The 72,089-nt window shown below is 45.5% G+C and overlaps 1 protein-coding gene across 1 annotated transcript; it reads right to left on the reverse strand.

The window, feature by feature from the left end:
• Window positions 1-21,018: 21,018 nt before the first annotated feature.
• Window positions 21,019-53,869, reverse strand: MARCO (macrophage receptor with collagenous structure). Its single transcript, XM_019714916.2, has 16 exons — window positions 53,692-53,869; window positions 42,835-42,936; window positions 41,796-42,011; window positions 40,426-40,461; window positions 38,656-38,700; window positions 37,409-37,453; window positions 37,014-37,112; window positions 33,338-33,427; window positions 33,193-33,228; window positions 32,651-32,749; window positions 32,496-32,558; window positions 25,158-25,202; window positions 24,114-24,212; window positions 23,545-23,589; window positions 22,519-22,695; window positions 21,019-21,311 (listed from the first exon to the last, which is right to left on the reverse strand). The coding sequence occupies exons 1-16, from the start codon at window positions 53,798-53,800 to the stop codon at window positions 21,181-21,183; spliced, it is 1,437 nt and encodes a 478-aa protein (XP_019570475.2). The 5' UTR covers window positions 53,801-53,869; the 3' UTR covers window positions 21,019-21,180.
• Between the last annotated feature and the right edge of the window lie 18,220 nt (window positions 53,870-72,089).

The following is a 72,089-nucleotide window of genomic DNA, read 5'->3' on the forward strand; positions in this document are numbered from 1 at the left end:
AGCTGATGTGAAGATGAAATGAAATAATGCTAACACCATGCTTTGCACAGTGCAGGGGACATGGGAAGCATGAAATGAATTATATAAATTAGTAAATATGTATATTTTCACAGCTTGACCAAGCCCAAAGAATAGAACTATCCTTCAGGTGTAAGGGGCCCCAGGAAAATATTTGATTAAAAATGTGTTAATAAAATTCATGTGGAGTGTAATGATTTATGGATGAAGAGTGAGGATAATGGGCAGAGAAGAGAAACTTAATTGTTGTTTATTGTCCTATCAAAGCTTACGAAGATTCTTCAGAGTGACCTGTCCCTCCCTGTTCAGGTCCAGGAACCATCTTTTGTATTCTTTATTGTCAAATGCACATTCCTGGCTAATTTCCTATTTCCCACTGCAAGGCAAAGGTGGCGACATCATTTGAGCTCCCAATGCCGCGGCGCTTCGGAACCTGTATATATTGTAGCCACATAAATCTTTTGGCCTCTGCAGGTCCCTGGTGCTCTTTGTTTAATGCTGTTTACATCATTTCTCATGAAGCTGTATCAGCCCATGAACACTGACTTCAGGCTGTTATTGTGTTTGTTGCTGATGGTTGCATGGGCAGCACTTGCCCAAAGACTGCAGGGAGACGGGAACAGTAATTCATGTTGTGGTCGTGTTAAATTTGGAACTTGGAATTTTGTGGCATAAACGTAAAACAACACATCTTCCACCCACATCATGTCTTGAACTCGTTAGCTTGTCATTACTGCCTCCCCAGAATGTGATCTCTCACTGTGGCCCGGCCCCTGCCTTCCACACACCACCACCGGCATGGAGGACGGGCGACAGGGTGTGGCGGTCCTGGGCATTGTCACGAGGAGTGCCCGTCCCCTTTCTGGTGCCCCTTAAGGTGGGCCAGGGGAGCGTGGTGTCACCACAGCCACCAGCCGTAGGAGACCCCATCACTTAGAAAGATCCATTGGCATTTCTCCAAGCCCAGGAGGAGAGAGGCATGGCCACCCCAGAAGCTGCCTGACTTGGAGCCTGGGGAGGAGGTGTGGGCACCATCCTAGGTGCCGGTGGTGGGAGGCACATGGGTTGAAGGTGGCCTGCCACCACTCCCACTCAGCCCACCACCACCACTCAGGTGCTATGGACCTGAGGAGGCACAGTGATTGAAACACACTGACCAAGAACCAGCACATGTGCCCACCGGGTGGCTCAAGCCCAAAGGGTCTGTGGTGGACAGCTCAGAGCCCCAAATTTATACTCTGTCTGGCATGAATGACAGTTACGCCAAATCAGCATGTCAGCACCATTCTAGGGGTCCAGGCTTGTGCCATCTAATGAAAGAAATTGCACGCCAGCCACAGTTGCAATCATACCTCAGATCGCCCTCCTGGAAGCATGGCCTGGTCCTGTGGCCTGGGACAATCCTCTAGGCATGAGTCCTGAGGCTCCTTCCATCGTCTTGTAGGTCCCATGCATGGAGTAGAGGGTCTGAGCATACCTGGCAGGGGAGACCCAGGACCAGAGGCCCATGCTGAACTAGGCCTGGACTGGGGTAGCCCACACAGAGCCTCCGCCAACATTGGAAGGTCTCAGGTACCGGGGTGGGGACCTAAGAAAATCTCAAGGGGGTGCTTCTGGAATCTAGGACCCATGCAGGTCCTGGTCTAAGCCTGGGGCCCTGCCTGGACAAAACTCCCAGCCCCAGCTGGTCCCAGGAACCCAAGGGGGACTCAGGGACTTTCAAGGAAGGCACCCCAAAGTGAGCCCCCAGAGGCAGAGGGCCAAGACAGTAGTCTATTTGCCTAGGCCCAAGGGAGGTACTTCCAAGGAAAATGATGAATGAGACTATAAATCTACGGTTCACGAAAAACTGAATTGCCTAAGAATTTCTCTGCCCTGTTCTGCGTTTAGACCGCAATGGGGCCGATGAGCTTGGCCGGGGTGGCTATGGCCCTGGTCCCCTAGGGAGGCAGCTGTTTGCAGAGGATAACTCAGCAGGCTGGTGACTCTCCCTGGGCACTCACTTCCTGAGCAAGGGCAGGGGTGCCAACCTGGTTGCATGTTGGTATTACCTGGTGATGTTCCCAGATCCACGTCAGACCAGTTAAATCGGAATCTCTAGGGGCAGCTTTGCTCAGGGAATGGATGAAAAGAGGGAATGAGAACAACAAGGGCTTTGGAATCCGCAGTCCTGGAGTCCAAATCCTAATTCTTCCACCTACAAGCCGTGCGACTTAGAACACGTTAATTAACCTCTCTGAGGTTCAGTTTCCTCTTCCATAAACAGGATACTTAGACCTCCTAGGACTGTCATGAGTTCAGTGATTAAGACCTTGGACTCAGAGGTCAGGCAGAAGGCTGTGCAAACTTGAACAATTGCCTCATTCTCCTGAACCTTCATTGCTCCAATTTTTAAATGGGCATAATAGTATTACCTCCCCGGATGGTAGAGATACAGTAGGATAAAGTATTTTAAATGCCTAATATAGTACCTGGCACATTAGAAGGAATGAAAAAGAAAGGAAAAAGAAAAAGCTTATTCCTTGCTTGTAGACCTGCCTATGAGGAATGGATGATCCAAATCCCCCATCCAGCTTTTGGTTGTCTCCACTGTCGCCTTCCTGCCCGCCTCCCCACCCTGACAACACACACCTCATCAATCCTTCTCTCCCCTAACTGCTCCAGTCATATTAATCTTCCTTGTTCTTTCTTATCTCTGAGCCTTTGCTCCTGTCAGGTGCAACTGAACGATCTCCCCTCGCCTCTCTGCCAAACTGGGACGAGCACCTCATTCATGCCTTTGTCAAATTAAAAATTTCTCCATGGCAAAAAAAAATACCGTGAACAAAGTAAAAGGACAAACCAAGGGAATATATTTACATATTCATACCCATGCACTATGAAGAGCTCTTACAAATTAGTGCAAAAGAATAATAACTCAATTTAAAAATACAGGGAAGAAACACATAGGCAGTTTACAAAAAGGGAAGAGCAATTGGTCAATAAACATATGAAAAGAAGCTCAGACTCACTCATTACTAAAAAATGCACATCGAAACAATGCAGTGCCATTTTTTCACAATTATGTTGGCAAAATAATGATTTGCAGTCGGGCGAGGGGCTGGGGAGGGAAACATGTACGTTAATTAGAGTGTAGGTTGGTGTGGCCTCTTTGGGTGACAGTTTTGCCACTTTACCAATATTTTACTTGCTTATCCTCTTTTGGAGGTCAATGCCACTGCTAGGAGCTGTTTTACTGTTGTAATCTCACATGTGCTTCTGTTCACTCAACAACTCTGGAGAAAACTCCTGTCTACCTGCCACTGTTTTTGGCACTGGGATACAATGGGACGAGAGTAAAACCCCACTACTCCTGGATTCGTTTCTTATGGCTGCTGTAACGAATTACCACAAACCAAGTGACTTAAAGCAACCCGAATTTATTATCTTACCGTTTTAGAGGTCAAAAGTCTCACAGTCAGGTGTCAGCAGGACTGAGCTCCTTCTAGAAACTCTCGCGTTCTTTGGCTCGTGGCCCCTTCATCCTTTCTCTGACTCTGACATTCCTGCCTTCCTCTTATAAAGACCCTGTGGTTACATTTAGGGCCCACCTGGATAATCTAAGATGATCTTCTCATCTCCAGGTTTGTAATGTAATCGCATCTGCAAAGTCCCTTTGCCACCTAAGGTGACATAGTCACAGGTCCTGGGGATTAGGACGCGGCCATCTTTGACGATCATTGTTCTGTCCACCACACAGCCCCGTGGAGCTAATAGTCTAGTGCTGCTTACATGCAAAGATAGTCATGGCGCGAGCATCAGCAAAGAACTGGAAAAGCTTAACCGTTCATTAATAGCAGACTAGTTCAATTGGTTATGGTACATCCATTGGTGGAGCCCCAGGCTGCAGAGGATTTGAGCACAGAGAATTGTATGTAGTCTTAAGGATCCATCTCCCAGATACTCCTTTGAGTGAAAAAGTGACTGCAGAGCAGAATGAATAGTAAGTTGGCAAAATTGTGGGGGAGGGAAAAGTACATACACCTCTATATGTATAAAATATATTTGGAACTATACAAGAAACAATTCACAGAGACTGTGAATGAGAACTAGAGTCTGAGTCAGGGTGAGACTTACTCTTACAATACATCCTGTTGTGTTGCTTTCATATTTTTTACCATTTGTGAAAGTAAATTTTCAATTAAAAAAAACACACCTAGCTAAGGAAAAGATAGACATGAGACCTTTAGTGTCTTTTCTGCAAACCCCATCACTGCCCTAAAGCTCTATTCTCACTGCCTTCCTACACGACTCTCCTCGCAGGTGCCCCAGGGCAGGGAGGTGAAGCAGCAGGCGCCCTACCCTGGGAGGGCTGGCTGGAGGGCACGGTGCTCAGAACCCTAGGGCCGAGGCAGCTGGCAGAGCTTGGAGGTGGGATCTAAAGGGAAGTGAGGGCAGGCCAAAACAGCCAAGCAGTCATTCATGTATTCAGCAAATACATGTAGGAACCCCTGTGTGCAGGGCCCGTGTCGGGGACTGGGAGGGAATACGTGGGACAGGAGCACCACGCACTGGAGCCCCATCTCTTACAGTCCCCTCGTCTTACTTCAGACCCTGAAACATTTGGCAGGTGCCCACTCTCTGTCTGGTCCTGGGCTGGGGTTTCGCCCTAAGGAATGTGGAAGTCAGATGTGAATGTTAGAAAACCCCTCGGTCTAGAAGGGGTGTGAGAGGGGCACAGAGATTAAAGGGACAAGAACGGAGGCAGGCGACAAGCTGGAGGCTGGTTCAGATGGAAGAGGGCAAAGATCTGGATTAAGACAGTGGTGCTGGGAACAGGGAAGGATCTGAGGATGACTTGGTGACAGAATGAAATGAAAGGACCGGGGCAACTGGAGGGAGCCCCTTTGTTTCCTTTCTGGAAAAAACAAACCAAAACTGCATGCATGCGTGACATCTTCAAGTGAGAGAAGGACTATGGTGGGGAACCACGGGCCCTAGTTTGGAACTGCACTTGAAGGCCCTTGTGTGGAGTCCAGAGGACGGGGAGGTTGCCGCGGTGAGCGAGCTGGCGCAGTCAGCAGGGCTGACACCCCGCAGGACAGAGCAGCCGCAGCCACGCTGGGCGAGGCTGTGCGAGCATGTACAGCACATTCTTCTTGTGCAGGCTACATCAGTAGAAAAAACAGCCTTCTGAGGCGTTTTCACCAGGCTTTCCTGAAGAATGAGGAAACACACACTTCACTTACTTTTTTCTCTCCTCCTCTTTCTTCTTCATCTGCTTTGGAGGTGGCGTTGGGAGGAAGCAGATGGAGTTGGGTGGTCACCGCCCCCCCAGCCACCCCTTGGTGTCATCCCTGCCACGGAACGTGTGCATATGGAAGAAAGAGGATGAATGTCAATTTCTAAGGGGTAGGGCAGGAAGGCTGAAGGGCAGTCAGGAGACAAGTGGGTGACCCCACTTGAAAAAAGGTTGAGAAAATGAAGGGGAGACAATGTTTTAAAAAGAACATTGTGTTGTGAAGATTAAATTATGTAATATTAAAGCAATATTTACTAAATATTTTTTTAAAAGTACATTGTGCGTTTTGATTTTAAAACATTTTTTTGAAAGGAGGCAATGGTTAGCGCTGTCAAATACCTCGTCTATCTACCTATCATCTATCTATCTATCTGTCTGTCTGTCTCTCTGTCTGTCTGTCAATCTATCCATCTATCTAATCAGTAAATACTTTAGGCATGACTGCCAAGCACAAGTCATCGTGTTAGAATTTGCAGGTAATGCTGTTAAAAGCACCTTACACTCTAGTCGGGTGAAAACTGAAACTAGCTATAAAACATTTAAATAACAGCTTAACCCTGAAGCCAAAAGGAAAAGATTGATAAATCTGACTACACAAAAAATTAAAAGCTTTAGTATAGAGGAAAAATATCTTCAGGACAAACTGTAAAGGTATTTGCCATGCATATGACAGACAAAAGACTAATTTCCTTAATTAACATTGAAAGAATCATTGAAAGACCCCAAAGGAGCAGATGTGAACAGGAAATTCTTTAAAATGAAAGCCAACATGGAAATATTCTCAACCTAACTTATAATTAAGGAAATGTAATTCAAAACAGCAATGAGACTTCAATAATTACATCTCAGCTTGGCAAACATGAAAATGCTCATTCCTATCCAGTGCCGTCCAGGGTGTGGGGAAAGAGGTTGTTACTGGTGGCAGTCAACTGGTACAACCTTTTTGGAAGCTAATTTAGGACTACGTTGGCATTTAAAATACACATGCCATTTGACCCAGCAACTCCACCTCTAGGAGTGAGTTCCACAGGTGCCTTGCAGAGGTTTCCAAGGTGTACCAGGAGGGGTGCTCAGGCAGTGTTGTTTGAAAGGGCAAAGATTGCAAACTCCCTAAGATCCATCAGTCGAGGACTGGATGGATGAGTTATACTTCGTCTGTACTGTGGAATAGCATTAGAAAGGGTGACGTATAAGTGGAATCAGCCCGGCAGAGAACAGTGTGTCTAGCATTATGCTGTTTATGCTGATAAAAAGCATATATATTATGTATATGGATTATACTAAATTGTTTTGGAAGGATACATGTGAAACTAGCAAACACGTCTGTCTTGAGACACTATATGAATGGGTGTTCCATGTGATCATTATGCGAGATGAAAAATGCAGGAGCAGGTCTTTGGGTGCAAATCATGAGTCTGGACTCAGATGGTTGAATTTAAAGTACATTTGGGAGGAAGGCTGAGAAGGGCTCCACGTAGAAAGTAAGGCTGCTATCGTTTATTTTATGTTTCAAGCACTATTTGAACTTTTTAATTATGTGCATGTATTACTTTTACTTTATAATAGATTTTAAATAAAATTACAGAGGAAAACAATAATTAGTAGCTCGCCCACGGCCATGAGTGAGAAACATCCATGACTGGTTCAGCCAATAAGAGCCAGGACTGGAAGCGTCTTCAATCGCCCCTCTGCACCCCGTTGTTTCTCTGTCTTATGAAATCCTTTTGTCACTGCATCTTGTTCTTGGAGGTCTTTAGAACCCCCCCCCCCCGGCAAGGTGGCTGAGATGTACTGCACCCCACTAGCCCCCTCCGTCTTGCCCCAAGATACAGCCATGACAGGAGTTTGTTCTGAGCAATCTCCATTTCACTTGATCCCCTAACATCAAAGTATTGCCTTGGCCAAAGATAAAATGAATCACTAATTTGGGCAACTGTGTGTGTGTGTGTGTGTGTGTGTGTGTGTGTCCCAAGGTGAGAGGTACAGCTTGAAGCATGAAAGGAGCCCTGAATTAGGGAACAGGAGACGTGGGTTCTAATCCAGCTCAGCAGTCAACAGCTGTGTTCTGGGGCCAATTGCATTGCCTCTGGATCCACTCATCTCCAAAATGAAGACATCTAACTCAAGTCATGACTTCTGAGGATTCTCACAGTCTGGTTTTTCTGCATTTTTTTCTTGACCCCAACTCAAGCCTTGGTTATATATTCTGTTTCTCTACCCGTGGAGCCTCTTTAAGCCTGAACATACAGAGAGCTGGGATGGAGAGTCTGAGCCTTTGAGGCAAATACCGCTGTGTTAAACCCCATTTCTGCTCCTCATCAACCATGTGGCCTGGAATAAGCCAATTCTTTTCTCTGAGCCTCAGTTTCTCCCTTTAGAGAGTACCTTCAAGGTGGTGGTACAAATTAGAGATGCTTTTATTGCAGGGGCCTGGCACATAGTGGGTGCTCAATAAAAAGGGAACTACTTATCATCGCACCAGAAAGTAATGATAGAAGAGCACAGAATGCCTACTCCCTAATCCTCCTTCAAGTCTTCTCAAGGGCATGTACATCACCCTTTTGACTATGTGTCCCACCCTGATGTGTGCCACCCTGTTGGAATTGTCTGTTGATATCTCTGTCTTCCCCCTAGACTGTGAACTCCTTGGGATTGTGGATCATGACTTTTATTCCCTGGTCCCCAGTGCCTGGCACAGAGAAACTGCTTGGTACACTTTTGTTAATCACATATACTCACGTGGATTCCAGCCCCAGGAATGGGGCCTGAGAGGCCTGCAGGCTTTGGAGGGTAAGTTTGCCTCTGGACCAAGCTGTCTTCTGGCCCACATCTCAGCTCTGATTGAGCTAACCCAGGAGGGTTCCCGTATTGATGGGGGCAGGGAGGGCTCCCTGGGCAAACCGATGTATTCAGAGATCCCTCAGCCTCCTTGCCCAGTGAGGATTCAGCCGTCAGCTGGGAGACTCTGGGAGAGGAAAGTTGATTCATCCAGGAGATAAAGAACCATCAGGTGCCACTGGGAGAATCTGTAAACACTGCTTACCGGGGAGGAGGCTCATTTTTAATTAATTGCAGCCTGTTTTATCAATGACAACAAGGGCCACAATCAGCATCACAGAATCCGTTTAATTGCCTTTGAGAACTCTCCCCACGTCGGTGCCCTGGGAGGGCTGTCTCAGCAGGCTCAGGCATCCCTGACGGGTCCCTCCTATCCATGCCAGTCAGACAGCTCCTTCAGGGGTCCCACAGGTCAAACCCAAGCTTCTCTCTCCCCGAGTCTGCCCTCCCCTTGAATTCTCTGTTTTGGTGAATAGTGCAACTACACTCCTGGGCATCCTAGCCAGGAATCGGCCTGGAGTCCACCCTACTTTCGGGGCATGGATGGCCCATCTCATGCCCCTTGCCCCTGTTCTAGCCTCGTCGTCTCTTAGCTGGGCTGATGTACTCATCTCTTCACTGGTCATGTCCCCTAAATGTCCAGCCCCCATACCCCCCTCATCCAGCTCCCTCTTCCTAGAGCGTCTTCCCTCTGCCCTCACTCCCATAGCTGAATTTACTCATTCTCCCGGCTCAGGTGGGACTCCCATGGGAACCCACCCAGCACTTCCATCACTCCCAGGAGATTTATCGTCCTCCTCTGTGTCCCTGAACCCCATATAAGATCATCTAGTTGTCTGTTGATGGGTCTGGTCCAGTAGCTCCTTGAGCCACTGTGCAAGCCCAGTAGCTGTTATAGCACCTGGCACATAGGATGTGCCTGGGCAGCATTTGTTGGAATGGATTTAAGCCCAAAATACTCATAAGGAAAACAGCCTGAGGAGAGAACCAGCTTCCAGCTTGGGAAGGGTGGGCTGTCATAGGCTGGGGGCATCTCCTGATGCCAGAGGGCATAGGACAGAACCAGGGAACCCACTGAGACCAGGAGTGAGCACTGCTGGTAAGGGCGTTTACTTCTCTGCCCCCCCGCCTTCTCAGACCAACTGGCCACCCCCTCAGGCAGGCCTGGCGACGGGACACTTCTCCAGGGCTCTAGTCATCTGGTGCCAAGCCCCACATCACAGGTGGCACAGCCCTGAGACAGTCTGCATGAAAGCCCCCTCTTGGCTCCCTTCTTCTTCACTGGCCAGCTCTTGGAGGAAGCCCCTCATCAGGGAAGTCCTCCATGTACAAACTGTTGGAGATGCTGGGGGGCTTTGGAATGACCTCGTCCAAACGAGGAGTCAGGCACTGGAGGCCAAGGTCACAAGCCAATATTTGACTGAGTAGGGACTAGACTCCAGGTCCCCTGACTATGTTGTTGGTACTTTCCCACTACAGAACTCAGTCTCCCCCAAGCTCCTCAGAAGTCCCTCCACCAAACCTGCTGGTAGCCACTTCCTCCTTCCCAAATTCTTTACATGGGAAGTAGATGACAGGTATCAGGGAAGAACATGGGCTTCTGGGTCAGCCTTGAGTTTGGACCATTAGGTCTGCTGCATACCAGCGCGCTGTGTGGCCTTGGGCAGATAACCTAACAACCTCTCTGTGCTTCAGTTGCCTTCTCAGTAAACTGGGAGCTCTAGAATCTCATGAGATTGTTCTGAGGAGTTATGTATATAAAGAACCTCACACAGTACTAGTTCACAGTTAGGGCTTAATGAAGGGGAGTTTCCCTATATCCTAAGGTTGCTGACCCCCTGAACTTGCTCTTTTGAATGTGTTCTGTCCAGAGGCAGCAGTAGATGGGTTAGTACTGGGGGTCACGATGAGGGCATTTAGTGGAGGCCCTGACTGGGCACAATGAAGGGGGCATATTTCTTCTGAGGCGGGCGGGCTGGGTCGCAGCGGCACTCGCCCTGGAGCCTTCTTGGACGTGCAGCCTCTCCAGGTTCAGACACTGCCGGAGCCCGGCAGACACCGAGGCCGGCGCTTGGCCTGCAGCGCCCCCGCGTGCCTGGAGATAGAAAGCAACCTCCCAAACCGCGCCTTGGACTGCAAGTAAATAAAGTCCTCGCGCCTTGTGCCCTAACGTTTTCCAGTCAGACTCGGAGTGGGAGGCATCCAGGTCTTGTTTGTGGGGCGGGGAGACCTGAAACTCACCCAGATCATTCCTCAGTGGTAGCACTGCCACCACCAGCAACGGTCAGTCACCTCCCAGTGTTTACCAAGTTTTCTCTAGGAGACAAGAGCCTGCATGTATCAAGTACCCACTAGATGCGTGGTGCACCTGCTATGTTCTTCCCAGCCCCCTCCAAATGGGGCCGGAGACCAAAGAAGAGCTCCTCTCAGCTTACCAGAGGACTGCAGTCAGAAAATACAGGAAAATGCCATTTTAATATGCATTTTAACAAACATACAAGTTTCCTGTTTTATCTTTTGTATGATTTTGAGCGCATTTGATGGGGAGACACCATAAAACTGTTTTGCATGTGTTCATTAAGATTTTTACTATATAGATTTGGGGGGCAGGGATGAGGAAATGACTGTCAGCCTGGCCCTGAGCCTGGTGGGGGTTCAAAGCTGAGACTCTGCCGGCCCCCACATTCCTGGGCCAGCCCAGCCCATCACTCTGTACTGAGATTGTTCACTTACTTCCCCCATGGACCCTGAGCTCAGGGGCAGGCACTGGCTCTCTAATGTTTGTGTCAGCAACGCCCAGCAAGGAAGCTGGTGGTAAAGGACACAAGTAAATGTCGGCCAAATTGTAAGCGAAAATGCAAGGGGGAGATGGCGAACCTGGGACCAGGGTTGTGATAGATGGAAAGGAAAACAGAGGCAGCACAGGATTAAGGTAAATTGAGGGGCCTTTTAACTCTCCTGGGCCCTAAATTCTCCTGGTAGGACATTAAGCCTTTGGCAGCCGTCAACATATGACAGTTCCCAAATTTGCTGGACCCTCAGGAAACAGGACTTGCCCAGGAGGGGAACTGTGACATGAGGTGGTGCCTGGCAGGGAAGAAGGGGAGGCAGGGGGTGAAGGCTCAGCAAAGGCTTCTTGAGCAGTATGTGGAGGGCCACTCTATCGTCCCACACACCTGGCTTCAAATCCAGCCTCTGCCTCTTACTAGCTGTGTGACTTTGAACACACAGCTCCTCATCTGTACAGTGGTCCGGGAACCTGAACCATGAAGGTTGTTCTGAAGATTAAATGAGAGATCGTGTGCCTGGCACAGCGTGAGCCCTCAGTAGATGGCTGTCTGACTACTCCTAACATTTCCAATAGAGGCAGCAGTGAAGTCCTCTGCATCCCATAGCCGGATCCTCCTTTTTGACACCCAGCACTGTTCCACCTTCTACTCTCACTCAGCTGCTGTCCTTGGCTCATGCCCTTTGAGGAAATACAAGCAATTAGATGAGAACTCCCCCATCCCTCATCTTCTCACTGCCAAATCCAGTGAGCTGAGTCCTCCACAACTAGATTGAAAAAAACAATGATGGGTCATGAAAAACACAGTTCCCCAATATTCTAAAATAAAATACAAAATAAAATACCTGAAATTTTCGTTAACAATTCATGGCTCTTGTATCATGACAATGCACCAGCTCACAGGGCACTGTCTGTGAGGGAGTTTTTCAGCCAGTAAACAAATAACTGTATTGGAACACCTTCCCTACTCACCTGATCTCGCCCCCAATGACTTCTTTCTTTACGTGAAGATAAAGGAAATATCAAAAGGAAGACATTTTGATGACATTCGGGACATCAAGCGTAATACGACAGCAGCTCTGATGGCCATTCCAGAAAAAGAGTTCCAAAATTGCTTTGAAGTGTGGACTAGACACTGGCGTTGGTGCACAGCTTCCCAAGGGAAGTACTATGAAGGTGACCAGAGTGATATTCAGCAATGAGGGATGTAGCACTTTTTCTAGGATGAGTTTGCAAACTTAATTGTCTGACCTTGTATTATATATGTAATATAATACATATTATGTATGCTCAGTAATGGGAGTACAGACACAGTTCTTGCTCTCAGAGCAGAGAGGTGATGAGCAGTTCTCCTAAATTACACTGAGTGCCATCATGCTGGCTGCATCCAGGGGTGTGAGGCTCAGAGGAAATTGGTAGGAGGAAAGGTGGAAAGAAGGGGAGATGAATGAGCTCAACTGTTCTGAGGGACTGAATGAAATTCCTTAGGCTGGAGAGTAAACTTGGGCTGGGTGGCCAGTGGCAATTCAAAGGCTGAGAGGTCAGCAGGGTCAGATGACTGAGGGCCCTTTATACCATGGGAGTGGGGACTTCCTTGTAATGGCAGTGGCTGGTCTTGGTAGGGTTTGAAACAAAGAGAGGGACAAGACCTAAGGCTGCTCTGGCTGTTTGGAGTGAATGTCTAGGAAGAGGTAAGTGTGAAGGGAGAGAGACAAGCCACAGAGCTGTTACAATCAGACCACTGAGAGTGTGGTGGGGGCCATGGTGGAGGTGGGGGTGGCAGGTGGAGGGATAGTGGATGTACCCAAGAAGCATCTGTGGGAGCACTCGCATGTCTTTAGTGCTTGTTCGAATCTGGGGTGGGGGTAGTGAGGAGAGGAGAGGGAGGCAACTGTTTTTATCAAATTGTTGTTCTTCTGTACGTACTGTTTTATAATGCTTGTCTTTTAAAATAAATACAGCATGAATACTTTCCCATATTCCTAAATATCCTCTCTAATATTGTTTATAATGGTTGAATAGTCTGCAATTGCATTTTATGTACTGTCATTTAGTTAACCAAAACTCTAATGTTGAAATATTGGCTATTTCCAATTTTTCTTTACAAGAGAAGCAAATCTCAGCTCATAAGGGGGAAATCACACATAGTCAAAATACCTTTGAAAACCCCTTAAATCACCCATGAAGTATAGTCTTCATACTATACAGTCATGCATAATAATGTGTATGTGTAAATATATAATGTACAGCATCTAATAAAGAAGATATGTGCAAAATATAACTTTAGACCACTATTTAAATTGTTCTAAATTTACATAAGTTAAAGTCACATCTGTGTGACTCCACAGTGTTATACACAATTCTTCAAAGAACTTTGATGCTTGTTGATGCCTCGTTGGTCTCAGTTCTGCACCCCTCCTACACATGCCCTTTGTCCCTTCGCTGTCCTCCCGTTAGAGCTGGAGGGAACTTTCCTGCCCTGTGACTTTGGGCACAGCCATGTGACTTGCTTTGACCAATAAAATGTGGGCAGAGATGACAGTGTGCCACATCTGAGCCTCAGCGTTAGGAGGCATCATGTGTTTCTGCTTACCCCTTTATGCTGCTGCTTTCACCAGGAGGCAAGTTCTAGAGGGAACATGGGTGGAAAAGCCTAAGCTGACCCACAGTGAGGACCCAAACCCAGCTGGATCTGCAGTTTGAAGCAGAGCTGCCTAGTTGACGCCAACCAAGATCACTCACTCTCCATCCAATTTGCAGATGCGTGAATGAGCATAACTGTAACCTACCAAGGCTTGGTGTGATTTGTTATGCAGCAGTAACTAACCAGTACAGTGGGTATTTCTGATTATAGTTGGTCTTTGAAATACACCAGGAGGTTAGGGGCACCCAACCCCCACATATTTGAAACTTCTTGTGTAACTTTTGACTCCCCCCAAATTAAACTATTGTTGACTGGAAGCCTTGCTGATAACATAAACAGCCAAATAACCATATTTTGTACGTTATGTGTATTATATACTGTATTCTTACAATAAAGTAAGCTAGAGAAAATAAAATGTTATTAAGAAAATCATAAGGAAGAGAAAATACTTTTGAAAAAAAGTTGCATATAAGTAGACCCATCCACTTCAAATTCATGTTGTACAAGGATCAACTGTAGTTCCTTTTTTTGGTTCAAAAATCTCAGGTCACATCTCGTCAAATCCCTCCCACCCCCAGGAAATCCATCCATATTTCTATTCATAGTGGAAATCCATCCATATTTTTATTCTTGTTTCTCTCCTGCCTGACCAACACCAAGGATTTTTTTAAATTGCCAATTTGACATGCAAATAAGTGATCTCAAATTTTTTGCAATTCTTTTGTTATAAGTTATAAGTGAGGATAAACATTCTTTTAATATGTTTACTGGCCTATAATCTTTCTTTTGTGAACTGATGGTTTATATTCCTGGGACTTGAACTTATTCACCTCTGATTATCCTGCCACAGAGAGGGACTGAAGAGTGCTTGAATAAATGAATTCCCCACCTCAGTCCCACAGACTTAGAACAACCTTATCCTGTGAGTGCTGGATACTATTTTAATAATGCAAATTCCTATGTTGCAACAATACATACTTTCTGAATGCTTCCTGAGGTAATCATGGTGGAAATGAAAAAGTATTCAGAACTAGAAAACCTGAAGATGAGTTGTAATGAGCAAAGGAAAGTAATTTTGTTTCTCCCAGCCTCAGTTTTTCCATCTGTAAAATGGAGATAATGATGGAATCTTTCACTCAGCATTGCTGTGAAGAATAAATAAGATCGTTGTTAACCAGCACAAAAATATAATGCATCTAGCATGGTGCATACCATACAGTAAGCCCTCAAAAAAAATCTTAGATTCTGCAGTGATTATTCCTTCCTTATATGGATGGGCTATAAGGATTAAGAGAAAGGAAAGGTTTCTCTGGAGTGAGAGCAATCAGGAAAGGTTTCCTAAAGGAAGTACAATTTGAGCTGGACCATAAAGGGTGGGGTCACTTCTGGAATGGTGGATGGAAAAGGGAAGATATTCTGGGTGTGGAAACACGGTTAGAACAAGGTGTGGAGTCAGAAGTTGTTCTAATAAATGCTGCTATTCTTCAGCCCACAGTGTGTGCCAAGAGCACAGCAGTTAATCCACATAAGGTAGTATTTTTTTTTCATTATTATTTCCACTTTTACAAATGGGGAAGCAGAAACTCCGAGAGGTTATATGACTTCCCCAAAGCCACACAATTGGTCATTGTTGCTGGGATTTGAATCCAAATCCCAGCAAACCATCTCTAGCAGCCATGGAGGTGCTTCTGGGTCTCTGGCTTCAAGGGAGAAGCTGCCGTCAGGCTGTGAAAGTGCAGGAGCCTCCAGCCTCAGTGCAGCACCTTCAGGCTCCACCTCCACTTCTGGGTCAAGGCCACGTACTTCCAGGGCAGCCCCCAGCCAGGGACTGAATGGGCGGGGAGAGGCGAGAGCCTGGCTATTTCTGCCTAACATGGGACTCCTGTGAGGGGCAATCTCTGCTCCAGATGTCCCTGTGGAGTTGGCTGAGACTCTGTCACGTATACATGTTGGTCTGAGACTCTCCTGCCCACTCCTGCTCCCTCCAGGTTTCATCTTTTACAGCAAACCTGTCCCACTACCAGCTCCCTCTGTGTCGGCTTCTGGAGGACTCACAGACACACCATCCTGTTCCACCCTGCCTCCAAGCCTAGTACAGATAGCAGGGCCCTGGACTCGTCTACTTGGTGCAGACACTCAGTGGGACAATGTTGGGGGGCGAGGGGTGAACTACGAAGGGTCTTGACTGATCATAATAACTAACACTGAACACTAACCATGTGCCAGGAATGATTTTAAATGCTTCCTTTTTTTTTTCCACTTTTTTTTTTTTTTTAATTGGGGAAGGGGAACAAGACTTTATTGGGGAACAGTGTGTACTTCCAGGACTTTTTTCCAAGTCAAGTTGTTGTCCTTTCAATCTTAGTTGTGGAGGGTGCCATTCAGCTTCAAGTTGTCCTTTCAGTTTTAGTTGTGGAGGGCGCAGCTCAGCTCCAGGTCCAGTTGCCATTGCTAGTTGCAGGGGGCACAGCCCACCATCCCTTGAGGGAGTCAAACCAGCAACCTTGTGGTTGAGAGGACACGATCCAACCAACTGAGCCATCCGGGAGCTCAGCGGCAGCTCAGCTCAAGGTGCCGTGTTCAATCTTAGTTGCAGGGGGCGCTGCCCACCATCCCTTGTGGGACTCGAGGAACTGAACTGGCAACCCTGTGGTTGAGAGCCCACTGGCCCATGTGGGAACCTAACCTGCGGCCTTCGGAGTTAGGAGCATGGAGCTCTAACCGCCTGAGCCACCGGGCCAGCCCTAAATGCTTCCTTTTTACTTATCATTTCAATTATTCCTCGCAGAAACTCTGAGAGGGAAGAACTATTACTATCTTTATTTTACAAACTAGGAAACCAGGCCCAGATGGTCTTTAATAACTTGATTGTGTAGGTAAATGCCTGTTATGTGGCAGCTCAAGTATCCTAACCCAGGCACCTTCGTTCTTAGCTGCATCTCTACACTGGATGCGGGGAAGCAATCTGGGCAGGGGAATGATGAGGGGGCTGGTATACAGAAGGTCCTTTGAGGGCCCTGCGGTCTCTGTCCTGCCCCGCCAGTCTGTTCGGTGCTCGTATCTGTCGTGCAGCCCTCAGCAAGGTCATAGTGTCCAGGAAGGGAAAAGAGGGAGGAGAATTATTTCAAGAGGACAGCACAGCAAAGCCACTGACAGCAGTGTCATGCAGAGGTCAGGAGGCCATGCCATGCCCAACATTCAGCCGCCTCAGCCCCACCACAGCGGGCTCCCTGGCAATTGAGGAGCTCTCATGTTAATTTTACCCAGTTCCTCTTCAGTCCCAAATCAGCTGCTAATCAGCAGCAGAACTAGTGTGCCCACAATCTGCAGCCATGTGCTATGGCCCCTGTGGGTCTGACAGGGCGGCTTCCTCAGCTTAGCTCGGCCTGAGAGCTTGTCAGAGGAACTGCCTCACAGAGGTGCAGGCGGCAGCAAGTCTTCCTTTCTTAATCCTACTGGTGTCAGACAGACCTGGGTTCGAATCGCCCTCTGCCTCTTATCAGCTGTGTGTCCTCAGTCAGGTTAACCTTGTCAGGTGTTTATTGCTGTATATGACAACTCACCCCAAAGACTAGTGGCTCTATGCCACAACCATGTGTGATTGCTCATGAATTTATGGGTCGGTTGGGCGGTTCGTTCTTCTGATGTGGGCCCGGCTTGACCAGTCTCACCTGGGCTCACTAATGTGACTGTGGCCAGCTGTAGGCCAGCCGACAGTGCATGCCCTCAGGGGGCATATCCTCCAGTGGGCTAGCTTGGGCTTGTTTGCATAATGTGGCAGGAATTCCAAGGGAGAGAGTAAAAGAGCAACAGACCTAGCTTCTAGTAAGAGCTGCAAAGTCAAATTGCAGAGGCCATGGAAGGGTGTGAACTGAAACCAACATTCCACATTACTGAAACTCACTGTGACTCAGTTTGCTTATTTATAAGATGGGAATAATCTCACTGGTATCATGTGATGCTCTAGGATTCTGTGTTCTTTTAGGGGATGGTCAGTCAGGTGTGGACCCAAGAAGGGACATAGGAGAGGCATGGGAAAACAAAGTTGATTATACTCACAGGTCCTAGAGAGTCAGGGTCATTACAGGCAAAGAGGGGGCCATACAGAGAAAGTGCCAAGGGCGTGTGCTCCACCACACAGTTATGGAGCTGAGAGAGTGAGGATTTGTGGGCAAGGGCCTTTATTGGGAGTCATGGTAGGGCACACAAGCAAAGGGCACAAGAGGATTTCACTGGCACCTTTAAATGTCACTAGGTCACAGTCGTGGGGGGGGCAGTTAGGAAGAGAACTTGTGGCAGGGGCCCGTCTTCTCACCCTGGTGCCCCTGGTCACCTGGGCGGGTGCTCATAGCGTGTTCATGGGGATGTTGAGGCAGCAGGAAGATACGAACTTTAAGAAAATATTTAGAATAATACACCTAGTGAAACATGGGCCCCAAGATTTTGTTTTGAAAGCTGACCTTATAAAATGCAAAAAGCCAAGGATTTGATTTGCCTATGGAGAAAGCCATTCCTTCGTATCTGGGAAACTGTTTGGGGTCTTAAGTCACAATAATCAGAGTAGAGTGTACGACGAGGATGCACCCATCGTCTGAGGAAGGACTATGACACAATTCCAGTACAGAGAAGCTAAGTGCTCTGCTTAGCATTCTTTTATTTGTTCATTTATTCAGGAAGTCTATCAGAAAACATTTATCAAGAGCCTATTGTGTAAGAGACATTGCATAAGAGAAACTGCATGAAACACAGAACTAGAAGCAATTGAGAGGAATCGAAACATCAAGGTTGCTAGAGTACGGTGTGAGATCAATCGTCATGGTCACTTCCTTGTAAGCCACAGTGATGAATCTGGACCACTGCCTAAGGGACCAGGGAGCCGCTGTTGGCTTTAGGCAGGGAGTGGCATGGTTAGCTTTGTCATTTCTAAAGGTCTCTCAGGCTGTTGTGTGGTGAATAAATGGGTGGTGGTGGAAGGAAGAGACCAACCGTGTTTCCCTGAAAATAAGACCTAGTCAGACCATCAGCTCTAATGCTTCTTTTGGAGCAAAAATTAATGTAAGACCTAATATTATATTATATTATATTATATTATATTATATTATATTATATTATATTATATTACATTACATTATATTGTAAGACCTGGTCTTATATTATATTAAGACCGGGTCTTATATTAATTTTTGCTCCAAAAGATGCTTTAGAGCTGATGGTCCTGCTAGGTCTTATTTTCAGGGAAACATGGAATTAGGAGATGTTCCAAGGTGCTGTGACCTGGACCAGTGTGATGGCAAAGATGGGGACAACAGATGGACTGGAAAGTTGTTTGGGAGGTAGAATTACTGGGACTTGGTGCCTGGTGGCTGAGGGGTAAGGGAGGGGGAGCATGGCGTTTGACACTCAGTTTTTGTCTGGGGCACTGGATGGAGGGAGCCACTGGCTGAGATGAGGAACACAAAAGGGTCAGACGAAGAGCCAGGCTTTAGCTGCCTGACATTTGAGGTACCCATGTGGAGGTAGTAGGTAGATATAGATGAGTGGCGCTCAGGAGACGGGTCGGCACCTCGTCAATAGGTCAGAGATGAAAACCACAGCCATGGAAGTGTTTGTTGGGTGTGGTTAAGTCACAGCGGCGGCGTCATTGTTTTGGTGGCACAGATGGTCCATTCTCTGCAAGGATTTGAGCTATTCTGTGCCTATAGACTTGTTTTTTTCCTGTGGAAAGGTGTGTGTGTGTGTGTGTGTGTGTGTGTGTGTGTGTGTGTGTGAGAGAGAGAGAGAGAGAGAGAGAGAGAGAGAGAGAGAGAGAGAGAGAGAGAGAGAGAGAATGCACGAGTGCCGACAGAGCCCTAAAGATGGCAGAAGGGGTCCCACAGTCCATCATTCTTGGAGGAGGCAGATCCTGGGATAGAAAAGGATGGGGGAGCTGGGCCTGAGACTGCCAGGATGACCCTTCCCTCGATTTCTGTTTCCTTATTTCCTTTTCTCACTATCCATGGGGCAAGCGGGTAGGGGGGCTTTCACCTCATGCCCTCCCTGTTTACTCAGGTCAGAACTCCTTACTCCTTTACTTAAAATCCTATGATCGAGTCAGCCAGGCTTGGCTTTTGATAAGATAAATGGAAAAAACTAAAAAGTTGTTTCTGCTTTCAAATCTATTTTCATGGTGCTCATGATGTTTCTAAAGAGGTTCAGGAAGTCAGTGTGGAGATTCAGATGGGAGAGATGACATCTTTATTTCAGGCAGTACCTACCCTTTCCTTCCTTTAGGGGAAAAAAAAGTTTCTTGGGAGACAAGGAACAGGCAACAAGATTTGAGAGATAAGAGGCACTGGTAAGACACTTTAGTTACACCTTTGCAAAACGATATATCCCAGAACCTGTGATATGCTGCCTGACCTACCACTCCCCCATCTCAACGTGATAGAAAAAGGTGCATCATTATAGAGGTTTCTGCCAAATTAAAACAACCAGCTTTCAAGCTCTCCTCTGTGCCAAGGCTCGCCCTTCTGTCCCCCTGCAGCTCTGACACTAGTTCTAGAATTGTGCTGCAGCGGCCTCTGAAAGTATGGTGGACTCTGGGTGGCTGATTGAGCTCCCGGGGAAGCCCTGAGGTGTCCCAGTGGGGGCTGCTCTCTCAGGCTGTGCCCACGCTCAGCAGCAGAGCTCTGGCCACTCCATCTCCCAGCCCTCCCACAGGTTCTAACCTGGCTTTACCACTTACGAGGGACCCTCAGCTGTGTTCCTAATGCCCTGACCAAGCTCCATATGGGTCAAGGGTGAGTGATGATAGTCAGTCATATCACACACACACGTCACTCTCCCAAATTCAACATCCACCTGAACCATTTAAAACACTGAGAGAGAGAGAGAGAGAGAGAGAGAGAGAGAGAGAGAGAGAATGTGATTGCACTCGGACAGAGTATATATCCCTGAGGAAGACTACAAAGGGAGTGAGAAGCCAAATTCCTCAGAGAGGCTGAACTGCTCTCCTTTCTTGGTTTATTCATTTATTCAGTAAATATTTACTGTGCCATTACAGGGATGGATAAAACAGACAAAAGTCCCTGCGTTTATGGAGCTCACATCTTAATGAGAACTAATTTTCATGCTTAAAGGTACAATTCCTATTTATCATACCACATGGTGCCAATGACATGCCAACCAACCTCTGCATTTGCTGGCCGACAGCCCCAGTGCTGGAGGGAGAACTCGCTGTGAGAGACGCTACATCTCAATGACTGAAGGGATGGTCATGGCTGATTTTGACTCCGGGTGATCTTCACTTTCCGGATCGCATGTAGATCCCCCTGTACCTCCACCCTCCCCCTGGCTATAAGTGGAGACCCCACTGTCCCCGGGTACAGGGGCATGTAGAACTCAATGAAACGTTGTGGGGGGGGCGGGGTACAGGAGGTATGAGCTAGTGATCTCAGCCACAGCCAATGATGTTGCCAGGTAGCACTTTAAGCTTTATTGATGACCCCACCCCAGAAGCCGCTGGACCTCTCTCAGGAAACCCTTCAGAGAGCGCTGGCCTACCCCCAGGTGGGATGAGTGCCTATGACTGCAGACACCTTGGGAGCAGAGCACTGAGAAGTCTAGGGAGGGTCAGCTGCAGCTCACACCAGCGTCCTCATTGTGGTTGCAATTGTGAGAGCCCCAGGTGTTCTTGTTGCAGTTCCATAGGCTCATCTCTGTCCCTTGACAGGCGACATTATCCAGCCAGATGTTCCCGGTGCCTAGATTTAGAGAAACAAGGAGGAAGCGGGGAGTGAAATTAGGGTCAAAGCACAGTGGCCCCTTTGTGCTTGGGGTTCCCACGTGGGGTAGACTGCCAGTTTCTCTCACATGCACTCAAGCCCAAGGTGCTTCATTCTGCTTTCATTCCTTTTTGTCTGCTTTCTATCCTTTGACAAAAGTCTCATCCAAGTGTTTAATTCCTAATCCATGCATGCTTTGAATGGGGTCTCGTAGGGGATCGCCTTCCGGCTAATTCACTACAGCTGTACCCATCTCCTCAAATGCCCTTTTAACCAGGTCATTCTCTGGCTCTAAAGCATTCCTCAACCCCACTTTTTTCTGATACAATTGATTTCAGATGAAGAACTCAGAGGAAAATAGTTGGATTATTTGATTACAATAATTTATACTATAGTGTGATAATCGACATAGGCTTAATCTATGGAGGAATATGTGCATTTTAAAAGAGTGTTACAATCCTGGACTCAGATTAAAAACTAGGTGTGTACTTTGGGGTGGAGAAAGGGCAGAGAACATTTCGGGGCAAAGCAGGAGAAAGGGGCTAGAGTCCATGCCAGGTCAGCGCTTATGGCCAAAGGAATGGTCTCAGCCTGGGGACTTAACTCCTTTGTTGGAAGATTGAACTTTTTGCTGAAAGACACAGGGTGAGTCTCCAGCACCCCAGGACATCATTCCCAAACTGATTTTCGGAAGTCCCTGCCATGATTGCTTTCTCTTCCCTTCACACCGTCTTCTTACAGATGATCTCAGCATGGCCTCCAGTTTCCAAACAGCTGGAATGCACACCGGTGTTTGCCTGCCCTGTGTCTTTTCTCTGTTCTTCCAGCACCAGCACCTCAGGTGTCATCAGAGAGCCATGCCTCCCAAACACCCTTGGCCAGGTGGAATTTTGGCTCCAGGGCTGGCCAGACATTAACCCAAGCCAGGTCAGCCAAAGCCTCAACCAAGCCTTTGCTGTCACTTGTGGGGAAGAAAGGTCATCTTTCTCCTGGGGCTGCCAAGCTGGAAGGATGTAAGCCTGGGGCCCTGAGCTGCAGAACTTTTCACTTGCTTGAGCCAATCTTTTTCTTTAAACTCAAACCACACTGAGTCACTTGCAACCAAAGGGTGTCAACACTCCACCAGGGAGAGAAACCCTACATCAGCCGCTCAAGGAAAGAGGCTGCTGGTCGAGGACTCACTTACCAGCTCCCACATTGTAAAGGGCCGTTCCCACGGAGAAGCCCATCATGCGGCAGAAGACAGTGGCATCTGAATTGTCCCAATCATCATCGCAAATTGTTCCCCAGTTACCGTTGTAGTAAATTTCAGCCCTGCCTCGATTCAGAGAGCCAGCAATCCTGACAGGTGTTTGGGATTCGCCTGGGTGAAAAAACACAAGTGGGAGAGGTGAGGAAGGCAGCCTAGGGCTTTGTGTGAATGCAGGTCTCCCTGTTCATTTTTGGAAGATCTGTGGTTACAGGAAAGAAACCCCTCTGCTTGGCTGTCACCAGAGCCAGAAAGATCCCACATTATGGCATGAACACGACCTGGCAAGCAGCCTCTGTTTACCTGGACTTGCAGGCACGATATCGTACCTTGTTTCCCCAAAAATAAGACCTCGCCGGACAATCGGCTCTAATGCGTCTTTTGGAGCAAAAATTAATATAAGACCCAATCTTATTTTACTATAATATAAGACTGGGTAATATAATATAATATAATATAATATAATATAATATAATATAATATAATACCAGGTCTTATATTAGTTTTTGCTCCAAAATACACATTAGAGCTGATTGTCTGGCTAGGTCTTATTTCCGGGGAAACAGGGTAGAAGCAGGGACCTCTGTGGATAGTTTTGGAAATCCAGATGACCACATCTTGTCTTGTGTCATGGAGAGAAAGAAAAAGAAAAGTTGAGGAATAAAAGAAGAAAGGGAGAGAAGGAAGGAAGAAGGGTAGAAGCAAAGGGAGAGCAAGAATAAAGGAAGAAGGGAGGGAGGGAAGAAGACAGGAAGAGAAGAAAGGAGGAAGGGAAGAGGGAGGAAAATTGTGCCAGTCTATCCTGTGAGCAGGCTTATTCAAAGAGAGAACCCATTAACTTTTCCTAAAAATGAGGGATTTCTCTGAGAAGCGAGGCCTCTCCCCCGACCTACCACACATACAATTTTCAAGAATAGAATTGATTCTAAAGCACAAATGAAAGAGAACAGAAGCGGCAATTACCTTTTTGACCTTTTTCTCCCTTTATTCCTTGCGAGCCAGAAGATCCTGTCATGAAGAGGAAAACCACATGATTTGAAGGAAACCAAGCCAGGACCCCCTCAGCCTCCTTTGCCAGCGTTGGGGAGAAAGGTGGAGGCGTGGGGAGGAGTGCAGCTTCTCTCCCCAGCTTTGCCTGTGCCCTTGCATTATGGGCACCATCAGTTAAGCGTCAATAAATGGCCTGAGCCACAGCAGGACGGATTTAAACTAGATTAGTGAGGGACGTTGAATGGGTGAGCGACGTGGAGTGGGAAGGATCATTTTTGTGGAAAGATCCAATCAACCAGGGACGCTGTCCAGGGCGGCCAGGAGCACGGCTGGCACGTGTTGGAGCACATGGTGACGTGTCTGCCTCTCTGAGTGTCCAGCTGGGCCTTATTCACTTCTGTAGGCTCAGTGCCAAGACCAATCCCAGCTCAGAACTTATCCACTGAACCAACAGACCTCGACCCCTCTTGTTCTGAAAACTCCCAAACGCCTTACAACAGGGCCTGTCCTTCAAACCCACAAAGGAGAAACAGAGGCCTTACCTTTCTCTCCTGGGTTTCCCTTTTGGCCACTTGGTCCAGGTGTACCCTTGGGGCCTGCCGGGCCCGTGCTTCCCTTATCTCCCTTCACGCCTGCAAGGCCTGGAGAAGAGAGAGACCGCTTCGTCAGATGCTCTGCTCTGCTTTTCAAGGACGACCAAGGGCCTGGGTGTTTAATGAATGAGTTGTCCTTAACTAGCAGGTTTCACCCCGTGGATGGCTTCTTTGGATGTTACTGATGTCTTTGGTCCAACTGGGGGGAGGGTGCTGCTCTGATCGCCCAACTCCCATGTAAATGCTGGTTGAGAACATACAGGTGAAAAGTGCTGAGAGGATTCCAAAGGTTGTTGGTTCTTGTCGGACTATACAATTGTGCAGAAGTTCTACCATTGTGGGAGAATTCGCTAGAATATTTCTAGGCCTCAATTTCTCCTTCAGTAGGTTAAAATAGGAATAGAATATGTAGTTCATGAGGAAGAAAGACTGCTCAAGCAATTTGTCTAAGAAGGGTTGTTTTAGCACTCCTTGGCGTCGGTCTATTGAGAAGACTAGAAATGCTGTGTGGAAAGTGCCAAACTCAGTAACCAACTGCAAGCAAGGACCTAGTGAACCAGGATGATGACAGTATATAGTGAGAAGAACGTGGAGGAGGGGAGGGGCTTGAGGCAACAAAGGGCAGATGGAGCGAGACCAGAGCAGATATGGGGAAGCAGACCTTGCAACCAACCTGGGATTGGAGGGGACGGCTGCACAGCCTGAAGCCACCACCTGACCACTCTGACATTTCCTCCCTTTCCACCACCATTAGCCCCTGCCCCTCTTCTTTACCCCTCAGGTCAGTGAGTTCCTGTCATTCCCAGGTTTTCCAGGGGAAGAATCAGAGGTTTGATTGACAGAGGCTTGGAGTCTTAGCCTCAAATGGTCTTGAGCCCGGGCCACTTTGGGGGAAGGTCACAGCGGTGTATTCAAAGTCAACAAGACCCGCCCTCTGAGCGTGAGCCTTTGCAGTTATCATTCTGGGGAATTAAAATGAAGCCAGCCCTTTACCTGGAAATCCTGATTCTCCTTTTGTTCCTTTCTGTCCTTGAAGTCCTAAGATCAAAATACAAAAAAAGAGGAGAAGATAATAAAACTTGGATATTAGACACTTTTAATCTTAGACAACCTCTACCTTTTGTCTGATTAATGCAGATGGAAAGATACATTGGTTCTTCACGATTGTTTAAAGCCTCTTCAGCACAGCATAAAAGGAGGCAGATGGTCGATAAATGGGGACCCGTGTATTGGAGTGAAATCGAAATACAGCAGATGGAAGTCCGAGTTAGACAGACCCGACTTACTGGCGGGTCTTCCTTGCCAATGATAGCTTGACTTGGTGTCTAAATCCAATTCAATTCCTTCCTATTACATGTTATTAGAAAACAATTGAGAGATATTTGAAAATAAAATTATCTTTATTTCCAAAAGACTATGGAGGGGTCTCAGTGGCCACCAGAAGGTTTGGGAGCCCTCACCCCTAGTAGATGTTCAATATCTTTGTTGATTTATTTCATTGTGGCCCCTAGATTCATGTGGCTAAAGATTCATGTGGCTAAAGGGTCTCACATCCAGAAAATGGAAAAATAATCACTGCAATTATTGGTGGATACTATTTGTAGTTCTAATGTGAAAGATCCTTCCTTCCTTCCTTCCTTCCTTCCTTCCTTCCTTCCTTCCTTCCACCCATTCATCCTTTCATTCACTAACTTCCATGGAAGGGCTACTGTTTCCAGCACAGGCTGGGTCACTGTGGGATAATAACTTATTGGTTTAGCAACGTCACGGTCTCTCAAGTTTAAGTGCCAGAATTGGTTCCAATTCAAAGAAACGGGACCCTCCAATACACAGACTTGGGAAAACAAAAGCTCATTATTAATGTGAAGTAATGTAAATTCCTATTACTGTAACAATAGGAATGTAGACATCTATTTATGAGGGACTGTGCACATCACCATGCCTTTGACTGGTGTCCCTCCCCTCCATGGTGCTGGTCCAGCCTTCACCAAAGTCCCAACCCTTTGATGCTCACCGGAAACCAGTTACCCTCACTGCCAATTGCCTGGGGAAAGCTCCTACCTGAGGAAGTTCCTGTCTCCCAGTTCCTGACTTTCCTGAGCACCTACTCTGTGCTGGTCAATGGAGGACAGGTGAGAGGCCTGGCAAGTCGCTTCAGGGCACCTTCTTGGGATAATGAGCCAGAGAAGTCCTGGCTCCTGCAAGCCTTTCAGACGTCTTGCCTGAGGCCGGGCGCTGTGGTAGGGTCAGAAGGCCAAGGAGCTGCGAACTGCCACGACACACGTTGGCACCAAGAGAAGCAGGAAGCACTGGAAGGATCTGAGAGGGCGACTGCTTCAGCCCCTCATTTTAGGGATGGGGATAGGACTAAGGCTCAGAGAGCTTCTTTCAGGAGCTGGAGGTGCCTTAGAGGCCAAACCATGGCAAGTAGGCCCCAGCTCACCGGGCCACTTATTTGTGCTCTGGTCCCTCTGTCTAGAATGCCTCACGCTTTTGGTCCCCTGGAGAATTCTGATCAAGACGGTAAAACCTGCTAGGATGTCAGATGTCATCTTAGGTGTACTGTGAAGCCTTCTCTGGCCTCGCCCACGGATAGCGCACTTCCTCCCAAGACAGCAAAGTGGCCAGAGTCAGACACCCTGGGCTTGTGTCCACCTTTGTGACCTTGAGCAAGGTGTCCCCATTCCTGAGCCTCCCTTTCCTCCTCTGAGTCTCCTGGTGGCCCCAGGAGGCAGCTGTGAGACTTGAATGAAGTCATTTCGCTGTGTCAATTGCTGAGCCTCATATCTGGCAAGTGCTCAATAAGTGGTGCCCTGTGGAGCCTGTTTGCATGTGTCTGTCTCCCCTCCAGGTGGGGAGCACCTCACATATGGGGGCTGAAACCGCCTTATGAACTCCAGGCTTTCTGCCCAGCAAGTTTCCCTGACTGCTTGCTATTGGCTGGAGGTCACCCAGCAGAGGTAGCAGGTGTTTCCTCTCTGCTTACCTGCGTCTGAATTGCGTGTGTCCCGATTAGGGAGGCTGAGTCACACGTCTTTGGTTGTTAGAAAAACAGTCCATATCTAGACTCTTGGCTCTCTCTGTCTGCATCCTAGAGGGTGCATATTTGCAGAAATCTCTACCTTAAGAGCCTGCCCCTAGAAGCAAAGCACAAGGACCCCAGGCACCATGACCTCCCTTTATTGTCCCCTTCAACCCCCAAAGAAGTACCCCTCTCCAGCTGTCTCCAAAGCACTGAACAACAAACACCCTGTACAGACAGAAACCATACAGAAGCCCCTATTTCACTAGGTCCGTGGTCTCTGCAGCCTGACCCTCCCCAATTCATTTCTCACACCCTCCCTCCCAACCCCTCACCTCCTGGGGACTTAGCGGCTGCTACTGCCTGCACCCTGCCTGGGGTTTTACCTACACTGCTCCTTCCATCTCTCAGCTGCCCTGCTAGGCAGGGCCATTTCCCTCTTTACAGAGGAGGAAGACCACACTCAGATTCTTGAGGGGATGTATCCAAAGTCACACAGGCAGTGGTGAAGCTGGAGTCAGAACCCATGTTCAGCCTCCCACTGGTCCCTGCAGCTGCCAGCTCACTGCTTGCTTCCTGGAGCTTCACTGTGGATGTCCGCCTGGTTCCAAAGATACTCCCAGCCAGCCTGGGGCCATCCCTTTGTCCTAGACAAGTACTCAAACTGGCGTTTGCCTCAGAATCGCCTGCACAGGGTTTGTTATAAAACAATGTGCTAGGCTCCACCCAGATTAGTAGATTCAGTGGATCTGGGATGGGGACCTGAGACTGTAGTTCAAACGGGTTCCCAGGTGACGCTGGTGCTCCTGGCCCAGGGACCACATTTTGCGTAGCACCGCCTCAAACACATCTCGTTCAACCTTCAGGGACCAGCTCACAGCCGGCCTTCCTGTCTCGGGGGAACTCTCAGTCCCTCCCATGCCCGAGTGCTCCCAGAACCTTCTGGCCCCTGATGAAATGCCCTCTGATATGTGTATGATGGGTGGCGGTTTTGTCTTCAAAACTCCTCTCTTCGCGTAGAGGAAATTGGAATTGAGTTTTGTATGATTTTTCTCCAAGCCTCACTGGACTCTAGAGGGTGTTTTCCTGAATGGCCGTGCACTGATTATTCAATCGAAGGACTGCTAATTACACTACAGACCACGGCAGCATCCTGATTGGATCAGGGAGAGAGAGAATGGCTGAAACACAAGATCTAGATATGCATATTGCAAAACTACACTAGAAAGCGAAGGAATGTGGGGTTTTCCTCTTAATCACAAACACACTGGGTTTCCCTGGGTATCACAAACTTACCAAACTAATAGACCCAGAATATTTATTTGCGAAGTGTTTATTTAGAGAAGCTATTTCTTAAAAAAAAAAAAAAAAAAAGTTTAGTTAGAAAGCACATGCCCTCCTATTGTTTCATGTTCAGCTGGTGTTCTGACTAAAATCTTACAATGTTCCTGCTCCAAGGGAAAATTGCCTGTTTCAAACACAGAGTGCTACCAAGCTGGCAGGAACCCAGATATTATTCTAGACTACTCCTCTCACCCCACAGAGGAGGAAACTGAGGTCCACAGAGGTCAAATTCCAACCCACTGTCACCTAGCTAGTCAGCGATAAGTCCACGTTGAGGCACAGGTCTCATGACTGAGTTAATATAGAAATTTCCAGTATATTAGGAAACTTCCTTAAACACCATCCTGATGGTACAGGCTAATTGCTTCCCGGCAAATTTAGGATTAATTTAATAACTAACAAAGTGAGGTGTGTGGTGAGAAGTAAGAGGGTAGGTGGGGGGCCCAAAATTGGGACGTATGTAGACTTCTGCAGATATCTCTAAGAGACTTAGAGGAAAACAAGGAAAAGCTTTATAAGTGACAATTTAGTAACATGATTTGGTAGAATTTAATAAGTTCTTGGACTAACTCAGTACTTAGATGTGGGGAATGGAATTAACTGAGAAATTAAATTCACTGCATAAGGCTTAATTGCTGGTATGGATTATTCTTTGTTGTTTATCTTTAAAGTAAAATGTTATAAAATACAGGTGAGAAAATAGATTTGTAGTTATTTGCACTTTGACTTTGCCTCAAGAGATAAATAAAAGGACATAGAAAACTCAGATTTTAGATGTCAGGCTGTTGAAATGCGGGATTTCTGATCAGATTGGTGTTTTGGAGCATAAACATTTTGGCTGCTTTTAACATTTCATGAAGTAGAAATGGTAGAAAAAGAAATGCCATAATTACAAGGTGAAGTGAGCCCTTCCTCATTTCCAAACAAACTTTACTTTTCAAAATAGCTAAGGAATTTAAAGCTAAAATTAGGTTCATTTTTAATTGTTTTGCAAAAAAAAATGTTGTTTTTTTTTTTGCAAAACCAACTGATACTAGACTACTCCTCACATCCCACAGAGCAGGAAAGCAAGGCCTGGAGAGGTTGTGCATCGACCCATGTACCACTACGATCCTGGGAGTAAAGTCCCAAGCACAGTGTCTGGCTGGAGGTATTGTTAATAATAAACAGACCTCTTCATTTTCATAATTAATGTGCAATAATGAGATCTCACTGCTACCCAGGTCAAGCCAAGGCACTGTCATTTCTCTAGCTTCATTCAATGTGTCTAGATAGTCTCTTGAAAGATTAATGATTTTATTTACAAAATGGGAAATATATCAATTTGAAAAACTGGCTTGATATAATCAAAAGTGGACAAACACCGTAGGACCTCTCATTTGGGGAATACCAATGTCCTGACATTGAAAAGTCTGCATTATCTCCCATGATGTGATCTGGCAGCCACTCACCACCGACCCTTCCTCCTCCCACTTCAGAAATGCAACCTCTCCCAAAGTTTATTAACCGATGGCTTCAAGATGATTTATAGACCTGGCTACGATGAGCCAGATTATGGTCCTATGGGAAATCCCTTCTGAGAGGTCGATGTGGACCATCAGCTACTTGATCAAGACAAGCATTTGGGTTTGTGTAGGGGATCTATGCAAATAAGTGGTAATTATCACACGACCCAAACTGAAAGTGTGATTCCCCATGTTTACTTGGGCAGCAGGAACTAAGGAATTGCCCTTAGAATTTGCCTGGTTGGTATTTACCACTAGGCCTGATTGATGGGAGAGCCCCATAAAGGTGCCCAACAAATAGACAAGGACTCAATGATGGAGTGAAAGTGAACCCCAGGCTGTATGCTGAAACGGGGGTGGGGTCTTGGGTAAATAAGGAAGAGCCCTAACAGCGCCTGAGAGCCTCGTGCTTTCTTCTGAGAGTGGAAGAAGCTGCTGCAGCTTCTGTTCTGATCCTTCCTGGACTGGGATGGGGGGAGTGGTGGGGCTCATCGGAGTGTCCTGATGGGAGCAGGGCACTCTCAGGCTGCCTGGGGAGGAAGACGGCATGGTAGAGTGTAATGTGTAAGGCCCAGGCTTTGGATTGGCCAGGCCTGGATTCGAACCCTGGCTGCATCTCTTACTTTGAAATAGCACTAGCAAGAGTTAGTGCTTAGCCCATTGGGTTTTCATGAAGATGCTCGTTGTCAGGAGCTGCTCTTATTATACAAACACTCCCAGGATGCAGAGTTCAGGGCAAGATTCCCTCCCCTCAGACAGTGGGAGACACAGGCTGGAGCCTAGGGAGTGGGCACAGTGCCCCTTTGGGTATAATCATGTTTTACCCCAATATTCCTGCTTAGTTTAGCAATGGAGGCCTTGGGTGGAGGGGTGGGAGGGAGACTCCCTGCTTATAACTGAAGGATGAAAGTCATCACCTCCATGAAACCAAGCAGAAAACTCAGGGACAAGATAGCCTCAGCCCCCAAAGTCAGATACCCTAAGATCTGGGACCAGGGAAGAGGGAGGTGTAAGATCAGAACAGGCAGCTGACAAGTCAGGCCCAACTGACCACCACACCCAGATGGAATCGTTCTGGAAGGTGAAACGTTGCTGGTGGCCTTCAGGTGGCATTTATATGGCATCGGGTAGCAGAGCCCCTGCCTACAGTGACACACAATCTGTGAAAAAGAAATCAGCTCCGAGACTGGACAGATTGGAAAAACTGGGTGTAGGAGCTGCCCGCTCCATGGCTCCTGACAACCTTCAGGAAGACCCCAAAGGTCAAAGGCCCAGAGTCCAAAACTGGCCAGGAGGTGGCCCTGCCCACACTTCTGAACAGAGCTCCTGACTCCCCCACAACCAAACCCTAGACACCAACCAGGTGCCGGCGACACCAACCTGCAGAGTGCTCCCTCGCTTCTCCGTGACTTCACCAGCTGTTTCCTTTCTAGACTTTCCTTCCCCTCCTGCATGTGGCCAAGCTCCATTCATCCTCCAAGACTCAGCTGAAGCCCTGCACTGGTCTGCCTTTCACCAACCCCACCAGACCCAGGCCATTGCTAACTTGAAGCATTTAAGAGGGTTAAGTCACATTTGTTTAAGGAATCAATAAGCTGACCACTTGATCAATGAAAACTGACAGGGCCTGCCTCTGGTGTGGGTCCGTGACAGGGCCTTGGGGTGAGGGCATCCAGGTTGGCTAACACCAGCATGACCTCTGCTCTGCCCACAAACATCCTAGGCAGATACACAGCCCTTTCTCACAGCCCTGCCCTGTCACAACACCTCCTGGCCTGCACCTGGCTTTCTAAACCTCATGTGGCAGTTCTCCATGCAAATGCCACATCGAAGTGTGCCTGACAGTCTGGTAAGTCTGCCTGTTTCTCTCCTGCATCGACCTGATGTCTGAGGGCAGGCACCAGGTCTTATGAAACACGGTGGCCCAGACTTTCTAGCCCATTGCAGGTGCCCAAACTTACACAGTGACCAGGTAAAACTGGCATAGTGGTTTATAAAGTAGACCAAATTGGAAAGACGGTTTATAACCTAGGCTGAGTTGGCACAATGGTTTAGCAACTAGTCTTCGTGGGTTCAGTGGCTGTGGGTCACTCCTCCCAGCCTGAGCACCCTGGGAGGATGTGCAAGAAGGGGTTTCTCAACACCCCTTTCTCGAACCCAGAGCCCTGTCCCGTGAAGCCCCACTGCAGGTCAGCAGGAGAGAGTGGAAACTGTGTCCACAGCTGGAAGGCAGGCCAAGGAGGCAGTGGGGCCGAGGTGCCCTGCTCTCCCCTTTGATGTTGGAGGCTTGGCCGTGGCATTTGAGGCCTGAACGTAGGAAGAATAGTCCTGGAGACTTTGGGGCCAGAGCACAGGAGACCCTCTGCCTCCCTCTGGTGGGCCCCCAGGGAGCCGGTCCCCCTCCCTCTCCGTCCCTGACACCCAGCAAGCCCGCCCACCCACCTACCCACACCCTCTTACCTGTGTCTCCCTTGCTTCCTTTCATGCCTGCAGCTCCTGGAATCCCGGGTATCCCTGGTGGTCCTGGGCAACAGATGTCATGGTGGGCATAGGGCTGGGCTAGATGGATCTTCATACATCTCTCCCCATGCCCACCACAGGACCAAGGACCTCACCTGTTAGACCAGTGGCACCAGCTCGGCCAGGCTCACCCTTGGCACCCGGGGATCCTGACAGACCCGGAAGGCCTCGAAGCCCCTCCGCTCCAGGTGGTCCTGAAAGTTAAGTCATGACTGCAAGGCTGGTGGTTGGCAGAGGGCCTGGCTGCCACCTTCTCAACACACCTGTGTTCTCAACACCTAATATGCTCCCTGGGCTTTAAAAGCAGAGGAGTAGCCCTAACAGTGGGAGGAAAATTACCGTCTCAGCAATTTACTGATATTTCCCATTCACGGTTGCATCTGGGACTTGTGAACATACTAGGAACTCTGGGTTGAGAATGTCCAGCTCCAAACCTGGGTGGCAGAGGGGACTAAAGCCCTAAAGAGGGATATCAGTTAAGCATACTGCTTGTTCCTCTTAGGTGGGGCCAGGGTTTAGAAACCCCACATGCTCTGCGTTAATACTCCAATGAAATAAAAGCGGAATCAGGTCCTGGACTGGACTTTTCCTGGGGCAGTGGGAGCTGGAATGATGCCCAGATTCCCACAGTTCTTACCTTGATCTCCTTTCATTCCAGGAATTCCAGCCACACCTAAAATGAAGAAAAACTTTTAAGGATTTTTTTTTCCCCTCTAGCTCAGCCTGGCAGAAAAAAAAAGGGAATACCTCAGGCCAGGGGACCTGACCATGCGGCCTCTTACCTGGGGGGCCTGGTTTCCCCGAGTCACCTTTACTGCCCTTGGCTCCAGGAGGTCCCATAACCCCCATGTCTCCTTTCACGCCCGTGAATCCTGAAAAACCAAGGAGTCACAGTCAGCCATGGGAAGAGGGCAAGCCTGGGCCGCAGGTCACTCTGAGACTTCTTGTCACACCCAAATTCCACCCTCAGACTCCTTGAGGTCCTACTTGGGCCCAGAAGAGGAAGACATGATGACTGCCCACGAGGAGCACACATCTTGTCCCAGAGACAAGGCACAAATGTATGAAAAGTGGACGAGGTGAGCTGGCCTGGCTGATGGGCAGTGGAAGGCCCAGGGGGCAGACTGTCAGGTGCCCTTGGGACTGTCACAGCCCAGGCTCAACCAGCACTGCCCTGATTTTAGTGTCTGCATTTGAGGAATTATTTTTATTTTTTATTTTGTTGGGTAACAGTGCGTTTTTCCTGGACCTATCACTCCAAGTCAAGTCACTGTCCTTCAATCTAGTCTCAGAGGGCACAGCTCAGCTCCAAGTCCAATTGCAGTTTTCAATCTAGTTGCAAGGGGTGCAGCCCACCATCCCATGTGGGAATCGAACCAGCAACCTTGTTGTTAAGAGCACGTGCTGTAACCAACTGAGCTAACCGGCCGCCCTGAGGAATTATTTTCTTCAAGCCTCCCCAACTGAAATCTGAATATTCCAGAAGGCAGATCTCAAACACTGAGAATAGAAACTTGGAGGCTTTGATGGAGAGAGAAACATTGCAGCAGCCCATTTTCCTGCCAGCACTTCAGCCACAGGCTTTGCTGGTGCCCAAGATTTCAAATTTTCCACTTGTCACCAGCATTTGAGGCTCATCCCGGCCTGTCCCCTCCATAGTCCTTCTTCGCTCTCTCTTTTCTGCCACTGCTCAGCGGTGCATGTCAATTGAGGGCAGCTCCTCACAGGGTAGGACTCACCAACCCCTTCCACAACTGTGAGTTTGGTTTGGGAGCAGGCTGCCTGACCCTTGTCACACGTGGGGCCTGCTCATCGGCAGCCCACTGGCTACCTGCCACTCAAGAAGCTGCTGAAGTCCCTCCATCAACAAAGACCCACCCCAAGCAACTCCCCAAGGCTGTGGGGAATGGAACTGGTTAAACACCTCCATTCCATTAATTTCATGCTATCAGAGCTGGAGAGGACTAAGAAGGCCACCAGTCTTTTCTCTAGTGAATGAGGAAAGGAGACAAAATGGTCTGAAGAGGAGGAAGAGAAGCAACTGTCATGCAAACCTATCTGGGTCTAAGCTTTGAGTGATGTTAGAAGCAAGGCTTGCGCATTGGATTCTCAGAGATGGTTTGGATACTTGAAGGACGATTTTTCCTTGATGGAAGACAAAACAACCGTAAAGAACTTGGGTACAGCTGAGATCTCTTACAACAATCTAGGTGCGAACAGCACAGAAGGCAGTTCTTGGTCATTCAATGTCCATTTCAGCAGAAGGGCCAAATGGCACTTGTTAGAAAGGACTAGGAATTATTTTCTTGGAGGAACTTGCTGGTACCCTACCGCTCTGGGCAACTGTGTGGCCATATGAGGTTTCTCAAGTGGGGCCTGGGCCTGAGTCTGTATTCCTATGACTTCTGTGTCTCCATCAGAGGGGACAACCTTGCATGCAGAGCACTATCAACAAAAAGACCAAAGTCTGGCACCAACTGAGGTATGACAGCTGCATCTGACTTCAGAGCTTTCTAATCACAGCTAAAGGTGGAGAATGTCCCCTGGAATTTCACCACTGTGGCATTACCCGTCTGCTGGGACAAAGAACGGAAAGCCTCAGTGACACCGAGGCACATAGCAGTTGGTTGAGCAAGCCGTGGGTAAGAGAGGACTTGTGATCTTGGGAGAGGAAATTTGGGAAGAGGAGGGGTAGGCTGGAATCCTGATTTTTGAAGAACTGAAAGTGCTGCATTTTCCCTCGCCACCCAACCACAGCATTCCCAGGCCTGCGTCTGGGTATGGGCTCAGTGCCCTCCAAGTGATAGTGGGTGAGTGTGGGACGGGAAACAGCATGGCTCAGACTCCATAGGAAAGGGCTAGAGGGCAAAGGCCTGGCTGTTGTCCCCTTCTCTGGGGCTGGCAGGGCCACCCTGAGAAAGTTTGGGCCTCCCTTCCCCAATGCAGAGAGAACTACAGAGTGCCACTTTGGGGACCATCTTCAGAGGTCACCTGCCTGGTGCAAGGGTCCCCTTTCAGTCCCACTGGGAGAATTCTGCACTTCTCATTCCCTCCCCAGGAGCGGGCTGCCCCCTAAGACTTTCGTCTGCCCATTGCACCATGGAGTAGCCCCAAGTCTTAACTCATTCTTCCCCACTTATCATGGCACCTTTGGTCCTCTTGAAACTTTTGCCCATTGGTCCTCGTTTTCTGCTGGGCACCACTAGAGCAAGTCTATTTTCTCTTCCACAAGTGCCTTTCTAGTATTTGAGGATGGCTGACAGGTCCCTGCTAAGAGACTCTGTGTGAAGGCAAGCATACCCAGTCTCTTATCATGTAAATAACTTCAATTTGCAGGTAACAGCAGCAGACTTCTTCTTATATTCCTGTTGTAGTTAAAGGTTGTTATCATTATCCTCCTTTTATAGGTGAATAAATTGAGGTTCAGAAAGGTTAAGTCATTTGCCCAAGGTCACACAGCTAGTGAGCCATATTAGAATTAAATTCTGTCTGTTATTGGGATTGAAGTCCTTTCCTTCTTACTTTACGGGATCACTACTATTACTATTAATAATGATTGTCATTTGTTTAGAGTCAACCATATGGCACAGTTTGAAAATATGATCTCTAACCCTTATAACTGTCCTACAAGGTGTGTATAATTTACTTGTGTAAAAATACACAAGGTGTGTGTATTTACTAATTTAATTACCATTCTCTTCTGAAATGAAGACATCAAATCTCAGCAGGCTAAGTCATATGCTTAGCCACACAGGTGAACAGGCACAGAGCAGGGATGGCAACCAAACCTTCTAGTTCTGCAGCCCTCATTTCCCCTACTGAACCCAAGAGCCACCCCGAGGGGGCCAAAAGAGGCCACGTGACAAAAAGCATGAAGGGGCTCAGTCACGGCCAGAGCCCCTCGGGCTGTGCTCCTCAGAGCGTGCCTCTGTGGAACTCCAAGGTCAGAATCATCCAATGTCTCTCAAACACAGGGCCCAACTGTTGGGCCTGACATGCATTTTGAACAAACACCCCACATAGTTCTTATTCATGGCCCGTAGCTTGAGGAACACTGTTCTAGAGATAGAACCTGCCCTCAAGGGGTGTTGTGAAGTCCCCCTTCTGGAATGAACCCCTTTGCCCTCACTGCCAGCCAGGCTTTCCTCCTTCCCCAGGCCCACCTCAGGCCCTTACTTCATTCAATGTCTCTCTTTCCTCTCCTCCAAGCTCTTAGCACTGCCTGTGTCCTCAGTTGCCACCAATGGTGCCTGGCATGACATTGTTGCCCCTCTTGCATTGCTCTTTGCTTTTGCATTCCGGTCCTTGCTTACCTAGATGGAAGGGACCACATCCATGCCCCTGGGATGCCAGTAGACAGAATATTGCTCTGCTCTCAGTGAGCGCTGAATAGACACAGTTGCCCAGAGCGGGGACCCAGCTCCCCAACGAGCACCAACACACAAATACAGCCCTTACCTGGGAGGCCCACGTCTCCTTTGTCTCCTTTAGCTCCAGTTCCCCCTTTCGGGCCAATGACACCCCCATCGCCTTTGCTGCCCTTCTCTCCTTGAGGTCCTGGGAAGGGAATGGCTGATGAGGTGGGCTCCCGCCATCTTCCCGGGGATGGACTTCTGGGCAATGGGCAGGGACCATTCTGGGGGAAAGGGCAAGGGGTCCCCAGATGAAGTCCGGAGGTGTGTTAGCTTATCTCAGGTGATCTTGACAGGGTCCAGTAAGACTCAAGAGAAGAGGACGATAGGAGGTGTGACCGCTCTGCGGCCGGGGAGGCGTCGCGGGAAGAGCATACTGGGCAGTGGGCTCAGAGCCTGGGCCAGTGCATCAGTGACCCCAAGCAGAGGAAGCCGAGTTACCAGGGGCGCCTGGCTTCCCTGGAGCGCCGTTGGGTCCTTGGGGGCCTGAGAAGAAGGAAAGGTCTCAGTCACTGCGGTCTGGGCTCCTCCATCAGCTACATTCTAGGTCTCTCGCTCTCTCTCTCTCTCTCTCTCACACACACACACACACAGAGTGTGAGTGTATATGCACACATGAGCATGTGCACGACCGTGACAGTCCATGTATGAGAGTGTTGCATAAATGTGTGTGCACGCATGCGTGTGTGTGAGCACGTGGGTGTGCAAGTGCCTCCGTGGGTCCTTCACTGCACCATAAGCCCTCCTCCTATTGTTTTCCCATCCTCTCCCCTGAAATTCCCCCTGGAAAAACCTCTGCTGGAGACAGAACAAGAGACTCTTTGGGATCCTTTCTATTTAAATTCCTCCCACAAATTAGTTCCTCCCTAAAGATTTTCCCTGCTAACAAGTTTCCCTTCCATAGCTGGCGGTGTTTTCTTTCTGCCTCAGTGGCCCGGAAGCTTAGAGACTTGGTTTGTTTATTTGCCACTTCCTGATAAATCCTCTCATTCTGCTCTTTCTCTAGTATCGTCTTATTGTCTTCACATCTTTACATCTCAGCAGCCTTAGTCCCTCCAGGAATATGGAGGTTGGAGAGTCTAAGTAGAGAGTGAACTGGCCTGTAACAGTCACCGGCTCTGACATTTGTGTCTCCCCCTTCCCCTGGGGCTGGGGTGCAGCCAAGCTCCCCACATTCTCTGCCCTAGCCATGCCGTGGCCATTTATAAGATGGCTGTACAGGTTTAGGCTACAGCCTAAAAGACAGAAACAATCATGGGGTTTTCATCATTATCACTAATCCCCCAGCAACCCTCTGAAGGACTCTTATCCTCATTTCATGGACAAAGAAGCTGAGGTACAGAAAGGTAAGGGAATGTTCCCAAGATCACAGAGCTAGTCCACGGTGGAGGCAGCTGTGTCAGACCCTAGAGCCCCCGCTGCACCAATGAGCTTGACTCTCCCCAGTGATGCTCACAGGCGTGGACGCCGAGCCCCGAGGAGGAGACTGGAGCATCCAAACCTCTCCAGCAATACCAGCATGCCCGGTCCATCTAGGGTCTCGCCTTCCACCAGGCTGGCCTTCCTCATACACAGACCCCACCAGGCGTTTAGACTCTGGAGTGTGTCTGTCTGTGTCTGCCGCCCTCTGCAGCCTCTCTGAGAAAGCCTGCTGTGCACGTCAGTGCATATACCCGGCCTCTACTCACCTGCTTCTCCCTTGATTCCTGGCAGGCCTTGGGGTCCTGGGGGGCCTAGAAAGGGAAAGAAATTCAGAACATAGCCTGGACAAGAAGGACAAAGAAGACTATGAAGCCAGTAGACAAGTGGTGGTACCAGTGGCTCCATTGTGGCCCCTTCTCCCCTGGAAGACCTGAGGAGGAGGGGCAGAGCCACCAGTGAGCCAACCAACAAGGTGGGGTGACAATGCCACTCACTCACACCATTGTTCATTTAACAGACCGTCACTGAGCACTGAGAACCAAACTGCATGGAAGGAAGAAAACAAAGACAGAGCTCCTTCCTGCAAGAAGCTCATGGCCTGGCGAGCGAGACAACTTTATAGATGGCGTCTTCTGAGGGAGGCTGAGTCACACAGACCTGGGTCCGAGTCGTAGCATGGCCCTTTAGCTGGGTGACCTTGTGCAAGTCCTTCTTCGTTTTGAGTCTCGGTTTCCTCATCAGTAAAATGAGGTTGATATACCTGTGCTGCAGGGCTGTCCTGAGGTGACTGCGTGCAGACCACAGGGAAAACACATGGCAGGCTCTGCGTAAACGGAACTCTTGCTGCTGCCACTCACTCCTATGCAGTTCTCTGCCTTTCCAAGAGCTGCTCTGCTTTGCCCACTCAAGTCTCACAATGACTCGGCAGGCAGGACAGGGCTCCTTGTCCTGTCTCAGGCCATTCTGGCGGCTGTAACAAAACACTACAGACTGGGTGGCTTATAAACAACAGAAATTCATTTCTCACAATTCTGGAGCCTGAAAGTCCAAGATCAGGGTGCCAGCATGGCCAGGTTCTGGCGACAGCCCTCCTCCAAGTTGCAGGTGGCTGACTTCCTGCTGTGTCCTCACACAGTGGAAGGAAATTGGAAGCTCTGTGGGGCCTTTTTTATAAGAGCACTAGTCCCGTTCCTAAGGGCTCCAGCCTCATGACCTAATCAGCTTCCACAGGCCCTACCTCCTAATACCATCACCTTGGGCGTTAGGAATTCAACATATGAATTTTGGCGGGGGGACACAGATACTCAGATCGTAGCACATCCTCACATCATCACAGAGAAGAGTGACTTTCTGAGAGGCATGGCCCTTGCCAGAGGTGACGCATTTGGAGAGAAGCCAGCAGATTCTGGGTTTCCCAACAGCAAAGCCTGCACCCATGCCAGGGCACCACGGTGAGGACGCTTTCTACACTTGTCCTCAGTATCCGAGAGATTGGTTCCAGGACCCCTGTGGATACCAAAATCTGAGGATGCTCGAGTCCCTCATAGAAAATGGCATACTATTTGCATATAACCTACACACATCCTCCCGTATACTTTAAATGATCTCTAGATTACTTACAATACCTAACATAATGTAACTGCTATGTAAATAGTTGTTATGCTGTATTGTTTTGGGATCCACTTTTTGGATTTTTTTTTTTTTTTTAATATTTCCAATCCATGGTTGCTTGAATGTGTGGGTGCAGAACCATGGATATGGAGGGCTGACTGTATTACAGAGCAGAAGCTTAGTCGAGTGTGTAGGGTCCATAATGGTATATCCATTTTATATACACAAGAGTGGGGTCCAGAGAGATGGAAGTAGAACTGGGACTGGCACCTCTCACTTCAGCACAGGGTCTCAGGAAAGGACACTGTTGAGAATCAGTTCAGGGTTTGACAGCTGGCTCCCCTGACTCCTGTGTGACCTGAATATGGGCCTGTGGGAGAAGGTTGTGGGGAGGGCAGCGTGGGTCAGCACGGAAATGAACCCACCTGGAGCGCCGCGCTCGCCTTTGGTCCGGAACTGGTCTGAAAGGGAAGGAAGAGGTTGCAGGTTGAGCTATGGTGGCACACACCTAGAGGTCCCAGCTCAGTGCAAACAGGGGGCTTCTCGGGGGTGAGGAGCTGAAGCAGACAGATTGGACAACAGGGGCCAGACACCGGCACATTTTTCAGGAAATGAGTCCTTGGAAAGAGCCAGATGTTTAGTTGTAACTAGTGGTTTACACCCAAGAGCCATAGATCCCTGGGAGCCCCAGAAGTGTGGAAAGGGAGCTGAGACCTAGACAGCGCCCCACATTATTAGAAGACTATGAAGCCAAAGCAGCTGGACAAGTGTGTCATGTTAAAGGAAGGGCCCTCATGTTGCTCAAACGAGCTCCTTCACCTCTCAAGTGAAAGTGTGACACCACTTGTGTCCCAGCATCTGAGCCTGGACTCTGCCCATCTGCTACACCATCCCTTCTCCTCAAATCTCAACTCGGCCCTCATCTGTGCTCACTGGGGAAGTGGCAGCCTCTGGGGGGATCTGCCTTCCTGGATGTGTGTCCAGCACGTGTGCCTGTGGGCTCTGGCCATGGGCTCACCCTCCTACGTCCCAGCTCACCCCAGACACAGGGATCAGAGCAACGACCCCAGACTCCATGTAACAGTTGTTAGCCCTGTACTAATGAGGTCACACATAGGAGCTGGTATTGCCCAAGTTAGCCCTTCCTTTCTGGGACAGCCTGAGAGAGTGCCAGGTACAAGTCCTGGAGGGGACCAAGGGAAGGGGGCCCCTGGCCTCTCCCCTTTGGTTCCCTTTTCTCCTGCCTGCAGCCCCGCCACCTAAGCCAGCATGTTTCCCCAGCAGGGCCAGCTGTCCTCTCCCCTCCACAGCTCCACCTGGATGGCTTGGTGTCTGCCCTGACTCTCTCCCAACCATGGGCCAATATTAGTTGGCTGCATGGCATGGTCCTGGGCATTACCCCGGGTTCTGTGCCTCACCCACCCTCCTAAACATTCTGGATCAGCCTGAGGGCTTTGTGACTCAGATCTGGCCGTGGGTTGGTTGCTCTAGTCCCTGGCTCTTGAGATCACACTCTGCTTGGATAGGGCCCTTGGTTCCTAGGTTGCTGACCCCACTGTCTCCCAGAGCCCTGTCTGCAGCCACTCATGGGGCCTGTGACTTCATGTCCACCCCATACAGCTCTCACTCTGAGTCTTGGCCCCCAGGGTCCCATACCAGGCCAGGGTTTTGGAAGCCCCCCTTCCTTGCCAGGGAAGGGGATTTGGACCCAAAGATCTCCTTTCCCATGAACAAGCAGCTCCTCCTTTCCCATCCATCTCTGAGGAGTCCCAATCTGGAGGCGAGGGGGCCAAACCTGGGTTCCGAGTGAAGCTGTCCACCTGCCGCAGCAGCTGCTCCTGTCTGGTGTGGACCTGTGTGAGCTGGGCCTGCAGGACTCGCAGCTTCGGTGCACCTACAGCCAGGTGAGCGCCAGGCTCCGAATGGAGAAACAACGGGCTGTCCTCAGTGGCCAGTGTTTCATTCTCGAAGTGAATCTCCAGGGCCCAGAGCCGCTCCTGCAGATTCAGAACTGGACATCCCACCCACCCCCCAGCGTTCTCTTAGGGACCTCATTGAAGCCCATGGCATGGAGAACCTCCCTGACATTTTTTTGTCAAAGGTGCATACCTTTTGTAGGCCTGAATACATAAACACATTCCATGTGCTGTGAGGACCAGAGTGAGCACAGAGCTTTTTCTGTATCTTGCACATGTGCACTCCACACTCAGGCATGACATTACACACCCACAGAACACTCCTGCGTGGCCTGGAGATGCACCCACTGAGTCACAATCAACCTTCAGCCTTTGTGCTATTAAGACTTTCGTGCATGTTCTGAGCATGAAAACTGATGTGCTGGTCTGACTTCGTATGCATGTGACATGTGTTTATGACAGCTGGGCACATAGCGTTCTTGAGTGACTTCAGTGTCTGCTGATGGAATTGCTTTGTGACCTTAACATTTGGACTGGGAACACTTTGCAAAGTAAAGTCATGCTAAAATGAATACTGCGATCAACAAAGCCCCTTCCCACTCAGAAGCTGGAAACGCTTGATGTAAGATGATCATGGCTTGCCTATGTGAAATAATTGCATCAGCCATTGCTTTAGACACATACAGGCTCTCTCTCTCTCTCTCTCTCTCTCTCTCTCTCTCTCTCTCTCTCACACACACACACACTCACATTTCCCCCTTCCCACCCCATCACCATGGCAGCCCAGGGACTGAGAACTGTCTCCCAGCAGGTGGGAAGTAGTGGTCCCAGGGCTCCCCACTCAACCTGAGCCCTGTGTCAGTCTGGGCCATGTTCAGTCACCCCCAGAGGAACTAGACCAGACCAAGACGGCCTCACCTTTCATCACCAGCACCCCAGCCCCCGCGGAGAGCAGAATCAGGTAGGTGAGGACCAGGGCCATGAAGCACTTTGTCCCATTTGTCCTCTTCGGCTTTGTATCTGAAACACAACCCAGGTAGAAGGTGGCTGCTGCCAAGGCTGGAGAACAGGGGACCCCTACTGGGCCAAATCCCCTCTGTGTGAAGTCGAGTGGGGAACACACCAAAACCCTACGACCCTCAAATCTTCCTCTAATCATCCTTCTTGCCACAGGGCAAGAAGTGCCATGGTGGGCCATTCATCTGTGTGGCCAGGCAAACAAAACCCTGGGCCACATATCACAGTTGGAAGTGTGGTCTGTAAACCAGGTGTCACTGACAAAGCCCCAGCACAATGCCTGGCCACGAGGGCCCTCCGTGGGTGTGTAGCAGATGAAGGAGTAAACTGATGAGTTTGTTTCAAACCTCTGACAGGAGGATGACTGTTCCTATTTTATAAACAAGGAGCAGGGTGTGGAGAAGTAGAAAAACCTATTACGTTATAAGACACGAATCTGGGATTCAGTTCCAGGCCTTTGTTTTCTTTGTCTTTATATCTTTTAAATGATAATAGTAAAACATGCTTAATATAATTAAACAGTACAGAGAGCATTATAAGACTTCGTGACCTCCCCTGAACACCCGAGGTCCTAACAGGGGAGGAAAGCTTAGTTCGCATTTTGGGGCGTGGCCTTCCTCCTAACCCTCTTGCTCTCAGAAACTTAATACCTATATACCCCATAGGTAGACTTCTCTTTTCTTTTAATTTTACATAAATGATGTCATATTACATCTACTACAGAACCTTGCTCTTGACAATGAATGATTTTCCATGGACATTCTTCCAGTTTGCTTTGTAGAGAAAGATTTCACAATTCCCTTTAATAGCTGCCTGATAGTCCTTAAAGACAAAAGTCACAATTCATGCAAATGTTTTCCTATTGATGAGCTGTTTCCAGTTTGGGGTGTTACAAAAGAGGCTGCAGTGGTTCCAACTCCAGCCTTCTGCTCAAGCCAGCTGAGAGGAATCCAAAGACAGGGACCCCCACCTAGCCCTGCAGTTCCCGCCACTCCCATGACCGAGCACCCACTCTGCTCCAGACCTTGGCCAACGTCATCTCTAGTGCTCACAGCAATCCTGCAAGGTAGGTGTGATCATCCTCTTCTGTAGAGGACAGGCCTCAGTCCAAAAAAGTGGGCCTCTGACCCCAGGTCGATCTAACTCCCAGGCTTGAGCTCACCTCACTAGCCTACATTGACTGCTGCCCCTGGGAAAATGCAGTTGAAATGAGCCCTGGGCAGACCTGAGGGGGAAAGCGATCAGAAGTGAACAGCCCAGGAAATGGAGGGTGCATTGTGAGCACCGTTTTGCTTCAGATTGGTGAGGGAGAAGTTTCAGTTGACTATTGCAATAGAGGTGTATGACCTTGCATCTTTCTCCATCACCTGTGGGAGCTGTGTTACCCTGCTGACAGTCTTTCCAGCCAGCAGCAGCAGAACAGGAGTCCCTGCTCGAGCAGCATCTAATGCACAGTGGTCCAGAGATGGCTCTGGCAGTGCCAAGAAGAGTGGGGCTTTTCTATCGGGTAGATTTTTAGTTAGTGGCACTTGGTTATGCTCAGTCTAACACAGAATATTCCCCACCATACCCCGCAAATAAAGGCCCACACACATGAGTGAGTTAACACACAACCTGGCCAAGTCACTCCCCTGCTCAGCCCTTGAGGCTGCTCCCTGGGCTCAGTACAAACAGCTCCCCGCTGGTCGATGAAGCCCTCCTGCCAACCAGCTCTCCTGTGGCTGCACACCCTACCACACCTCCACACAAACCCTGACCTATGGTCGGGCCGGTCAGGCCAAACTACTCGTGCTTACGTCCCTCCTGCTTCGGACCATGTATCTCTTCTGTATACACAGCCCTCTCTCCTCCCTTCAGCGTGACGAATTCCTACTGATCCCTTGGGAGCATCATGGAGCTTCTCCTGCTCCAAGATATCTTCTCTGGGTCCCCTAAACTGAATGGGACCATGCTCTGTTTTCCCACGTCACTCTGAGTCTCTTCCTGTCACGGCACCGATCACCCTGAACAGTGTCTCTTTATAGCTTCTTAGGCTATATTGCAGCACGAACATAGTGTCTGGTACACAATATGTGCTGGAAAGAAGATGACTGAACAGATGAAGGGATGAATGAATGGCTTCAGATGTCTGGGTGCTGAGCTTGTGGGCAGTTCAACTCTGTCAGTTTAGAAGTGTCGGAAGAACACTGGGAATGCAAGTTAGGGCCTCAGGTATCCACACAACCATCATGGTGAGGATGGTAACACAGAGGGAAGCCTTACACTTCACAGAAGATGGTGCCTGGTGAACACAATCTCAAAGATAGCTCTAAACTTGATGAAACACAACATGGGATGGGAGTGGAAAGATCAACTGTGCTTCAGAGACACAGGTGTTCCAGAGGTCAGAGGTCAAAGGTAGAGGTGAGGGCCAACATGAAAGATAGAAATATGTTCAAACTAGATGGTAGGAGCAGAGAGGAAGGCATTTGAGTAAGAATAACGAAAGGAAAACCAGACATGGTAGTATGATAAGAGTGGTTCGTGGCTGTCCCCTGACGCCTGGGATGCTTTTGTAAGTCAGAGCAATCACCTGGCAGAGAGGCAAGATATTTTAGAAACTGGGAATTTCTGATCTCTGAGCATTAACTAATTCACTTCGTAGAAAGCAGAGGATCTGATAAATTCTTTACCCTCTATGCTGATCACCTCTTACAGGGTAGAAGAAACTGCAAAGGAATATCTACTCTGGATTGGATTTGACCATGAGCAATTGTTGCTTGAGATGAGAAAATGAAAACAACCTCAGATGAACAAGAAAGAACCCCCCTGAAGTGAGCCTGGGCGAAGATTTTTAAGGAAGCCGTTTTCAGAAATTTGACAGCTCTATTGTCTGACTTACATTGAAAAGATGGCTCCAGAAGGAAGTAAAATTTCAATTCTATAAAAGATCTCAACAAAGGAAAAAAGGCTGCACACAAACTCCATGGTTCCCAGGCTTGCCATATCCCAACTCCTCCCCTGGTGGCAGAAGGTGGCTTGGTTGGTTTGCTCCTCTCCTGTTGCGACACTATTAGAGATTAAGCAGGAGCAAATCCCCCTCTCTCTTTCCCAGCACTGAGCTGCTGGTGAGCAGGCCCAGGGAACTGGTCTCTGCCCTGTTCCCATCTCCCATCTAGTAGCATCTGGCCGTCTGACAGTCTGTAGAAATGCCTTCTGCCCCTGCAGGTATCACCAGCAGGGAGACAGCACGAATACCCATAGCATCAGGTGAACAGAGCAGACAAGCATAGCACAGTCAGGGCTTTGAAACTAAGTTGTTATTGGACGACAGCCCACAAAAGTGGGCCAGAATCTATGTAATAAACCTAAACAGTGTCACTATCTACTAAAATAGAAGATTTAAATAGGCTCCAGAGTCTCCTGATATACTGTACATAATGTCCATTATACAGTAGAAAATACTCATCATACTTAGAACAGAGAAAATTACAACTTGAGTGAGAAAAGAAAAACAACAGGTGTCAGTATCATGATGACATAGATGGTGAAATTATTCAATAAGGATCTTAAAGCAGCCATCACAAAATGCTTTAATGAACAATTATTAATACTCTTGAAAGTAACACAAAAAATTTTTAATCTTACAAAAAATAGAGGATATAAAAAAGAACCAAATGGAAATTGTTGAACTTGAAAACACTGAAAAAATGTTTAAATCTCATTAGATGGACTGAATTGTGTAATATGTATGACAAAGGAAAGGACCGATGAACTAAATGATAAAATGATAGAAATTGCCCAATATTAAAAACAGAGAAAATTGACAAAAACAAAACAAAACACAACAACAAAAAACCCACCTCAGTGACTTGTGTGTCAATAACACAATACATAATATTCATATCACTGAAGTCTCGCAGAGTATGAGGCTGAAAAAAATATTCAAACAAATAATGGTGGCTGAAAATTTCTCAAATTTGGTGAGAAACGTAAACCTACAAATTCAAGAAATTGAGCAAACCCCAAACATGATAGATGCAAAGCAATCAATACCAAGACACATCACAAGTAAAATTCTGAAAAAAAATCTAGATACAAAGAAGTTTAAAAATCTAAAGGAAAAGAAAAACTCTTGAAAGCAGCCAAGAGAAAAATGGTACGTTGCCTATAAAGGTATACCAATCTGAAGATAGCAAATTTCTCATCTGAAGCCATGTAGATCAGATGGAAGTGACACATTTTTCCTGTGTTGAAAGAAATGGTTTATCAACCATGAATTCTATATCCAATGTAAATATCTTTTAAGAATTAATGAGAAATGAAGAGATTCTCAGATGAAGAAAAACTAAGAGAAGTTATATCTAGTAGATATTGGCATGGCAAAGTGATTTTAAAAGCATGACTCAGTTATATACTATCTACAAGAAACCAAAAAAAAAGAGCTTCCATTGACATAAGGCAAAAATTGATATAAGTGAAAGGAGAAATAGATAAATCCATAATTATAGTTGGGGACTTTAACACCTCAATCTCAGCAATTGATAGAAAATGACCAGAGTATTGAAGAATTGAACATCATAATCCAACAGGATGTAATTAACATTTATAGACTACTCCATGCAACAAGAGAAGTATACACATTCTTCCCATAAACACATAGAATATTCAGCCAGATAGTCCATATTCTGTGTCATAAAACAAATCTCAACAAAATGTAAAAGTAATTAAGTCATATAGAGTATGTTCTCTAACAACGGAAACAAAATAGAAACCAATAACATATAGACAATAGAAAAATCTCCAAAACACGTGGAAAAAATGAAACCAAACAAAACAAAACAACTTCTAAGTGATGGACAGGCCATAGAAAAAGTCTCAAAGATTACAGTGGCCAAGACATGGAAACAACCAAAATGTCCTTCAATAGATGAATGGATAAAGAAGTTATGGTATATATACATAATGGAATACTATTTGGCGGTTAGAAAAGATGAAATAGGACCATTTGTGACAACATGGATGGATCTTGAGATTATAATGCTAAGTTAAATAAATCAGACAGAAAAAGCAGAGAACCATATGATTTCACTGATATGTGGTATATAAACCAAAAACAACAAAAGAACAAGATAAACAAATGAGAAACAAAAACTCATAGACACAGACAATAGTTTAGTGGTTACCAGAGGGTAAGGGAGGGGGTAGATGAGGGTAAAGGGGATCAAATATATGGTGATGGAAGGAGAACTGACTTGGCTAGTGAACACACATGGAATTTATAGATGATGTAATACAGAATTGTACACCTGAAATCTATGTAACTTTACTAAGAATTGTCACCCCAATAAACTTTAATTAAAAAAAAAAAAGAAAAAGAAAAAGTCTCAAAGAAAATTAAAAAAAATCGAAATGAACAAAAGTGAGAATACAGCATATCAAATTATGGGATTTGGCTAAAGCAGCACCGAGAGGAAATTTATAGCACCAAATGCTTAATTATAAATGAGAAAAGATCACAAATCAATAAACTAAGTTCCTGCTTCAAGAAACTAGAAAAGAAGAGCAAAGTAAACCCTAAGCAACCAGAGAAAAGAAATAGTAAAGATCAGAGTAGAAATCAATGAGATTTAAAGTAGGAATATGAAAGAGAACATCTGGGCGACCGGATGGCTCAGTTGGTTAGAGCGCGACCTCTCAATGACAAGGTTGCCGGTTCAATTCCGCATGGGATGGTGGGCTGCACCCCCTGAAACAAAAGACTGAAAGTGGCGACTGGACTTGGAGCTGAGCTGCGCCCTCCACAACTAGATTGAAGGACAACTCCCTGGAGAAACACACTGTCCCCCAATATTCCCCAATAAAATTTATGGAAAAAAAAGGAGAGAATAATCAACAAAACGAAATGCTGGTCCTTTAAATAAAATCAATAAAATTGATAAAGCTCTAGCAAGACTGACAAAAAATTTATATATATATAACACAAATCGCCAATATCAGGAATAAAACAGGGGATATTACCACAGATCCCGCAGCCATTAAAAAAAAAAAAATACGGAAATACTATTACTAGCTTTATGTTCACAACTTAGAAGAAATGAACCCATTTCTCAAAAACCATAGGCTACCGAAACCCAACCAATGTGAAATATATAATAAAAATATCTATAACTACTTAATTTGTAACTTAAAATCTCCTGAAAAAGAAAAATCTAGGCCCAGATGATTTTATTGAAGTATTCTGACAAACTTTAAAAAATAATTAGCACCAATTTTACACAATCTCTTATAGATAATAGAAGGGTAGAGAGCACTTCCTTACCCATTTTATGTGGTCAGAATTACCCTGGTATGAAAACCAGACAAACACAATGCCAAAAAAAAGAAAAGGAAAAAGATCCAATTTCTCTCATGAAATTTGACACAAAAATCCTCAAGAAAATATTAACAAACCATATCAAGTAATGTATAAAAAGAATTTATATACTCTGACTAAATGGGATTTCCAGATATGCAAAGTTGGTTCAATATCCAAAAACCAATCAATATGAACCATCATATCAACAGGCTAAAGAAGAAAAATCATTTAATCATATAAATGATGCAGAAAAAGCATTTGACAAATTCCAATTCATAATAAAGCTCTCAAAATCATAATTCACAATTATAATTCCCATAATGACAAATTCCTAATAAAAACTCTCAGCAAACTGGAAATAGAGAACTTCCTCACTTAAAAAAAGTATCTACAAATAGTATCTTAAAAATATCTAAAGCTAACATGATACTTACTAATGAAACAGAGGACTTTTCTCCTAATATTGGGAACAAAGCAATGATATCTGTTCTCACTCTCTATTCAATCACATTTCTATTAGGTAGGTGCAAAAGTAATTGCGGTTTTTGCAATTATTTTTAACCTTTTAAACCTCATTACTTTTGCACCAACCTAATACATACAACTACTGGCAAACATGTGGAAATCAAAGGTAAAACAAATAGCATTTACAATGCAAATAAAATAAAATATTTAGGTATAAGTTTAACAAAATATATACAGGATCTGTATGCTGAAAATTACAAAATCTTTATTTAAAAAATAAAATCAAAAACCTAAATAAATGTAGAGACATACCTTGTTCATGGACTGTAAAACTGAACATAGTAAAGATGTCAATTCTCCTCAAATTGATCCATAGGTGTAATACAATTCCTATGAAATTCCAGTGAGGTTTTTTTTGTAAGTATAGATAAGCTGGCAAGAATGTAAAATGTTACATCCACACTGGAAAAATAGATCAGCTGCTTCTTATAAAACCAAACATACTCTTAGAATCCAGCAATTGAACTTTTGGGCATTTATCCCAGAGAAATGAAAACTTATGCTTACAAAAAAACTTTTATATAAATGGTGTTAACAGCTTTATTTGTAATGGCCCCAAACTGGAAACAACCCAAACGTCTTTCAATGGGTTAAACAAACTGATACATTCACGCCATGGAATAATACTCATTAATACAAAGAACCAATTATTCATACATATAACAACTTAGATGGATCTCAAGGGAAATATGCTATGTTAAAAAAAAAAAAAAGCCAATCTAAAAAAGTTACATAGTGTGTGATTCCATTTATATAACATTCTTTAAATAACAAAATGACAGAAATGGGGAACTGATTAGTGGTTGTCAGGGCTTAGTGACAGCTGGTAGAGGAGTGAGGGGTACGTGTATAAAGGAATAGCACGAGAAATTTTTGTGGTGATTGAACACACATTCTGTGTCTTGATTCTGGTGGTAGTTACACAAATATATGTGTATGATAAAATTGTAGAGAACTATATTCCCACACACAGATGAGTGCACGTACAACTAATGAAATCTAAATAAGCTTTGTGGGTTGTACCAATATCAGTCAACTGTGGAAAACTGGATGTGCGTCACAGAGCCTTTCCTGTACATCTTTTTGCAACTTTCTATGAATCTATAATTATTTCAAAATAAAAAGATTTAAAAACTCTGGGGTAAAACCAAATGTTTAAAATATGCTGAGAAATAGTGATGTGACAAAGAACAAAGTCAGAATAATGACATGCAACGATAGTAGTCACATCTGCAAGGCTGACCCTGAATTAAAGTCTGTTGGGAAAATGTTTAAAATTATCTTTAGAACTGGAAGAAGGGACAGGCAGCTAAGAGCCAATGCTTAATGTTAATTAAAACAAACAATAACAAAACCCATAACTTCTCTATCTATATCACTGGGAGTCTTTTCTGTCAAGAAGAATATTCTTCAGACTAAAATTAGTGGGAAGAACTATCATGAAGAAAGATGTGAAGCCTGAAATAGCTGAGGGCTTAGGGTGACAGGTCAGACACATGACACTCCACAGACCTGCAAGAACTTGACAATGTGGGAACAGAACCACTTCTTGAGAAGCAAGATACAATCAGGAGAGTGACAGGAAGACTGGAGCCAGACAAATGTTCGTGTTTTTCAAAAAGTTAGAAGGGAGTGCATCCCAGAAAGATATTGTCAACACGGACAAATGTAAAGTCACTTGTTCAAGCTCAGGTGTTCCATTATTGATGTGGGAGATGGGGCTGAGGGAGACCTGGGGGTTTGTTGGACCTTCAGGGCTCAAGCATCTTCAGAAACTAAAGCAATCTTCAGCAGACGTAAATCAACATCTGAAGATGCCTGGAGCCATTTGGTGCTGAAGCAAGTAGTTTCATCCAACTCAGGAAGCCCTGAGAAAGTCACTGTATTACAGGGATTACTGTCCACAACTGCACTCATCTGGAAAGTTCCTTTCATTCCATGGTCTTTGTAGGAGAAGACAGGAAGTTGTAAATGCATTTAGAAAAATATTCCTTCCATCAAAACTGGAGTGATTTTGTTTCTTGGGTTGATATTTAGTTAGTGGCATCCATAGCCCAAGTCAGAAATCTGGGCACCCTTGACACTTGTATCTCCCTCACTTGCCATGTCCCACCATTATAGTCCAACTGATTTGACTTCTAATGTTTCTCCAGACCATTCTCCTTCTCCTTTTTCACAACTACTGCCTCTCATCTCTTGCTGCCATGCTCCTCTCTGTCCTCAGCGTTACTCTTTCCAGCTTGTCCACCATCTATGATAGTGAACAATCTTAAATGCAAACCAATGCCTCTCAGCCCAAGTTCAACCCCGTCAAGGCTCCCTATTGCCCTCAGGATAAAGCTAATTGGTCCTAGTCTCAATCCCCACTGAGCTCTCCCACCCAGCTTTGGCCCAGCAATGTGCATTTCCCTGAATATTCCTTGTGAATATTTCTTAAACATATGGTCCCTTACCCACCCAAGCCGCTGTCTCCTTTCTCTAATTACTCTTCTTTATCCATTAGACTTTAGAAGCCGTCTCGGCTCTGACCTCCATGACCCCACACCAGATTCGTTTATAATGTCCTGTGCAAATATCAGTCACAGCCGGTGACGGATTGTATAGAAATAGGTGATGGCCATCCTCACCCTGCCATCCTCCTGCCACTACGGACACGACTGTGGACTCCCGGAGGCCAGAGGCCATGTTTGTTCTTGTCTGTTTCCTCAGTGCAGGTAGTAGGTGCTGAAAATGTTTGATCAGCTGACTTTGCTTGAACATTTCAATACCTTAAAAAGTCATCTATCCAGAATGCTGCATTCCCCCAAGTTCTGAATAGCCAATAATTATTAAAGTCATTTGCATGTGTGCCTTCGCTGTTACTACACTGTAAATTCCTAATGGTAGCACACGGCCCCTTCATCTTTGTGTCCCCATAAATTCCAATAGTGGTCTGCACAGACAGATGCTGGATAAGAGGGACACTCAGGCCAGAGGACAGAGATGCAGTTCCTGAACACACACCTTCCAGAAAAGACTGAGCGTGGAAATGACTGACCGACTTGGAAGACGATTCTCAGTGGATATTCTGGAATGGGAGATTAGTGCTCCCCTGTAGAAAGTCACTCACCAGTGACTTTAAACGCTACAAATTCTAGAAGATTTTAAAAATGCATCACCTGTATAATGCTAAGCGAAAAAATAAAGACGACAGAGTTGACTGAATTTTAAAACCCGAGTTTAACGTAAAACAAACTAATCATGAAGCTATGTACATATCGTAGGCAACAGGAAATAGTTAAAGCACTCCCTGATCAACACTTCAGTTATAGCAGAAGTCACCTTAAAGAATTTTAAAGGCACTGCATTATTAGACAGATATGACGCGCTGGGCTTCAGTTTTGTGGAACTTTTCGTTCCCCTTGTTTTGCATTGCCATTTCATCACACAACCTGTGTGTGAGAATAAGGCACGCATAAAACGGCATTAGTGTTAATCTAAGGGAAAATATCTAAATACCATTGAAAGGAATTGGGAAGCTACATTATTAAATAGATAGGACGCGCTTGACTTCAGCTTTGTGGAACTTTTCGTTCCCCTTGTTTTGCATTGCCATTTCATCACACAACCTGTGTGTGAGAATAAGGCACGCATAAAACGGCATTAGCATTAATCTAAGGGAAAATATTTAAATACCATTGAAAGGAATTGGGGAGCTAAAAAACACACAAAACTATATGCCAAAGATATAGCATCTATTATTAGCATTACACAAATGGCAGACTGAAGCATTCCCTAAATGAATTAGAGAGTCTACGGTGCAAACCCAGACTTTCTATGGACTTCTCTAGTCTTCTGTCACCAACAGAAAGACTACCTCACCAGGCTAATGTCATTATTGGGGGGTAGTACTTTACCACTGATTTCAAAGCTCTCCATTGCAGGAAACATGGTTTGGTCGAAGGCAGCTCTGTCTTCAGTGCTAGCTAAGAACTCTTCGTCCTTGAGAATTTCCTTATTTTCCATCGCTAGGCTTTATAGATGGCCAAAGTCCTAGAGCCAGCAGAAATGCTTCCCTTATGAGGAGCCACTCAGGGAAAGACTGTTCTCATTTAACTACTAGTTGTAGATCACGCAGCATTTCCCCCTTGGCTCTGATTTCCGAATTTGCAAAACGTTTCCTGCCCTGATCAGGATTGGGCATTTCTCAAAAACAGGCTATTCACTTGTGGAACTCTTGCTTAGTGAAGTGGCCTGTTAGGGGGGGTTGGGTGGCTTTGGCACAAGTCTTTGCTCCCAGGCCTCTGAGAGCAGAGAGCTGAATGACCAGAGGGGACGTTTCTTTCCTTCCCGTCTGCCTACCCAAGCCCTGCCATCATTTCAGACCCAACTCGCTGCCCGGAACCTCTCCAGCCCCCACAGAAATATCCCTCCTCTGACATCTTTCTATTCTTGGGGTTCATCCTTGCTACTCAGTATGGACCATGGACGGCAGCATTAGCATCGCTGGGGAACTTGTTAGAAACGGAGTCTCAGGTCTCACCCCGTATAGACTGAATCTAAATGTATGATGCATGTATTGAAGAAGCACTGCTCTATACCTCCCATTTTAACGTTTAATTATATTTCCCCTTACAGTTTTCTGCGTGTGCACATGTATGCTTGGTCTGGACCCAGTAAGCTCTCAGCAACTTGTGGGGAGAAACCTCTTCCCTATATCTCTCGGGCTGGGCACGCCCTACGGGGAGGTTGTATGGCGAGGTGGTTAAGACACAGACCCGAAGATCTCAAATGCCTAGGTTCAAATTTCACCTCCTCCACACAGCAGCTGTATGACTGTGGGCTTTAAGCTTTAAGTGCCTTACTTTCCTCATTTGTAGAAGAGAAAAGATGGTAATGATTACATGTATTAAATGAATTAAATCATTCAAGGTGGCTAAGATGGTGCCTGGTGAGTAATTAGCACGAAGGTCATTGCCTCTTCACTGGAGACGTTGTGCCAGGGAGATGAAGGAAACGACTTTTTCCTTAAAGAATTTCATGGTCTGGTATGCGGGATGGATGTGAATACAACTGAATTCCAGAAAATCGCTGTGAAGTGTGGTCATCATTGAAGAACCTGAGAAGACAGAAGTGGTCTGGAAGCTGGGGAAGCAGGGGTGGGAATAGCACAGAAAGTTTCAGGATCAGGTCTGGATTTAAAGGAATGACTGCAAGTTTACCTGGAGAGCAACATAAGGCAAGGGCATCCAGGTATGAAAAATGGCACGGGCAGCCTCACAGAGATGGGATGGCTTGGGGTCGGGAGAAACAAAGACGTCTGGCCCATTTGGAATGTAAGCGGTGAGAAGGAGAGGTGGCAGGAGAGGCTGGGCCGGCTGAGTCACTTTCTTTGCCCTGTGGCATGACAGAAAGTAAAAGGGAAAAGAAACACATGAAAGTGAATTCCTGGCAGTGCCCCACTAGGCTGAGATCTCCAGTGGTGCCCACAACTTCAACAATCAGAAAGTCTGCGGCTAGGAGCAGAAGCAGAACAGAAGAGGTTAAAAGGAGAGAACTAGAAATCAGGAAATGAAGGCAGCAGGGAGCTCTGGTTAGAAGTTTCCGGTGGACTGGTGGACTGCACAAGATAATAGAGGCTTCAGGGGCTTCCCCTGTAGTAGGAAATTTCCACAGCCAAAGGAACCCACTCACTCTGCCTGGTCAGCTCAGCTCTGACCAAACACATCCTCATTCACGGAGTGGGGTAGGAGCTCATTGGAAAATACTATGGGCTAATTACCTAGTACCACCATGCTTGGAGGGAATAGTTAGTAGATGTCAAGTGTAATTGTTTCAGCTCTGGCTATGGGACAAGAAAGACCTGGAATCCAAACCCATCCCTTTCATTAACTTGCTGTGTGACCTTGGGTGACTTACTTAACTTTTCTGAACCTCAGCACACAGCAATAGATCGTAGAACCATTAACCATTACCCAAGATTTATTAGGTGCCAGACGCTGTGCTACACATTTACATATATTGCTCAACACTCACAACAACTTGAAGCTTGCCTCAGATCTTGTGGTTAGAAAGTGCTGGCACCAGCATTCAAATCCAGAAGCCCCTGCCTCTACACTCAGTTTAATCCAGGAGCTGTAATCCAGAGGTTCGCACCAGGGGAGCTTTTTGAAAACACACAAGCCAGTTCCTACCTCCAACGTGAGGCTCTGCTTTTACTAGCAGCCCCATGGCTGGTTCTAAAGCACAGCCAGGCCGAGGACCCCTGTGCAGAATAATGAAGTGGTCACAAGCAGCATGGACACCTGTGTGGGCCCTCAGGTCTCCATCCCGGGAGGACCCATTAGGGTGAACCATGTGAAATTATGGATATTCATCCCTATGACATGTAATAAATGGACACACCATAGAATTCAAGCTAATACATCCAGCCTGCAGAGCCAGGACTAGAGTGAGGCAATGCAGGCACTAGCCGAGGATGCAAAAGATATAGTAATCAAGATAAATAATATAAATAATATTCTAATGCAACATTTTACAATTGAAAGTTAATGCAAACAGCCCACCATGAACAAAACACCAACGTTTTAAATAAAGACAGAATCCCATGCTGCACTTGCAGTGACTGGTCACTGCTTCACCCTGATCCCAACGCTATTCATTAGTCTGTGTTTCTGCATTCCCCTTTGCAAAATGGGATACCAATAGTTGTTCCGTCTGCCCATAGGGTGGGTGTGAGGATCAAACGAAATAAGAAAAGTGTAAGGGTGTTTGTAAATGAAAGGGATCTCAGTAGAAAAGCAGCTTTTGTCAAGCCTGCACGTTGTAAAGTGAAACTCCTGCATTGTCGATGTTACCCTTAAAAATCCCTTAAATTTTCCATAAAGTACAAAACGCACAATTTGGGAAAATTGTACAGTCTCTTCCTAGGTCCCACTCAAACACTTTTATCTTCAAGAACACAGATCTGGCTGTTACTTCTGTCGAGCATCAGATGAAGTGGTCGGCTTGCATTTGGGGAACATGTTGTTCAAGAAATGCAGGGTTTGGCTTTATTTTCCTTACAGAGTACATATACAGTAATTGGACTGGAGAACTTAAATGTGTGTGCTGAGTGGCTCTGATGTAGCAGATCAAGTTCTGATCTTCTCCAAAGTGACAGCCAAGTGATTCACGGTGCTTTATTAGACAGGGGTAATGGGGCAGGAGTCCCAGCCATATGCGACCCCATTCCTGGTGGCCTCTGCAGAGCTTGACTCTCTATGAATTTGTGGGTCCCCAACTAGTTCAGTTGATGAGCCACCAAGATCACCAAGAATTCCTGAATAACCTCATTCCAGGTTAAAGTTGGGGCAACCACGTTAATGCATGATCTAAAAACGACTGACAGAAACCCAAATACTCAAAACAAACAAAACCCCACAGCAGGTCTTCGTGGCCATCCCCAAGGCCCTGTCACACTTCACCGGTTGTCTAGCCATTTGTCCTGCCGTCTGCCCGAGCTCACCAGCAGAGATGACGCAAAGAGGAACCTGGGCTAAACAAAATGTATAGGAGATAAATGCAAAAATATTCTGTTTATTGATTTCATTTTTCCTTCCGCACTGGTGGGCAGTGAACCCAGGCCTAGCTCAGTGCCTGGTACTAAATGAAGCTTAACTGCTAACTCTTTTTAAAAATTAAAACAAACAAACAAATAAAAAACCCAAAATAAAAACCCAGCAACACAAAAGACCATCAACAGGTGACTAGATAAAGACAAATAAATTGTAATACATCCATTCAATGCAATACTAATTCACATACAAAGAAATAAGTAACAATATGACGAATCTCAATAGCCATTGTGTTGAGTGAAAAAGCCACACCTCAAAGAAGATATATTGTATGATTCCATTTATGTAAAAGTTCCAGAACAAGCAACACTCACTATAGTGTCAGAAAATAGAACCATGGTTTCCGGGGTTGGGAGTAGGGGTGAATTGACCAAGGGGAAGTACAGGGAAATTTCTGGGGTGATAGCAATGTTTCGTATCTTGACTGGAGTGTTACAAAACTTAATGAATTTGAAGTGTATGTATAGTGTATATAGTTGGTAAATTACACTTCAATAAAGTTAATTAAATATAGTGTATAAATTATACTTCAATAAAGTTAATCAAAACAGAAATTAAAAAGATGACAGAATCATCATGGTTGGAGTGTGGCCTAACTCACAGAAGTTCATCCTTTGAGAGCCACGGAGGGTCATGGTGCCAGCATCCCAGCAGCAGGTGTAGATTGGGGAGGAGGGGGCAGTATTTCCCCAGGTGCAGTGCATGTGAGACACCCCCCTCTCCCCCACACCCTCTCGTGCCTGAATCAGCATCCTTACTTACACTTTAGGATTATTTCTTCAGGACTGCAGCCTGTCCTCTCAGAACAGAGGAAAGAAAAGGGAAGCAAACTGGTCTCTGGTGAGACTTTCCCACTGACTCAGCACTCCCACCCAGGGCAAAGGTTGGCAAGGCAGGTGTACCCCCCAATCTGATTTCAGGAATACAAATTCTCCTGACCCCAGACACCACGCTCTGCCTTCCTGAGACCTGCAATGTTTCCACAAGGGCCAAACCTTTCATTCCCCCAATGGAAATGTATCTTCTCCTAGGAGAGAAAACAGTGACTTATTCACTCTGAAGTATAAACAAGCAATATTATTCCTTTCCCAGATTTGGGGATTGGAAGAGATACAGGAGCAGGAGACAGTGAGACCACCAGGGACCCTGGAGGTCTCTGCACATGAAAGTCTTAGACATACACTGAAAGAAAAGCAAGAGCCACTACTAGAAACTTTGCAGGTTTTGCAGTTGTGCCAAGGGTCACCTGTGCTAAGTCTCTGTGATCTAAAATAATTTTGCCTGAGCAATCCTGAGCTAGGAGCAAATGGGATGGAACAGAGAAAATAAGAAATTAATCAGAATTGCTATGGAGGTAGCTGTCAGCCATCCACCATTCATTCAATAGATATTTATTGAGTGCCTAATGCCATGTTTCCCTAAAAATAAGACCTAGCTGGACCATCAGGTCTAATGCATCTTTTGGAGCAAAAATTAATATAAGACCCGGTCTTATGTAAACCCGGGCTTATTTTAATATAATATAAGATCGGGTCTTATATAATATAATATAATATTACATAGGACCGGGTCTTATATTAATTTTTGCTCCAAAAGACGCATTAGATCTGATGGTCGGGTTAGGTCTTATTTTCAGGGAAACACAGTATGTCCCAATCTCTGTGCTGGTAAAAGAAAACAGACCCTTATTCTCTCTGATGAGCTTGTTATCCACCCTGCCTTAGTCACATGCTCCCAGGGTCATGCCCTACCTTGTCATTTTCAGTAATTGTAAATTCTTCATAGTCTCTCATCCATCCACTCTCTGGCCACACCCCCTATCTCTCCAGCTCATTCCTTTACTATACCTACCACCACCACCAATCCTTTGTCCCTAGCACTTCTGATCTATTGATCTGCCACTCTTCTACTACCCATTACCCATTTCATGACCTCTCTCCTACTAATTCATCTTAAATTTATGGTCAGTCATTATAATCACCTCCTTACCCCTCTTTTGCTTTATTGTACTCACTTGACAAAAACTACACACAACTGAATGTAACTGGAGAAAAACAGTTTGGTTAGGAACCAGCTGTTCCCCCATCTCTCTCTCTCTCCTCAGGCTTCCTTGTTCTCTGAGGCACAATACTATTCAAATGAGGCCAATTGATAACCTTACAATAGCCTCTAAATGTTCAAATAAAAAGGGAGAGTCACTCCTCTCTCACTTTAAATCAAGAGCTAGAAATGATTAAGCTTAGTGAGGAAGGTATGTCAAAAGTCAAAACAGGCTGAAAACTAAGACTCTTGCACCAAAGTTAGCCAAGTTGTGAATGCAAAGGAAAAGTTTTTGAAAGAAATGAAAAGTGCTACTCCAGTGAACACGTGAATGATAAAAAAGCAAAACAGCTTTTTTGCTGATATGGAAAAAGTTTGAGTGGTCTGGATAGAAGATCAAACCAAGCATAGCATTCCCTTAAGCAAAAGCCTAATCTAGAGGAAGGCCCTAACTTTCTTCAATTCCATGAAGGCTGAGACAGGAGAGGAAGCTGCAGAAGAAAAGTTTGAATCTACATTGCAGGGATTGGTTCATGAGGTTTCAGGAAAGAAGGCGTTTCCATAACATAAAAATACAAGGTGAAGCAACAAGTGCTGACGTAGAAGTTACAGCAAGGTACACAGGGGATCATGCTAAGATAATTAATAAAGGTAGTTACACTGAAAACAAATTTTCAATGTAGATAAAACATCTTTATATTGGAAGATGCCATCTAGGACTTTCACAGGTATAGAGGACAAGTCAATGCCTGGCTTCAAATCTTCAAAGGACAGGCCAATTCCCTTGTTAGGGGCTAATATAGCTGGTGGCTTTAATGCACATTTACCATCTGCCTATGCTCTTTGCAAGTGGAACAACAAAGCTGGACGACAGCATATCTACTTACATCACAGTTTACTGAATATTTTAAGCCCACTATTGAGACCTATTACTCAGAAAAAAAAATTCCTTTCAAAATATCACTGCTTATTGACAATACACCAGGTCACCCAAGAACTCCAATGGAGACGTAGAACAAGATTAAGGTTGTTCTCATGCCTGCTAACACCACATCCATTCTGCAGCCCATGAATCAAGGAGTAATTTTGACTTTCAAGTCTTGTTATTTAAGAAATACATTTCTTAAGGCTATATCTGCCATAGATAGTGATTCCTCTGATGGATCTGGGCAAAGTAAATTGAAAACCTTCTGGAAAGGATTTACTATTCTAGATGCCATTAGGAACATTCGTGATTCATGAGAAGAGATCAAAATGTCAAAGTTAAGTGGCGACTGGATGGCTCAGTTGGTTAGAGAGCGAGCTCTCAACAACAAGGTTGCCAGTTCAGCTCCCGCATGGGATGGTGGGCTGAGCCCCCTGCAACTAAGATTGAAAACGGCGACTGGGTTTGGAGCTGAGCTGTGCCTTCCACAACTAGATTGAACGACAGTGACTTGGAGCTGATGGGCCCTGGAAAAACACATTGTTCCCCAATAAAAAAAAAAACTTTTAAAAATCAACATTAACAGAATTTAAAAGAAGTTGATTCCAACCCTATTGATTGACTTTGAGGGATTCAAGATTTCAGTGGACAAAGGAACTGCAGATGTGGTGGAAATAGCATGAAAACTAGAATTAGAATTGGAGCCTGAAGCTATGACTTAATTGCTTCAATCTGATGATAAAACTTTAATAGATGAGGAGTTGCTTCTTATGGATGAGCAATGAAACTGGTTTCTTGAGATGGAATCTACTCCTGGTGAAGGTGCTCTGAAGATTGTTGAAATTACAACAAAGGATTTAGAATATTACATAAACGTAGTTGATAAAGCAGTGGCAGGGCTTGAGAGGATTGACTCCAATTTTGAAAGAAGTTCTACTCTGGGTAAAATGCTATCACATAGCATAGCGCGTTACAGAGAAATCATTCATGAAAAAAGGGTTAATGGATGTGGGAAACTTCATTGTTGTCTTATTTTGAGAAATTATCACAGCCACCCCAACCTTCAGCAACCACTACCCTGTTCAGTCAGCAGCCATCAACACTGAAGACCCTCTACCAGCAAAAAGATTGCAACTTGCTAAAGGCTCAGATGATGGTCAGCCTTTTTTAGTAATAAAGTATTTTTAAATAAGGTATATACATTGCTTTTTTAGACATAATGCTATTGCATGCTTAATAGACTACAGTATAATGTAAACATAACTTTTATATGCACTGGGAAAACAAAAAATTCACGTGACTTGCTTTATTGTGATATTTGCTTTATTGCAGTGGTCTGAAACTGAATCTGCACTATTTCGAAGGCATGCTTGTAGACATCGCAGGCTCTATGCCAAAATTGAATTCCTGATATTTCCTCCATTTTAGTTGATGACAACTTCATCCCTCCATTTGTATCAATCAAAAATCATGGAAGTGACTTCATAGGAACGGCAGCAGCGGGGCGCACTTTTTGAGTTCTCCTCTGGATCTTATCACAAACGGGACATCTGTAACCCATCAAAGGACTCTCTGCTCATCACGCAGAACAGCTAAGAGACTCGTGCAAGGATTACTTGAAGGTGGGCAAATTGGGCGAGCAGGGGAAGAGGGAAGGGAGCGGAATGGAGACTCGAACCGCATCTGCGGCTGTGGAAACACAGCCTGCATCTGCGGTGGTGGAAACGCAGCCGGCATCTGCAGCTGCAGAGACGCAGGGGATCCCAGGATAGAACAGAGAACACAAAAGCCAGGAAGTGGTCTCTTTCCCTGCGTCCCATAGCTGATCTCTCCCACTGAGGGGGCAGCATATCCAGCATTTGAGGCAATAACCTCAGCTGATACCTCCAGTTGGGCCCTAGGCCGGACAAAGGACACAAACTCCATACCTGGGCCCCTCCCCTCTCCCCCCCCACCTGCCCTTCCAGAGACTTAAACTGGTCCCTGAACTGAGGAGTAGTGTCAGATTACAGAGGAGCCTTAGTGCTCCTGGCATGGAGCCTTAGTGCTCCTGCACTGGCGTGCAGCTCTGATCCAGGGAAGAGGCTGGGAAGAGTGTGACTTTTGCTGGGCTAGGAGAGAAGAGACTCCTCCACCCCCAGCCACCACCTTTTCTGGCCTGCCTAGGGCAGGGCAATTACAAGTGTGGAGGCACTCCCAGAGATCAGCAGTAAGTGGGAGACACAGCTCCGGGCTTTCAGCAGCTCAGAAATCTCCTGCCCGCCACACACACACACACACACACACACACACACACACACAGACACACACGGAAGAAGTGCCTTAAGACTCAGGAGAACTGGACACAGGGCTGGTGGTACTACTCTCAGTGCACACATGAGCAGGCAAGAGCAGAACTGCACTGACTTTGTAGAAACTACCATCCAGACCCCTCAGCCCCATGCATCTAAATCTGTAGTCCCAACGTCACTCTGAGCACCAGGTGACCGGCTCTGCCTGTACAATACACAGGGGACTCTTTGATACAGCAGAGGACAACCTGGAGATTACTTGGGCTTAAGCCAAGACTGGCGCTGCTTTTTGTTTTGTTTTGTTTTGTTTTGTTTTGTTTTGTCTTTATATCTTTGATATCTTTGCCTGTGTTGAGTGGGGGTTGTCGGTTGTTTTTACATGTGAATGCATTTGATTTTTTCTTTGTTGTTGTTGTTGTGCTTGGTGATTTGCTTTGTTCTGAAATTGCTCTACCAGGGCCCAGCTTAAGAGGCACAAGATTCAACACACCCAGAGGCCAACTCCAGACCAAACCAGAGTACTACCAGGTTTGACCTACAAGTGACACACCCATAGGGAATTCTCTACAGGCACAAGAGCCCATAGAGGCCAAACCACATTTAAGTGGTCAACCCTCAGGCAACAGAACACCCTGCAGTGGGCAGAGCCAAATCTCACAACTAGTCAGCCTAGGAGTTAACCCCACCTACTCACAAACAAAAAGCAATTAAAGATCAACTTTAACAGGACAATATACACAACACAAGAGTCACCTTTGAAGCACACGCAGAGGAGAAGAACGAAGTAGTGCAAGTCAAATATAAAGGACACATACTACATAAGATAACCCAGCAAGAACTAAGAACTCTAAGGGATCTACCTAATACATCAAAGCAAACACAGAGAGTCAGCCAGAATGGGGAAACAAAGAAACATGTCCCAAACAAAAGAACAGAAGAAACCTCCAGAAATGGAACCAAATGAAACAGAGGTAACCAACCTATCAGAGACAGAGTTCAGAACACTGATGATAAGAATGTTTAAGGAGCTTAGAGACGACATAAAGAAGGATGTAGAAATCATAATGAACAACCAGTTAGAACTAAAGAACACAATTACTGAAATAAAGAACTCACTTGAAGGAATTAACAGCAGGTTAGATGAAGCAGAGGATCGAATCAGCAACTTAGAAGACAAGTTAGCAGAGATCACCCAAACAGAACAACAGAAAGAAAAAGAATAAAAAACAATGAAGATGGTTTAAGAGACCTCTGGGATAACATCAAGTGCAACAACATGCGCATCATAGGAATACCAGAAGGTGAAGAGAGGAAGCAAGGGATTGAGAACATATTTGAAGTAATAATGCCGAAAACTTCCCTAACCTGATGAAGGAAACCAACATACAAGCCCAGGAAGTGCAGAGAGTTCCAACCAGGATAAACCCAAACAGGTCCACACCAAGACACATTATAGTTAAAATGGCAAAGGTTAAAGACAAAGAGAGAATCCTAAAAGCAGCAAGAGAAAGACAGAGGGTTACATACAAGGAACTCCCATAAGACTATCAAATGACTTTTCTACAGAAACATTGAAGGCCAGGAGGGAGTGGCAGGAGATACTCAAAGTGATGGAAAACAAAGGCCTACAACCTAGATTGCTTTATCCAGCAAGGCTATCATTTAAAGTTGATGGAGAGATAAAGAGCTTCCCAGAAAAGAATAAGCTAAAGGAATTTATTACCACCAAGCCAGCATTGCAAGAAATACTAAAAGGACTTCTGTAAATAGAAGAAAGATGAAAACAATCTAACTACAAATTTAAAATGGCAATAACTATGTACCTATCAATAATCACTTTAAATGCAAATGGATTAAATGCTCCAATCAAGAGACATAGGGTGGCTGAGTGGATAAGAAAGCAAGACCCTTGTATATGCTGTATACAAGAGACTCACCTCAGATCAAAAGACACAAACAGGCTGAAAGTGAAGGGTTGGAGTAAGATATTTCATGCAAATGGAAATGAGAAAAAAGCTGGAGTTGCAATACTTATATCTGACAAAATAGACTTTAAAATGAAGAACATATTAAAAGACAAAGATGGGCACTATATAATAATAAAGGGATCGATCCGACAAGAGGACATAACCCTAGTAAACATCTATGCACCCAACATAGGAGCACCTAAATATATAAAACAGATATTGACTGACATAAAGACAGAGATCAACAGTAACACTATCATAGTAGGGGACTTCAACACACCTCTGACAACAAGGGACAGGTCTTCCAGACAGAAAATCAATATGGAAACAACAGCCTTAAATGACACATTGGACCACTTGGATTTAATCGATATTTTCAAAGCATTTCACCCCAAAGCTGCAGAATAAACGTTCTTCTCAAGCACATACGGAACATTTTTTCAAGATAGACCATATGTTAGGCCACAAAACAAGTCTTGATAAATTTAAGAAAATTGAAATCATACCAATTGTCTTCTCTGACCACAGTGCTATGAAATTAGAAATGAACTACAGGAAAAAAACTGGAAGACACACCAATTCATGGAGGCTGAATAACATGTTACTAAATAATGAATGGGTCAACCAGGAGATCAAGGAAGAAATCAAAAGATATCTCGAGACAAACGAAAATGAAAACACGATGACCCAAAATCTATGGGATGCCACGAAAGCAGTCCTAAGAGGGAAATTCATAGCATTGCAGGCCTACCTAAAGAAACAAGAAACATCACTAATCAACAGTTTATCTTCACACTTAAGGGATCTGGTAAAAGAACAGCAAAATAAGCCCAAAGGGAGTACAAGGAAGGAGATAATAAAGATCAGAGCAGAAATAAATGAAATAGAAACCAGAAAAACTATACAAAAGATCAATAAATCCAAGAGTTGGTTCTTAGAGAAGATAAACAAAATCGACAAACCTTTAGCCAGACTCATTAAAAAAGAGGGAGAGAGGACCCAAATTAATAAAATCAGAAATGAAACAGGAGAAGTGACAACAGACACCGCAGAAATACAAAAAATTTTAAGAAATTGCTATGAGCAACTATATAACAACAAATTTGACAATCTGGAAGAAATGGACAATTCTCTAGAGGCGTACAACCTTCCAAGGCTAACTCAAGAAGAAACAGAAAACCTGAATAGACTGATTACCACCAGGGAAATTGAATCAGTAATCAACAATCTCCCAACAAACAAAAGCCCTGGACCAGATGGCTTTACAGGTGAATTTTACAAAACGTTCAAAAAAGAATTATCACCTATTCTCCTCAAGCTCTTCCAAAAAATCCAGAAGGAGGGAAGACTCCCAAACACTTTTTACAAAGCTACTATCACCCTGATCCCAAAATCAGACAAAGACACCACAAAAAAAGAAAACTGCAAGCCAATATCGCTAATGAATATAGATGCAAAAATCCTCAACAAAATATTAGCGAACAGAATTCAGCAATACATTAAAAAGATCATACACCATGATCAAGTGGGATTCATCCCTGGTATGCAAGGGTGGTTCAACATCTGCAAATCAATTAATGTGATACACCACATTAATAAAATGAAAAATAAAAATCACATGATCATATCAATAGATGCAGAAAAAGCATTTGATAAAATCCAGCAGCCATTTATGATAAAAACCCTTAAGAAAGTGGGAATAGAGGGATCATATCTCAACATAATAAAGGCCATATATGATAAACCCACAGCTAACATCATACTCAATGGGGAAAAGCTAAAACCATTCCCTTTAAGATCAGGAACAAGGCAAGGTTGCCCACTTTCTCCACTTCTATTCAACATAGTGCTGGAAGTTCTAGCCACAGCAATCAGACAAGAAAAAGAAATAAAAGGCATCCAAATCGGTAAGGAGGAAGTAAAATTGTCATTATATGCAGATGACATGATACTATATATAGAGAACCCTAAAGACTCCACCAAGAAACTATTAGAGCTGATAGATGAATTTAGTAAAGTAGCAGGATACAAAATTAATATTCAGAAATCAGTTGCATTTGTATATACCAATAATAAAACATCAGAAGGAGAAATTTAAAAAACAATCCCATTTACAATTGCTCCAAAGACTATAAAATACCTGGGAATAAATTTAACCAAAGAAGTGAAAGATCTGTACTCAGAAAATTATAAGACACTGAAGAAAGAAATGAAAGAAGATACAAATAGATGGAAACACATACCATGCTCATGGATAGGAAGAATTAATATAGTTAAAATGTCCATACTGCCTAAGACAATATACATATTCAATGCAATTCCTATCAAACAACCAACGACGTTTTTCACAGAAATAGAACAAGTAATCCTAAAATTTATATGGGACCATAAAAGACCCCAGATAGCCTCAGCAATCTTGAGAAATAAGAACAAAGTGGGAGGTATAACAATACCTGACATCAAATTATACTACAAGGCTACAGTAATCAAAACAGCATGGTACTGGCATAAAAACAGACACATAAATCAATGGAACAGAATAGAGAGTCCAGAAATAAGTCCATGCCTATATGGCCATTTAATCTACAACAATGGAAACAAGAATGTACGGTGGGGTAAAGACAGTCTATTCAATAAATGGTGCTGGGAAACCTGGAAAGACACATGCAAAAAAATGAAGCGGGACCACCTCCTTACACCATATACAAAAATAAATTCAAAATGTCTTAAAGATTTAAATGTAAGATCTGAAACCATAAAATTCCTAGAAGAAAATATAGGAAGAAACCTCACAGACATTACCCAGAGTAAGATTTTTACTGATGTATCCCCTCGCGCGAGGGAAGTAAGAGGAAAAATAAACATGTGGGATTACATCAAACTAAAAAGCTTTTTCACAGCAAAGGAAACCATCAATAAAACAAAAAGGGATCCTACTGATTGGGAAAAGATATTTGCCAATGATATATCTGATAAGGGGTTAATATCACAAATTTATAAAAAACTCACTCAACTCAACTCCAAAAAAACAAACAACCCAATTAAAAAATGGGCGGAGGACATGAAGAGACATTTTTCTAAAAAGGACAAACAGATGGCAAACAGACATATGAAGAAATGCTCAACCTCACTAACCATCAGAGAAATGCAAATAAAAACCACAATGAGATACCACCTCACCCCAGTCAAAATGGCTATCATCAATAAATCAACAAACAACAAGTGCTGGCGCGGATGTGGAGAAAAGGGAACGCTTGTGCTCTGTTGGTGGGATTGCAGATTGGTGCAGCCACTATGGAAAACAATATGGAGGTATCTCAAAAATCTGAAAATGGAACTACCTTATGATCCAGCAATTCCACTCCTAGGTATCTATCCGGAGAAATCCAAAACTCCAATTCAAAAATCTTTATGCACTCTTATGTTTATTGCAGCATTATACACAATAGCCAAGACATGGAAACAACTGAAATGCCCATCGGTAGATGACTGGATTAAGAAACTGTGGTACATTTATACAATGGAGTATTATGCAGCCATAAAGAAAAAAGAAATCTTACCATTTGCAACAACATGGATGGACCTAGAGAACATTATGTTAAGTGAAATAAGTCAGACAGAGAAAGACAAATCCATATGATCTCACTTATATGTGGAATCTAAAGAAAAGAATAAGTGAATGAACTAATCAGAAAGAGTTTTGGAGACATTGAGGAAAAACTGAGGGTTGCTAGATGGGAGGGGGTGTGGGGATAAGGGGGAAGGTGAGGGGATTAGGAATCAGTCGGTAACCACAAGGTGGCCACGGGGTTTTAAAAATCAATTTGGGGAATGTAATCAATAATGTTGTAAAGATTTTGTAGGGTATCCGATGGACACTTGTCCCATTTGGGAGACCACCCCAGGGATGATGTAGATGCCTGATCACTGCACTGTACACCTGAAGCTGAAGCTGAACAATAATGAATGTCAACTACAATTATATATATATATATATATATATATATATATATATATATATATGTATGTATGTATGTATATGTATATATATGCATGTATATACTTACAAGAAGTGGAGTACAGAATTAGGAATAGAGACAGTGGAAATGTAATGACTCTGTGCGATGTCAGAGGGATAGTGGATGGGAGGAGGGGGATTCACACAGTGTGAGGGATATAAATGATCAACGTCTAAGTATTACTTTGTCTTGTGCTCCTGAAACTAATAAAAAAATAAAAAAAGAACATCTAAAAAAAAAATCATGAAGTCAACCTTGAATCCTTTATCTCGCTCATTCTCTTTATCTTCCCACATTCAATCCATTAGGAAATCCTTTGGCTTTACTTTCAAAATACATACAGAATTTGAGAATTCTCATTAACTCTCTGTTACCACTGTGGTGCAAGCCACCAGCATCTCCCACTGGAATTCAGTGACTTTCTAATTGGTGCCCATACTTCCTTCCTTGCTACCGTACAGTCCACATTCAATACAGCAGCTGAGTTAGCCTTTTAAAAATAAGCCAGGAGTGATGTCAGGGAAGACGGCGGAATAAGAAGCAGCAGGAATCTATCACTCCAGCTGGACAATTATGCTGTAGAAACAGTCTAAAGTGACTGCTGCATTTCATAACACTGGGGTTTATTTGAACATTTGCAGCTTCCAGGAAACAGCTTGGCTGATAAATTGCAGTTAATTTCTAACGATTACTGCCATCAGCATGGTGGCAGCTACCCGTGTCCTACCTGCTGTCAGCCCCATAGCAGGCATTTGTGGGGACAGCGACCCACACTTCTGGCAAGACTCGCTAGAGCCAGAGTGGATATTAAATACCTTGTCCTCTAAATATCATGACTCTGTGTTTGACTGTGAATTTCTGCTTCATATTACTGAGGGAAAGGCATGGAGGCTCCATGCCATTATTTCAACTCCCACCAGCTAAGTTAGCTTCCAAGAGAGTTAAAGGAGCAGCACTTGTTTTGGACATTCACAAACAACCCAATACACGGTGGAATTTAGAAAGCATCCCCAAGTGTAAAGGGAAAAACTCAGTTTTCTACCTCCTGAGCAGGGGAAAACCCTCATTCTCCCCTGCTCTGTCTTTCTCTTTTCTGTGAGTCCCCTTTACTACTCTCATAAAACATTGCACTTCTGACACTTATGGTCACCAAATGTGTGGAGGCTTTTCCGCACAATAGCGGTTTGTTGGAACACCAGCTGGGTGTCCTACAATTTAATTACTATCTACCCAGAGATGTGTCAGATCCCACAGGCTGCAGGCTCAGTGCCACAAGACTCCTTCCTGTCCTTCCCCTGCCACGCATGCTTCTGACCAATCAGCTGGATTAGAGGTCCTAAAGACCCCCTCCTAGGGTTTTGTCCATTTGCCAGAGTGGCTCACAGAACTCATGGAAACACTTGTGTTTACCAGTTTATTACAGGATATGGTAAAGGGTACAGATGAATAGCCAGATGAAGTGATGCATAGGGTGAAGTCTGAGAGGGTCCCGAGTGCAGGGACTTCTGTCCCCATGGAGTGTGTCACCCTCTTAGTAAGTGAATGTGTTCACCAACCTGGAAGATCTGTGACTGCCATATTATTGGGATTTCATGAGGCTTCCTCACGTAGGCATGATCAGTTATACTTCATAGACTCTCTTCTCTCTGGAGGAGGAGGGGTGGGGCTCACAATTCCAAGCTTCTAACCGTGGCTTGATCTTTCTGGTTACTAGCCTCCATCCGGGAGCCACCCAGGAGCCCACTCAGAGTCACTTCAATAGAACAAAGATGCTTCTACTACACTTATCACTTGGGAATTTGCAAGGGTTTTAGGAGCTCTGTGTTAGGAACCCAGGCCAGAAAAGACCCGAGGAAACCTTAAACTTTCACTTCCGGCTGATCCCCAGCGAGAGCCACTCTACAACAACAATAAAAAACAAACAAACAAAAAATCCCTGGCAAACTTTGTGGATGAGGGAGAATCTGATTCGCAGATTTAGCACATGAGAAGATTTTTTAAAAAACAAAATTCAGCCAAGTAAATTTGAAAGTAGAATTGGCTTTACTAAGCAATTCATGAATCGAGTCTCTGTAGGAGCTAGAAGGGCTCTCAGAGGGGTTGTATGAAATGGGAGGTTTTTATAGGAAGAAGGGTGGGACAAAAGAAAAAAAGGGATTATTTTTAGACCAGCACACCTTTTGGAGGGAAGGGGATAGCAAAGGTTTATATCATGCAGGCTGCTTCTTCTTTCTATCGGTGGGGAAGAATGGAGAGGGCCCACATGACAGATTACCTCATTGGTGTTGACCAGAAAATCCCAGACTAGTTGATTAAGATTATATTTCTGGGAGAGCCTGAAATAGCAGTGAGGTCAGATATTAAATCTAGGTTTGGTATCACTGGTTTTAGCACAAATAACACCACTGGGGGCCTGTGGTTTTCTCTTTAACAAGTTACCCTTTTTGATCAAACTCTCAGCTTAACTGAGAGATGTGATAAAAATGAAGGCATTAGCGTCACACTCAACTACCACTCTCCGGCTCTGTTGATCCTTCATGTGGCATGATATTTTTGCATTATCTCCAAGGTATTTACAGGTCACAGCTCCAGGTTCATAATCCTTAGTTCAGCCATTCTCTTCATTCCCTCTTTGATGTTCCAGTCTTAGGGAGAGCATCTGCTTGGTGTTAGCAGCTGCAAACATGCATTTAAAGCTTTTGAGAGAATACAACCCCACAGAGATTATTGCGATAAGTATAAGCAGGATAATGCCCAACGTTTGGAGTGCACTTCAGAGCCATAGTCCCCAAGACCCAAACCAATCAAAGAAAGATCCCGTTGAAGAAATCACCCCTTGAAGCCAAATGTCTTGCTCAATGATCTTATGCAATTGAGTTTCAACCTCCTCAGAAGTGTTGATCCAGGCACAGCAAGTGGTGTCAGCCACAGCACAGACAGCTCCCTGCTCAGCAGGGAGTCTAAGGATCGTTGCTGGGCAGCTAACGCCTTAGCAACAGAATCTGCAATGTCTCCAAAAGTTAAGAAAGGGTTTCTGATCATATTCTCATCTGTATCTATTCCTAGACAGGAAAATATGGCGCTGCCAAAGAAAGCGATTCGTTAATCATGAATGCCTCCTGGTAGGTCCTTTCTAGAATAGGTAGGGGCACAGTTAGACAATCTAAGAGGCATTGCCCAACTGTGAACCAGCCTTCTAGGCATTCATAGGCCCAAGGAGAATAATAACCACCACAGAGAGAGATTAATCCTGTCAGGGCACAATTGCCCCTTCAAAGCAGGTCTCAGTTGGTTTTCTTCCAACCAGAAATAAAAAGTTGTTCTAAATTCTAGAGCTCATCCCCTTAGCAATGGCCTGGAAGATATAGACGATGGCATTATCTTTCCAGGTCAATGCTAGAGTAAAGGAAATAAAGGAAAGAACAAGGTTTCATGCTTAGAGTAGAAAGTCTTGATC

Source organism: Rhinolophus sinicus, linkage group LG01 (genome assembly GCF_036562045.2).
Source record: "Rhinolophus sinicus isolate RSC01 linkage group LG01, ASM3656204v1, whole genome shotgun sequence".
NCBI lineage: Eukaryota > Metazoa > Chordata > Mammalia > Chiroptera > Rhinolophidae > Rhinolophus > Rhinolophus sinicus.

Bases quoted from the DNA above. Each gene is read 5' to 3' on its own strand.
- MARCO (XM_019714916.2), bottom strand. From the start codon at position 53,800: ATGGAAAATAAGGAAATTCTCAAGGACGAAGAGTTCTTAGCTAGCACT. The intron at 42,012-42,834 runs GTGAGGCCGTCT...TGGGATGTCCAG, and splicing joins TGGGGTGCTGGTGATGAAAG to TTCTGAATCTGCAGGAGCGG. The intron at 25,203-32,495 runs GTAAGAGGGTGT...TTTTGATCTTAG, and splicing joins AGGAAGCAAGGGAGACACAG to GACTTCAAGGACAGAAAGGA.